General features: G+C 44.1%; 2 protein-coding genes across 2 annotated transcripts; both read right to left on the reverse strand.

Moving 5' to 3' along the window:
* Positions 1–21,545: 21,545 nt before the first annotated feature.
* LOC119262642 lies at positions 21,546–30,944 on the reverse strand. Its single transcript, XM_037535620.1, has 3 exons — positions 29,815–30,944; positions 21,744–21,930; positions 21,546–21,574 (listed from the first exon to the last, which is right to left on the reverse strand). Exons 1-3 carry the CDS (start codon positions 30,634–30,636, stop codon positions 21,546–21,548), a joined length of 1,038 nt encoding a protein of 345 aa, XP_037391517.1. The 5' UTR covers positions 30,637–30,944.
* A 2,316-nt stretch (positions 30,945–33,260) lies between these two features.
* LOC119262643 lies at positions 33,261–46,913 on the reverse strand. The gene is made up of 4 exons (XM_037535622.1): positions 46,827–46,913; positions 36,231–37,725; positions 35,904–36,155; positions 33,261–33,290 (listed from the first exon to the last, which is right to left on the reverse strand). The coding sequence occupies exons 1-4, from the start codon at positions 46,832–46,834 to the stop codon at positions 33,261–33,263; spliced, it is 1,785 nt and encodes a 594-aa protein (XP_037391519.1). The 5' UTR covers positions 46,835–46,913.
* Between the last annotated feature and the right edge of the window lie 25,176 nt (positions 46,914–72,089).

Here is a 72,089-nt window from a genome sequence, read left to right on the forward strand (position 1 = left end):
GCGTCACAATGCCCTAAGCTGGCTGCAAGAAGTAAACACTCCTGGTGAAGTTGACACCATAGATCCAAATGATCCAGCCAAGGAAGCCCCACATAACACGGATGATGACAACCCCACGTCAGCTGAGCTAGAAAACCTACGTGCCTTACGAGAGAAAGAACGAGAGAAATTTGAACTGCTACTTAAGCGCAATGAAGAGGAGTTTGAATTGGAACTCCAGCGTGTGCATCACAAGGCAGAGCTAGATGCACAGATGTTACACAACCAACAAAAGATACAAGCTGCAACAACAAATCTTTATTCTACACCCAAGGCTGGCAAGAGCCCATCAACGACACGACCATCACTGTCACCGATATCAGAAGATTCGATCACACAACTGCTTGAATTGTCAAGGCAGCAGTGTCAAGCCCAAGTAGACTCCCTGAGGCTCCCACCAACTAATCTAATCAAGTTCAATGGTGACCCCCTTCAGTACTGGAAGTTCATGAGACTTTTCACCACAATGGTGCACAAAGAGTCTGTTGCCGCAGAAGAGAAGTTAACTCGTCTACATCAATACACTGAAGGAAAAGCTCAAGATGCTATTAGTCACTGCTTATACAACCCCAATCCCAGTGCAGGGTTCCAGGAAGCAATGGGGCGGCTAAGAACAAGATTCGGAAATCCTCATACCATCTCCCAGGCTTGGGTTGAGAAGGTTTTGAACTTTAAAGAGATAAGAGAGATTTTGCAGACCAACTGAGAGGCTGCAAGGATACACTTTCTGCCATGAAGTGTGAGGAGGAGCTCAGTGGTCGCCGCACATTAGTTGAAATAATCAGCAAACTACCACCAGATCTCAGGTCCAAATGGTTGAATATAAACTACGATATCACAAAGGGGGGACGTCTACCTAAACTCGAGGATGTTGTCAACTTTGTTGAGACAGAGGCTGAGAAGAGATCTGATCCAGTCTTTGGTAGCATAGTGAACTATAAGAAGCAGGAGAAACCAGGCAATATTATGATACCCAACAAGGGCTCAAAGAAACCTTATCCAAACTACTCTGCAAATGTTAAGGCAGCTGCAGTTCAAGAGATCAAGTCTACACCTACCAAACGGACAGCTAATTCAAAATGTCTGAAGTGTTCAGAGCCCCACTTCTTGAACCAGTGCCCAGCTTTTCGATCACTGACTGTGCCAGAACGCCTCATGTTTGTTCAGGAGAAGCACCTGTGTCAAAACTGTTTCATGATGGGGCATAGGGCTGAGGTATGCACACGAAATTGGGTATGCAATGTACCTGGCTGTGGACAGAAACATAACAAGTGGCTACACCCAAACCACACTAACAAGCAAAATGCAACAGCAGGTCAGAATTCCACAGGTGACAACAAAACGACTCAACAAAAACAATCTACCCAGTCACCTAATGTCACTTGTGGATTTGCTGGCGCCGGAAATGGTAAAGTTTGCTTACCTATTGTTCCTGTGGTAGTTAGAGGCAAGGCCAGTAACATTAGTTCTGTCACCTATGCATTACTTGATGCTGGAGCCAACACAAGTTTAGTGTCAGAAGAGCTCACAAAGAAACTCAAGGTCAAAGGTAAACCTGCAAGGCTGGATCTTGATACTGTAGGAGGCAGCCAAGAAGGTATATTCACTCGATGTGTGAACCTTGAGATAGACTCTCTGTATGATGGCAACATGTATACACTCAATGGTGTGAGAACACTAAGTAAGTTAAACATAGGTCTCAGCTGCCTCGCCACACCTGATGAGGTTGCTAAATGGGATCACTTAGCAGACATTCCTATTCCTAGTGTCAACTCGGATGATGTGCACCTCGTCATTGGACAGGATGCTCCACGCCTTCTCAGAGCTGAAGAATATCGTGTAGGTAGAGATAATGATCCATATGCCACAAGAACAGTGCTTGGTTGGGCCATAAATGGACCAATTGATTATGAGGATTTTGACTCGGAAGTACATTGAGGGCAACCCTCATTTTCAATGTAGCCGAGCATTTACAAAGACAGGGATTGACATGACAAAGAAAATAATAACTACATTTAATCATTTTAAATTAAAAGAAAATTTAAAATAACAGTGAATAAAAGATAAAAGTAGATAAAAATAGAACTTGAGATTTTAAATGGTAAGAAATTAAGATCAAAATAGATAAGAAATTAGTGAAGTAATAGTACAATATCACAAATTAAAAAAGTAATCATAACTTAAAATAAAATGAGAGGAAATAAATAAATAAATAAAAAGAGATAAAAAACTAAGGAGAACTAATACAAAAATAAAAGTTACAAATAAATATAATTAAGTAAAACAGGTACAGGCTGTCTGTAGGTGGTTTGATATTAAAAATTTAAAATGACTGAGTGACACCAGTGACCTGAGTTTTAGTGTTTCCTGTAGTGAATTCCAGCTCACTGGTGCACTGTAACTAAAAGCAGATTTTCCCTGTTCGGTAAAAATTCTTGGTACTTGGCAGCTGATCAAATTACTAGAGCGAGTCTGATAATTACTGTTATTTGTAATCATCAATGAAGTGATGTATTCTGGCAAATGACCGGAAAGTGTCTTATAAATAAAAATCAACCAATGTGTTTCCCTTCGTACTGTTAAAGAGGGCCACCCAACTTTTGCATACAGCTCACAGTGGTGAGTTCTGTATGGATCTCCAGTGATGAACCTCAGGGCAGAGTGATACACGGGGTCCAGTAATTTGAGAGAGCTGGAGGGAGCATATTTATAAATAACGTCACCATAGTCCAGCACTGATAGTAAAGTTGCTTCAACTAGTCTTTTTCTGGCGTGCATGGGGAAACAGGACTTATGTCTATAAAAATAACCCAGCTTCTGTCTGCATTTACTGACTAGTTTATTTATGTGTGGTTTAAAACTGAGTTTATCATCCAGCCATATGCCAAGGTATTTATATTCTGTGACTCTCTCAATAGTGGATCCTGCCAGGGTAGTAATATTTACAGTACTAAAATCAGTATTAAAAGATCTGGAAAACAGCATGAACTTAGTTTTCGTGGCATTTAAAACTAGTTTGTGCGTATATAACGCCACCTGCAGAGCATTAAATGAGCTCTGTAATTTTCTTGTTGCAGCATTAATAGAATCAGCTGAGCAATATAAAATTGTATCATCTGCATAAAGTTGAATTTTGCAGTCTGAGGTTGAAGCAGAGGTAGCAATATCATTTATGTAGATATTAAATAAGACTGGACCCAAAATCTAACCTTGTGGTACACCTTTAGATACAGATACCAACTCTGATTTATAATTATTCAATGCCATACATTGATTTCTGTCAGTGAGGTAGTTTTGGGTCCAGTCCAGCGCAGTTGCATCAAAGCCAATCTTTTCTAAGTTCCGTAAAAGAAGAGTGTGATCAACTGTGTCGAATGCTTTTGTTAAGTCAATAAAAATAGCTGCACAATGTTTCCTCTTGTCTATGTCTGAATAAAGATTGTTTAAAACCAGTGTCGTAGCAGAGATAGTGCTGTGACCTTCTCTGAAACCAGACTGATATTTAGATAAAACAGAATTTTCATGAAGAAATGATTTCAATTGCTGGTTTACTAGAGATTCTAACATTTTTGCTAAACACGACAGTTTTGAGATTGGCCTATAATTATTCAGATCTGTTGTCTCACCACCTTTATGCAGAGGAATTACATGAGCTGTTTTCCAGACCCTGGGAATTCTGCAAGATAAAATTGAAAGATTAAAAATGTATAAAATGTATTCTAAAATAATCGGGGCTGCGAGACGCAATAAAAAGGGGTCCAGCCCATCTTCTCCAGTGGCTTTTCGTGGATTAATTTTAGCCAGGGCATTAGCAACTAAATATGGAGAAAATGGCTGGAGTGAGAAAAGACCATGCGTCCTAGAAACAGTAGAGCTGAGATCAGTTTTATTCAATGGGTTTGTGCTATTCTTATCAAAGATGTGGCCAGCTGCAGCAAAATGTGAGTTAAAAGCTTGACATATTTCCTTCTGGGCAGAAATCAGCTGATCGTCAACTAAAACGCTTGTTGGAAAAAGGGGGGAATTATTTTTTAGAGAATTTACTATTTTCCAGAAGTTTTGAGGGTTTCTAGTGCTAGTGATTAAGCTGAGGTAATATTCTGATTTAGCTTTTCTAACAGCAGAGGTACATTTATTTCTCAGCTGTCTAAAGGTAAGCCAATGGTCTCTCTCCCCTGAGCGTCTAGCATTTGACCAAGCTTTATTTCTGGCCTTAAACAATGAGGAAACCTCACCCGTAAACCAGGGACTTGATCTGTCTCTGATTCTTGACTTTTTGAGGCATGGGGCATGTTTGTTTACCACTGTTAGAAAAGTTTTACTGAAGTGGTTTAGTGCCCCATCAACATCTGAGATTTCTAGTGTAAGGTGGATTTCACTCATTGCTAAGTCAGAAAGGAAAGCTTGCTCATTAAAATGATTAAAATTTCTTCTAACCACCAACCGAGAGCCTGTTTTGTTTGTGCAACTGTTTCTAATGCATCCGATGGGACAATGATCACTTATGCCAAGTTCAAAAACTCCTGAGGCAGTAATTTTGTCAGCTTTATTGGAGAGTATTAGATCTATCAGGGTTGACTTGGTGGGTTCTTTCAGATTTGGGCGAGTCGGTTCACTGATTAACTGTGTTAGGTTAAGATTGCCACATATTTCCTTTAAGTGATCGGATGCATTAGAAAGCCAGTTGAGGTTAAAATCACCAAGGACCAGCAATTCAGAAGCACTAAATTTGGATAAAAGATCCGCTAATTCCTCGACTGCAGAGTGTGGGGCAGAGGGAGGCCTGTATATCCCAATTAAAACAAAAGAGTTATTTTTTCCGAGTAAAACCTGGAGGGCTAAAAACTCATAACATTTTTCTTTGGATACTGCACATAAAACATTAGCTTGTAAATTTACTCTGGTATAAATAGCAACTCCCCCTCCCCTTGAAACTCTGTCTTTTCTATGGAGGATAAAATTATTTAAAGCTATATCTTCATCAGTGGTACAGTGTCTAAGCCAGGTCTCTGTTAAAACGATTATATCAGGATCAGACTGTGCAGCCAGGATTTTAAGATGATCCATTCTATCTTTTTGTAGTAGGCTTCTAATATTCAGATGGATTATACCTAAACCTTTTCTTTTCTTAAAACTCTCAAGACTACTCATTGGGTTATCAGTACAATTTTCTTGGGGGTTTATGGAAATTAGGGATGGCTTAATGCTGATAAGATTATCGCGATTAATAAAAACATTAAAATTATGAGGATTCTTGGTATTTCTTGTAAAAATGCTGGTCCTAGGTCTCCTACTATTAGTGACTACTGGTATAATTGAACTTGCATTGTAGGTCTTGAGTTGTCATTTCAAATTAAAAACAGAGTAAAACATATTATGTCCTAAAATCTGAGCACCCAGCCTATTGGGATGAATCCCATCAGATCTATAGAAGAAGGGGCGGTTCCAGAAGAGGTTAAAATTGTCTATAAAAGTCAAACCTTTGGAAAGGCAGGTATTCTGAAGCCAGGTATGAAGGTTTAAAAGTCTACTAAAATGACCTGAGCCTCTTCCTAGTGAAGGAATTGGTCCAGAAGTAAAAACAGATTTACCACAGTCTTGTATGGAGGACAGCAGGCACGTGAAGTCCTTTTTTAACAGTTCTGTGCTCTGGTTTCTGATGTCGTTACATCCCACGTGGATTATTGTCCTCTCCACTGAATGGTGTTTTCTTAAAAGACTGGGAAGCTGCAGCGTAATGTCAGAGACCTTTGCACCAGAGACTGAGTGGACAGCAGCTGAGCGATGCTGAATGTTCCTGACGATCGAGTCGCCAACTATGAGGGTGGTTTGTTGAGGCCTGCGGGCCTGTCGCGGGGGTAAACGATGAGGTCGCGGCTCGGTGATACGTGGTGTTTGATCGGCAGTTTCTTGTGGGGGTTCAGGCTGATCGCTCAGGGTGTGGGTCTGGGAGGGAGCTTGGCCGGATGGTCTTCTGGAGGTGGGGATGTCCCTTGGAGCTAAACCACAGTTCTGAAGGTCAGGTGCGGCCCGCTGCCCGGTGGAGTTTTTGGATGGAGCGGGGGTGAAGTTGATGGCTGGAGAGCTCACTCTGATGGGTGTTGTTGGCGTGGCATCATCCAGCTCTTCCAGTACGGAGAACCTGTTGTTTATACAGATCTTCCTAGTTGTCGGGTGGCGGGCGGAGCGCCTACCATCCCGCGAGCGTCCACCTGCAACGGACCATGGCTCAGCCTGGCTCGGCGTGGAGCAGTACACCTTCGCGGCCTTAGGCTTAGCTCCGAGTCGAGGCCAATGCTCCTCATCCCCCGCAGCCGAAGCAGCCGCTTGAGGTAGACTGCCGTCTGATCCAGCGCTGATTGCCTGGGATGTTGCCATCATGGAGTCAAGGAGATCCTCATCGTCTTTAATCTGGTGGAGCACCGAGATTCTTCCATCGAGTTCCGCGACCTTCTGGCTCAGCCACAGACAGCTACTACAACCAGCTGGAGAGCTGAGTGGGGCCATGTCTTTAGACAGTCCGGTAGGTTAAAAATAAATAAATAACAAATTAAAGATAAATAACTAAAATAACTAAAATTAAAATAAATAAAATGTGTTTAAAAGTTAACAGGCTAGTCAGCCTCGTGCTCTCTCGGTCGCTTGCTCTGACGTGCTCTCTCGGTCGCTCGCTCTGACTCGCGTTGCGATGTGAAACTTAAACCTTAACTTTAACTGAAACCTAATCTATTTAAGCTCCACTTACAGCAGACACGTCAAACCAGCAACCTGCCAAGCCAAAGCACTGTGGAGATCAGTGTTTATGGTCATCTAACGCGCTGAATTTAGTTCATGAAGACCTTGATAATTAGCTGAATCAGATGTGTTTGATGAGGCAACGTGCAGTCCATTTCAGATGAGCTCGAGCCCAGAGAAGTCGGCAGCATGTCTGGACATTGCTAATATGTGACTCCTGCTGTGCATTGTACAGTCTCAACCTACACTATGTTGCCAAAAGTATTCGGTCGTCTGGTTTCACATGCATATGAACTTGAGTGGCATCCCATTCTTGACCCATAGGGTTTAATATGATGTTGGCCCACCCTTTGCAGCTATAACAGCTTCAACTCTTTTGGGAAGGCTTTCCACAAGGGTTCGGAGTGTGTTTATGGGAATTTTTGACCATTGTTCCAGAAGAGCATTTGTGAGGTCAGACACTGATGTTGATCAAAAAGGCCTGGCTCACAGTCTCCACTCTAATTCATTGCAAAGGTGTTCTATCGGGTTGAGGTCAGGACTCTGTGCAGGCCAGTCAAGTTCTTCCACACCAAACTCGCTCATCCATGTCTTTATGGACCTGCTTTGTGCTCTGGTGCGCAGTCATGCTGGAACAGGAAAGGCCCGTCTCCAAACTGTTCCCACAAATTTGGGAGCACAAAATTGTCCATAATCTCTTGGTGCTGAAGTATTAAGAGTTCCTTTCATTGGAACTAAGGGGCCGAGCCCAACTCCTGAAAAACAAACCCCACACCATAATCTCCCCTCAACCAAACTTTACACTTGGCACAGTGCACTCAAACAAGTACCGTTCTCCTGGCAACTGCCAAACCCAGACTCGTCCATCGGATTGGCAGACAAAGAAGTGTGACTGGTCACTCCAGAGAACGTCTCCACTGCTGTAGAGTCCAGTGGCGGCACTTTACACCACTGCTTTCAATGCATTGCATTGGACTTGTTGCACAGGTGGCGTCCGATCACGGTACCATTCACTGAGCTCCTGAGAGCGACCCATTCTTTCACTAATGTCTGTAGAAGCAGTCTGCAGGCCTAGGGGCTTGGCTTTATACACCTGTGGCCATGGAAGTGACTAGAACATCTGAATTCAATGATTTGGATGGGTGACTGAATACTTTTGGAAATATAGTGTACATTTGTAGATGCAGTGATGAATTGTGTTTACTGACAAGGTTCTCTGGAGGGTTCCTGAGCTCATATGATGATTTATTACAGAAGTATTGGCATTTCAAGCATTCAGTGTTGGTTTTTGGTCTTTTCCTTTACACAGTGATTTGTCTGGATTCTCTGAATGCTTGTCATACTGTGGACTGTCGAGGATGAAAAGTTCCTTGCAATCATATGCTGAGAAATGTTGTACTTAAACTGTTGGACTGTTCACTCACACAGTGTTTCACAAAGTGGTGACTGAGCCTTTCATGAATGGTTCTTTAATACTCAACTGTGATAACATCACCTGTTACCTGTTCACCTGTGGAAAGTTACAAAACAGGTATTTTTGATGATTCCACAAATATCCCTGTCTTACATGATTTTGGATTTAAATGCATCAAATTTGGAATAATAATGTGTATAATAATCAATAAAGCTGATAAGATACCATATTAAATGTGTCTTCTTTGTGTTTTTAATTAAATATTTTGTTGTGAAGGCTTTTGGCAGTTTTAGACTGAATAGCTTGTGTTGAAGTATAATTGTATCATCCTTAAGGGTCCTTTACAAAAGAAAATGGTTCTGCCTGAAACCATGAACACTCAAAGAACCATTTGCTGGTTCTTGGCATCATAAAATGGTTCTTTAGATTGATGTAGAACTGCAGTACATGGTTCTATCCTCTATTCTCCATCAATCTGTAGAACTATTTCACCATGCAATGAGCCCTTTAATTATGGTTCTATGAATGTTCATGGTTCCATATAGAACCCTTTTCTTATAAAGGACCTTTGAAGAACCATCTTTTTTAAGAGTGTGTGTTAAAGTTTAATAGTGGACTTTCTTTCATGAAGTGTCATTTCGATGCATGTATTTAATATTATTAGCATGTTGGTTTTTTAATCTCCTAATTCAGTGGATCCAGAGACATTTGATGGAAAATGCCTCAACTTTAGCTCCTTTTACTCACAGAAATAAACAGCTTAGATGCAGATTTCCCTGTATGGGCATAATGGCGACAATAGATTGATGTTTGTGTTTTGGAGCAACACTGCTGGGACAGAAAGGTAATATTAAATTTTTAGCTATGTTTCTGAGGTGTAGTGCTGCTGAATTGTGGATCCTCTGCTGGCGGATGTTAAGGAGGTCCCAGATGAGTCAATTCTGCACCAGCATCATTAGAACTCCTCAAGACAGGCTGTCATTTTTGACAGCGGAACCCAATACACATCCCATAATTGTGGGCTTGTCGTCAGAGCGGCGAGCGGCATGACGTGAGTGTCTTTTCAGAGCAGTAAATTGTGTGGTGTGTGATTTCTGTTTCCATAAGAACCGTCCCGACATGCAGGAGGCCTCACATTCCAGTGGGAGGAAACGTGTCTCGTCCTGCCTGTTTGGACTGCAGCTCTGAGAGTGAGAGCAGATGCGAGAAACACCGGGTTAAAAATAAAAGACGGGACCATCTGCAAATTCACAGCTTTACAAAACGCCGTGCCAGCAGTTTATAGCAACATCGTTTAGAGCGAGAACGTTTAGAGCGAGAACGTTTACAGCGTCATTGTTTACAGCATCGCCGTTTACAGCATCATCGTTTACAATGTCATAGTTTACAGCATGATCATTTACAGCATCATTGTTTACAACGTCATAGTTTACAGTGTGACCATTTACCATTTACATCATCATTGTTCACACTGTCATCGCTTACAGCATTATCGTTACAGTGTCATAGTTTACAGAATTATTGTTACAGTGTCAATGATCACAATGTCATCGCTTACATTGTGATCATTTACAGCGTCATCATTCACAGCGTGATCGTTTACAGCATCATCATTCACAATGTCATCGTTTATAGTGTGATCGTTTACCATGTCATCGTTTACAGCATCATCATTCACAGTTTCATCATTTACAATGTCATTGTTTACAATGTCATCATTTACAGCATCATCAGTTACAGTGTGATCATTTACAACATCATTGTTTACAACATGATAATTTACAGCATGATCATTTACAGCGTGATTGTTTACAGCATAATTGTTTACAATGTGACCATTTTCAGCATGACCACTTACAGCATGATCACTTGCAGTGTCATCATTTACAGCATCATCAGTTACAGCGTGATCGTTTACAGCGTGATCGTTTACAGCATGATCGTTTACAGCGTGACCATTTTCAGCATGACCACTTACAGCGTGATCACTTATAGCATCATTATTTACAACATCATCACTTACAGTGTGATGATTTATAGCGTCATCGTTTACAACATGATCATTTACAGCGTCATCATTTACAGTGTGACCATTTACAATGTCATTATTCACAGCATGATCGTTTACAGCATGATAATTTACAATGTCATTGTTCACAGCATGATCATTTATAGTGTCATCATTTACTGCATCAATGTTCACAGAATCGTCATTCACAGCGTCATCATTTACAATGCATAATTTACAGCATGATCATTTACATGTGATCGTTTACAGTGTCATCTTTCACAGTGTGGCCATTTACATTATCATTGTTTACAGTGTGATCGTTCACAGCTTGATAGTTTACAGCATCATAATTTGCAGTGTGATCTTACAGTGTGATTGTTTACAGCTTGATTGTTTACAGCTTGATCATTCACAGCGTGATCATTCATAGCGTGATCGTTCACAGTGTCGTCGTTTACAGCATTATTGTTTACAATGTTATCATTTACAATGTCATCGTTTACAATGTGATTGTTTACAGTGTGCCATTTTACAGCGTTATCATTTACAGCATTATTGTTTTCAGCATCATCATTTACAATGTCATTGTTTACAGTGTAATAGTTCACAGCATCATCATTTACATCGCCATTGTTTACAGTGTGATTGTTTACAGCATCATCATTTACATTGTCATCGTTTACAGCATCACCGTTTACAGCATTATCATTTACAGCTTTATCATTTACAGCATCATCGTTTACAGCATCTTCGTTTACAGCCTCATCATGTACAGCATCATCATTTACATTGTCATCGTTTACAGCATTATCATTTACAGCATCATCGTTTACAGCATCATCGTTTACAGCGTCATCATTTACAGCATTATCATTTACAGCATCATCGTTTACAGTTTCATCATTTATAGCATCATCATTTATAGTTTGATCGTTTACAGCATTATAATTTACAGCGTCATCATTAACAATGTGATTGTTTATAACCTGATAGTTTAAAACGTCACCGTTTACAGCATTATCATTTATAGCGTCATTGTTTATAGCATCATCATTTACAATGTAATTGTTTACCGTGTGATTGTTTACAGCATGACAGTTTACAGCATGATGGTTTACAGCGTAATTGTTTACGGCATCATTGTTTACAGCATCATCGTTTACAGTGTGATTAATGTGCATTCAATGTGCTTGTCACAGGTTGAATGAGATATTTACCAGTGTTCTGAAAAGCTCCCGCTTAGCAACAGTTGCTATGACACAACACATTTATGCGGGGAGCCTGGACAAATCGGTTACTTTCTCAATCAAGCAACTTTCAAATCCTCGTCGTGATCTGATGATCTACTGAAGTCAGTTTCTCGTGTCCTCTCTCTCACTTCATCTGTCCTTCTCTGCCACATTCTCTCTTCACTTCTCTACCACTCTGTCTGTCATTCCCTCCAACCCCTGCACTCATCACCCACAGACAGATGGCCCCTCCAATGCCCGCAGTCATGCCAGTGGCTCGGTGGGTGTGAGGAACTGAGACAGTACTCGGAGTCGCCAAGCGCCGCTGAGCGTTTATGCAGGATTTTGTTCACAGGTGAGTATAGAGCAAAATCCCAAAGTTGGGACCATCTCATCACACAATGTGCTTCAGATTGTGTACCTCTGTGAGCGGAGTGTCTGAAGGTGAGACTAGGGGGAGCTAGTGCTGTGTTAGTGGCATCAGGCTTGTAAATTGGAACAAAAAACATAGAACTTGCAGTGAATGTGAAAAAATACAGCAAAGAAAAAAGCAGGAAACGTATTCTCCAGAATACAGACACATCCGATGTGTTTAGTCTCCATGACAACTTCAGTAGCTATTTCAGAATAACATTTCCTAACTTCATAATCTCATCATTATGGTCTGAACTCCAGAAATCAGAAAATTAAGAGATCCTTATTAGTCCCACAACAGGGAAATTTCACCTCTGCATTTAATCCATTCATGCAGTGAAACACCACATACATACTAGTGAGCACAGACACTAGGGGGCAGTGAGCACACTTGCCCAGAGCAGTGGGCAGTCCTATTTGCAGCGCCCAGGGAGCAGTTGGCGGTTAGATGTCTTGCTCAAGGACACGTCAGTACTGTCGGACCTGGGGATCAAACCGGCGACCTTCCGGTCACAGGGCCGGTTCCCTAACCTCCAGCTCACGACTGCCCCCATATCACACAAACATCCTAACTAGACTAAACCTCTTAAATCCTGTCCTAACTTTAGGATGAACCCCAACAGGGTCCTAACTTCTGTTTAAGGTCCATTTCTCTGGTTTTTAGGCAGCTGAGTGAGGCAGCGTAGTTCACTACCAGCTTAATGAGCAATTTATTTGTACTGTAAAATGTTGCTTTCACTGGGAGATGTTTTTCTTTTCTAACTCTGCATTGTAAACATCTCAGACGCTGCCAACTAAAACTCCACCACCCCTCTGATTACCTTCCTTGTTAATGTTGATGATGAAATATTACAGTGATGGTGGTGAATAATGAAAAGGCAGAGCTGAACATGTGTCTGTTTATATGAAGGAGTAATGTTAGCATGCTCGGCTAAAGCCTTTGGGAAATGGAGACTGAAACTGGGGAGCAGCAACGCTGTGATAAACAGTAGAGGGTGACTCTGATAAACAACAGGGGGCGCTCTGATAAACAGTAGGGGGCGCTCTGATAAACAGCAGGGGGCGCTCTCACAGTATTCACAATTCGTAGTTCATCACACTTTAGTTCTGTTTCAGCTTTGTTTCAGCAGGAACAGCAGCTTAGCTCACATTTAAACGTTATTCTGATGATATGTTTATGTTTCAGTCGTGAGTTTGGTCGGTTGCTAGGAAACATGACAGACATGACAGCTGATTGTCAACTTTGATTGGGTAGGTTAAGATTTCCTGGAGATAAGATGCTATAAGATCAGATAAAATTCCTAAATTAAGATCTGATTTGATTTTGTAGTACGAATTTGTGAAAAATATTTTCTTGTCAGATCATAAAATTCTCTATCACAGCTCCAGATCTCCACACTTTCTTTTGTCTTATGGTGGGTGTATCTATTAATGAGCACCTGAATGGAGTTAGTCATATTTACTAGTTAACCATCTGGTATATACATCCTTCTGGTGAGCACCTGAACACAGCATCAGTACCTGGAGCTCAGCATTAGTTCCAAATACACTAACCTTCTCCAAACTCTAAACATCTCTAACAGTCTCTTCTCAGCGCTGCTCGGGATAACCAGCCCATCACTTCTCAGTGAATGGCAGAAGACGACACCGCCTCAGCCTCCAGCAGAAATCTGAGTGTGGGTTCGACCTGCTCTCCATTTTCTACTCACTCTCGGGTTAAAAAGCCTGACAGGATGGTTACAGACACATCACTCACGGGTCTTTCTGTTCATTTCTCTGGGAACGAGGGATGGAGGAAAATAAGGCCAGTTTGGAACAGAAAGAGACAGAGAGAGAGAGAGACAGAGACAGAGAAAGAAAGAGGGAACAGAGAGAGAGAGAACAGAGAGAGAGAGATAGAGAGAGAGACAGAGAGAACAGAAAGAGACAGGGAGACAGAGAGAGAGAGCGAGACAGAAAGAGAGAGAGAGAGACAGAGAGAGAGAGACAAAGAGAGAGTACAGAGAGAGAGAGAGAGAGAGAGAAAGAGTGACAGAGAACAGAGAGAGAGAGAGTGACAGAGAACAGAGTGAGAGAGAACAGAAAGAGAGAGAGAGCAAAGAGAGAGAGAACAGAGAGAGACAAAGACAGAGAGAAAGAGACAGAGAGAGAGACAGAGAGAGAGAGAACAGAGAAAGAAAGACAGAGAGAACAGATAGAGAAAGAGAGAACAGAGAGAGAGAGAGAGAGACAGAGAGAGAGAGAGAGAGAGAGAGATTCAACAAAGTCATTCCAAATTTTGAGAAATGTACAGAATTGGAGAAATTACAAATATTCCTCGGAGAGGGGCACTCGGCCCCCTCGCTGCCAGATACGCACGAGAGAGAGTGGGTAAACATAGCCCCACCCTCCTGACCCCACTGTCACGCAGTCAACGAGGAAGTCGGACTCCACTCCCCGGAATGCTAGGGAGGAGACACGGACTGAACCCGGAAGTTCTCAATGAGCTTGCCAGTAAGGATGATGGATTGAGTTTAGATCAACTGATATCACTGGCCATCAAGCTAGATCATTTAATGAACTCCAGAAGGAAGAAGGGAAGCGCACGAGGCCCACGAAACATATCACATCCTGTTAGGGTTCCAAGGGACGTTGAGATTCCGGAACCCATGGTATGTGAATCATCCCGGTTGTCAGAGGAAGAGAGGCAACACCGTTTTTCCCAGCAGTTGTGTTTTTTTTGTGGACAACCTGGTCACCGCATCAGAGACTGTCGCAAGAGAACCTCTCAAAATAAGGCACCAACCCCAGGAAAGCACGTGGAGTTCACTCCGCGTGCTAACGTGGTGAGTATTCCCACGAAGGGGCTGGTTTCTAAATCTGTACTGCTACCTGTTAGGTTGTGCCTTCACCCCAAGGTTGTTGTCGTTTCAGCACTAATCGACTCTGGAGCCGAGGGGAACTTCATACATGCTCAGATAGTGGAGAAGCTACGCATCCCTGTCAAGAACCTCCGGAATTCATTAGAAGTTACTGCATTAGATGGAGATCCTGTGGGATTTCAGCCAATCACCCATGTCACCATCCCTATTGAAACACACGCTAGTGCTTTGCATTCTGAGAAGTTGTCTTTCCTAATCCTAGATCAAACTGACTTTGACGTGATCCTTGGGCTTCCGTGGTTAGAAAGACATAACCCGACCATTTCTTGGACTGATCGTACTGTTACACAATGGTCGGATTACTGTTTCAAAAATTGTCTTAAGAATTCATCTATCGCCATTAGATCAACCACTATTGAAAGCCCAGACACTGAGTCTCCCTTCAAAATCCCACAAGAATATCTAGATTTAAAGGAGGTATTTAGTAAGAAGAATGCCACTAAATTACCAGCCCACAGACCCTATGATTGTGCTATAGACTTGATTTCAGAACCCATACTGCCCAAAGCCAGAGTATATCCCCTAACACAAGAGGAACAGAAGGCCCTGGACAGTTATATTAATGAAGCCTTAGATCAGGGCTTTATTCGCCCTTCCACCTCTCCCATAGCCTCTAGTTTCTTTTTTATAAAGAAGAAGGATGGAGGGCTTAGACTGTGTATTGATTACAGGGCTCTTAATCAAATTTCCAAGGCATATCCATATCCTTTACCCCTGGTCCCGGTAGCACTGGAACAACTGCAAGGGGCCCAATACTTCACCAAATTAGATCTCCGCAGCGCGTATAATTTAATTCGGATTAAGGAAGGAGATGAATGGAAAACCGCATTTTTGACCACCAGGGGCATTATGAATATTTAGTTATGCCTTTCGGGCTCTCTGTCGCCCCCTCTGTGTTCCAGGCGTTCATTAATGATGTACTGCGAGACATGTTGGGAAAATTTGTAATCGCGTATCTTGATGACATCCTGGTGTATTCACCTTCCTTTGACAAACATATCCATCACGTTAGAGAGGTGCTTATGAGACTACTACAGAATAACTTATATCTAAAAGGTGAAAAATGTGAATTTCATTTGCGCTCAGTTGTCTTTTTGGGGTATATCATTAGTCAACAGGGGATAGTTATGGACGATCATAAGGTAGAGGCAGTACTAGATTGGCCACAACCAACATCCGTAAAAGAGTTTTTGGGTTTTGCTAATTTCTATCATCGCTTCGTTAGAAATTTCAGTGGTATTGCGGCTCCATTGACTTCATTACTGAAAGGGAACCCTAAGAGACTCAATTGGAATGCTCAAGCAGAAAGAGCCTTCCAAGACTTGAAGAAAGCTTTCACCCAAGCCCCGATACTGGCTCATCCTGATCCTAAGCTGCCTTTTGTAGTAGAAGTAGATGCGTCTGAAACCGGGGTGGGAGCAGTTCTGTTGCAACGGACCGGGTCTCCCATTAAACTACACCCCATAGCATTTTTTTCGCATAAACTATCACAGACGGAAAGAAATTATGGAATAGGAGATAGAGAATTGTTGGCTATCAAATTAGCTCTTGAGGAATGGCGACATTGGCTGGAGGGCGCCAATCATCCGTTCACTGTACTTACGGATCATAAGAATTTAGAATATCTCCGGACAGCTAAGAGGCTCAATGCCAGACAGGCCAGGTGGTCTTTGTTTTTCTCTCGCTTTCAATTTAGTATCACCTACAGACCCGGAAGTCGCAACACCAAAGCAGATGCATTGTCCCGGAAATTTCACACCCAAATCAACCATGAGCAAGACGAGGATCCTCACCCAATTCTTCCCCCCGAGGTAAAGATATCCTCCATTCGTTGGAGAATAGACGAGGAGATTGAGAAAGCTCTCCCCAGCATTCGCATACCTGAACAGTGTCCACCAGAGAAGTTGTATGTACCCCCTGCCTTCAGAACTGCACTTATCACCTGGGCACATTCGTCATTAACATCAGGGCACCCAGGTGAAACACGCACCCAACAACTCCTTATTAATAGATATTGGTGGGAGGACATGATCAAAGATGTACATAATTTTGTAGCCTCATGTTCCATTTGTGCCCAATGCAAGACACCTAAAGTACTGCCAGCGGGGCGACTTCTACCCCTACCAGTTCCCAACCGGCCATGGTCACACATCGCTGTCGATTTCGTAACAGACTTGCCAGTCTCACAGACATTCACTACCATAATGACGATAATTGACAGATTCTCGAAGGGAGTCAGGTTTGTGACATTCAAAGCCCTTCCCAGTGCCTTTCAGACAGCAGAAGCCCTATTTCAAGTGGTCTTCCGGGTGTATGGAATTCCGGAAGATATCATCTCCGACAGAGGACCCCAATTCACGTCTCAGGTATGGGCAGCGTTTTTTGAACATTTGGGGGTCTCAATCAGTCTGTCTTCAGGTTACCATCCCGAATCGAATGGACAATGTGAAAGAGCTAATCAGGAACTAGGGAAGCTCTTGCGGCTCTTCTGCCATGAAAATCCCAGAGACTGGTCACGCTATTTAATCTGGGCAGAAATAGCACAAAACTCCCTCATTAGCTCTACGACCGGTATAACCCCTTTTCAGTGTATCCTAGGCTACCAGCCACCTGTTGCACCCTGGACAGGGGTCCGAACCGATGTTCCGGCGGTAGATGAATGGATGAAAAGGAGTGAGCAGGTATGGGAACAAACACACTGCAGAATAGAAGAGGCTATTCGTTGGCAAAAGGTACAGTCGGATAAACACAGGGGTCCAACACCCACCTACAATCCAGGAGATAGAGTGTGGTTATCCACCAAGAACTTCAGACGTCCTGAGGGGACTTGTAAAAAATTATCTCCCAAATACACTGGACCTTTCAAAATCTTGAAGAGAATCAATGACGTTACTTATAAGCTAGACTTACCCCCAAGGTTTCGTTCATCTAATTCTTTCCATGTTTCTCTACTCAAACCTGTGGTTACAGGACCATTGGACGAGGCGACACCAGATACTACGCCACCGCCACCAGAGTGGATGGAAGGAACGCCGGTATACGCTGTCCGGAGACTGCTAGATTCCCGCAGGCGTGGTGGACTATTGCAGTACCTCGTGGACTGGGAAGGCTATGGTCCAGAGGAAAGGTCTTGGGTACCGGCTAAAGATGTGCTGGATCTGGGTCTCATCCGGGACTTTCACAGTCGGCACCCGGAGAGACCGGCCCCACGTCCACGAGGCCGCCCACGCAAGGGACTCTCCTGCTCCCAGCCAGCCCGTCTGGGGTCAGGGATGCGAGGATCGCAGTCGTTCCGGCATTCTGGCGACTCCGGCCTGGTTCCTGGTGGTGGTCGGTGTGGTCGTCCTGGTCGTCCCCGTGGTCAGGTCCGTCAGGACTCTTTGGGGGGGGGGTACTGTCACGCAGTCAACGGGGAAGTCGGACTCCACTTCCCAGAATGCTAGGGAGGATCACGTGATCTTCCCCCACACCTGTCAGCGATCACAGTCGCCGGAATTCTAATGTTGTGCACCTGTTTCTCTCTTTATAAGCTGGGACTTTACTTGGACTCTTTGCGAGGTATTGTTCCATGCAATTACTGAGCGGTATAACTATAGTATATTTCCTGTGTATCGACTTCTTGCTACTCCTGACCCGGTTTTGTGTATTGTTTTGCCCTTGTGTACCTCTGCCTGCCTGGACTGAATTGTGTCACGACTTTGGATTGGACTCGGATATATGTTTTCTCCCTCTGGGGATTCTCCTGATTACCTCCGGTAATAAATCTCTTCCCCTTTTACCTGCGAGCGTCTGCGATTCTGTTCATACGTTACACCCACATGCCCCGACTTTACTTACCCTCAACCCCCATACGCTCACTCCACTTTCCCTCACCCTCCATACCCCCACTCCACTTACCCTCACCCTCCATACCCTCACTCCACTTACCCTCACCCCCCCATACCCCCACTCCACTTACCCTCACCCCCATGCCCCCACTTCACTTACCCTCACCCCCATACCCCCACTCCACTTACCCTCACCCTCCATACCCCCACTCCACTTACCCTCACCCTCCATACCCCCACTCCACTTACCCTCACCCTCCATACCCTCACTCCATTTACCCTCACCCTCCATACCCTCACTCCACTTACCCTCACCCTCCATACCCCCACTCCATTGACCCCCAACTGTCATTAGTTTACTAATTTGTATTTGTGTGGTTTGAATTATAAACAGTGATAAAAATAATAATAATAATAATAATAAGAAGAAGAAGAAGAAGAAGAAGAAGAAGAAGAAGAAGAAGAAGAAGAAGAATCTAATATTGTGATTATAATAATGTGATTATTATTGATGTCATTTTCCCCCCATCTTATTCTATTTTCATTACTGTTTTTGTTGTTCACTTCTACAGTTGTGATGCTTTAGCAATACTGTACCTCACAGTCATGCTAATAAAGCTATTGTGAACTTGAACTTGAGAGAGAGAGAGAGAGAGACAGAGAGAGAGAGACAGACGGAGAGAGAGAGAGAGAGAGTGTGAGAGAGAGACAGAGAGATAGAGAGACAGAGAAAGACAGAGGGAGAGAGAGAGACAGAGAAAGAGATAGAGAGAGAGAGAGAGAGAGAGAGAGAGAGAGAGAGAGACAGACACAGAGAGACAGAGAGAGAGAGTGAAAGAGACAGAACCAGTAAAAAGCAGTGTTTGGGTAATAAATTATCCCTTGGGGTGAAACAGTGAGTGTCGTAGAGCTGGTTTGGCTTCTGATGTGAACTCAGTGAGCACTTTATTAGGAACACTACACTAATACAGGGTGGGGCCTCGCTTTGCTCCAAAATAGCTTCAATTCTTCGTGCCATGGATTCCACAAGATGTTGAAAAAACATTACTTCAAGATTCTGGTCCAGGTTCACATGACTGCATCCTGGTATGTGGTCTGAAACAGTCAAACCAAGAAGTTGCAGTTGATGCACATAGATTGAACATTGATATACAACCCCAATTCCAATGAATTTGGGACATTGTGTAAAGCATAAATAAAAACAGAATACAATGATTTGCAAATCCTTTTCAAGCTATATTAAACTGAATACACTAAAAAGACAAGATATTTAATGTTCAAAGGGATAAACTTTATTGTTATTTGCAAATATTCACTCATTTTGAATGTGATGCCTGCAACATGTTCCAAAGAAGTTGGGACAGGGGCAACAAAAGACTGGGAAAGTTGAGGAATGCTCAAAAACACCTGTTTGGAACATTCCACAGGTGAATAGGTTAATTGGAAACAGGTGAGTGTCATGTTTGGGTATAAAGGGAGTCATTCACAAGCAAGGACGGGGCGAGGTTCACCACTTTGTGAACAACTGCGTGAGCAAATAATCCAACAGTTTAAGAATTTTTCTCAACGTGCAATTGCAAGGAATTTAGGGATTTCATCATCTACAGTCCATAATATCATTAAAAGATTCAGAGAATCTGGAGAAATCTCTGCAAGTAAGCGGCAAGGCAGAAAACCAACATTGAATGCCCATGACCGTCGATATCTCTGGCGGCACTGCATTAAAAACCACATCATTCTGTAACGGATATTCCCACATGGGCTCAGGAACACTTCAGAAAAACACGGTCAGTGAACACAGTTCGTCGCTCCATCTACAAGTGCTAGTTAAAACTCTGCCATGCAAAATGAAAGCCGTATATCAACAACACCCAGAAACGCCGCCGGCTTCTCTGGGCCCGATCTCATCTGAGATGGACTGACGCAAAGTGGAAAAGTGTCTTGTGGTCTGATGAGTCCACATTTCAAATTGTTTTTAGAAATCATGGATGTTGTGTCCTCCGGGCCAAAGAGGACTGTCCGGATTGTTATCAGCGCAAAGTTCAAAAGCCAGCATCTCTGATGGTGTGGGGGTGTGTTAGTGCCCATGGCAGGGGTAACTTGCACATCTGTGAAGGCACCATTAATGCTGAAAGGTACATACAGGTTTTGGAGCAATATCTTTTTCAGGGACGTCCCTGCTTATTTCAGCAAGAAGCCACATTCTGCATGTATTACAACAGCGTGGCTTCGTAGTAAAACAGTGCGGGTACTAGACTTGCAAATTATCGTATTCTGTTTTTATTTATGTTTTACACAATGTCCCAACTTCATTGGAATTGGGTTTCTATACTGAATGATGTTCATTCTATACACACACACACACACACACACACACACACACATATATATATATATATATATATATATATATATATATATATATATATCAATGTTCATAAAATATGTCCTTTTTGGCTTGCCTTTACACATGTCTGTTTGTATTATGGCCCAATCCTAGACTTAAACAATATTTTCCATTGGTCAGTTTCACACAGAATGTAGACGGACACACAAATCCACCAGCTCCACATGGTGAGAGGCAGATGATGTGTATCTCAGCCCCTCTTCATAGGCTCATAACTCTGGGTTTTAATGTCATATGATCTCGTGATGAGATGGAATGGAAAGGGCGGCTCTACAGATTCAGGAACTGGATTTCTGAGCTGGATCATCACAAAGACACAGACACAGATAGAGAGACAGGGAGTTTGACATGGTGGTGGGTTTGTAGACCCTGGAGGGATATAGGGTGTAATGACTGAAAAATGGGAAATGCAGTTCTGGGAGAAACTACAGAGCTACATATTAAGGAGGCTATTTATTTATCCAGACGCGACTCAACATGTTAGGAGCATTTTGTAAGCATTTGTTTTCTGAGTCATGGATCATTAACAACCTTCAGATGTTTTTACTTCATTCATAAATAAACTGTACTGAGCTGCCTGAAAGAGACACAGCAGCTGCACACACACTTATACAGAACACCACCGTGTGTGTAAGTGTGTGTGTGTGTGTGTGTGTGTGTGTGTGTACGTGTGTGCATTGTGAGTTGTGGATGGCAGGCGTCCATTTTGTTCATAACCCTGGCAGTCTGCCCACATATCAACTTACCACACAAAATGAACGCTAGTGTTCCCCAAGCTCTCCGCCCCGCAGCCTGGAGAAGATCCGTACATTCGATCTCCATCTTTACACCAAACATCCTCTGCTTCCTGTCGTTTTTACCTTCATTTCTGTAGGTGTTTAGAGGCAGACCACCTGAGCATATCTTCACCACAGACAGCACCTGGAAAAGCACCTACACAGGCATGAAAAACAGAACAGAATAAAACAGAAAAGTATTGAACAGTATAGAACAGTGTGGCACACAAAATGGAATAGAATAGTACTGAGTAGAAAAGAACAGAATGAAATTGAGTTAATACCACTACTACTATATTACTACTACTATACTACTACCACTACTACTACCACCACTATACTACTACTATACTACTACGACTACCATACTACTACCACCACTATACTGCTACTATACTACTACGACTACTCCTACTACTAGTACTACTACTATACTACTACTACTACCACCACCTCCACCACCACTACTACTACCACTACTACTACCACTACTACTACACTAATGCTACTATACTACTTTACTACTGCTACCACCAACACCACTACCACCACTACCACTACTACTACTACTACTATACTAAAACTACTATTTCTACCACCATCACCACCACTACTACTACTATTACTATACTACTACCACTACTATCACTACCAATACCAATACCCCACTACCACCACTACTACTACCACCACCACCCCTACTACTCTACTACAACTATTACTAGTACTAGTACTACTACTATACTACTACTACGGTACTACTACTACCATCACTACTACTACTACCACCACTACCACTACTACTACCTCTACCACTACTACTACTAAAGCATCTTTCTCTGAGTTTTAGTACCAATTATCAGTATTTCAGTTTTTTGTTATTAAGTTGTAACAAATTTTGTGAGAAATATCTGACACAGCTGGTCAGCCAGTCTATAGAGTCCTGATTATTACTATTATTAGTGTGTCGTCAACAAAGCTATGAACATTTATATTATGTTTCCTAATGACTTCACCTAGAGGTAAGATGTACAAAGAGAAGAGCAAAGGCCCTAAGACTGAACCCAGTGGGACTCCACACAAATACTATGTCTCTTTGATGAATGATTTCCCAGTGAAACCAAGAACTATCTATCTCAAGTAGGTAGGGGCTGGTCCATTTTGTAGGCAAGCATTAGGGTTTTAAATCTGATGCATGCAGCTACAGAAAGCCAGTGAAGGGAGTGCAGCAGTGGGGTGACGTGGCTGAACTTGGGCAGATGAGCTGTGCTGCGCATTCTGGATGAGTTGCAGAGGCTTGATGGCCTGCATGGGAAGACCAGCCAAGAGCGAGTTGCAGTAGTCAAGCCTCGAGATGACAAGAGACTGCACTAGCACCTGGGTGGCCTCTCAGGTGAGGAAGGGTCGGATCCTACGGATGTTGTACAGGAGACATCTGCATGACCGAGTCAGATTCGCGATGTGAGTCGAGAACGATAACTGGCCATCCAGAGTCACACCAAGACTTCTTGCCTCTACAGACGGAACAATCAGAGAGCTCTCAAATGAGATGGCAAGATCATGATGAGGACCTGTAGTTGCAGGGATGAATATCAGCTCAGTCTTGCAGGGATTGAGCTTCAGGTGGTGAGCTACCATCCATGAACAGATGTCAGACAGACATGCCGAGATGCGACTGGAAACCTGTGTGTCAGAGGGTGAGAAAGAAAACATTAGTTGAGTGTCATCAGCATAACAGTGATAAGAGAAGCCATGAGAAGATATTACATCAACAAGAGAGCTAGTACAAAGAGAAAAGAGAAGAGGACCCAGGACCGAGCCTTGTGGGACACCAGTGGAGAGCCTGCATGGAGAGGATGTGAACCCTCTCCATGTTACCTGATAAGAGCGATCCTCCAGATAGGACTTGAACTACTTCCAAGCATAGCCAGTGATTCCAAGGTTGGTGAGGATGTCCAGAAGGATCGTATGATTGACTCTGTCAAAAGCTGCTGAGAGATCTAGAAGGATCAGGACAGATGACAGTTTGGGTGATCTTGCAGATTGGAGGTTCTCGGTCACTGCGATGAGGGCAGTTTCTGTAGAGTGCACTGGTTTGAAGCCAGACTGGTTGGGGTTCTGGAGCTGGTTCTGTGTGAGAAAGACAGAAAGTTGATTATAGACTGCATGTTCAAGAATTTTTGAAAGGAAAGAAAGAAGTGATACTGGTCTGTAGTTGTTGACATCAGAGCTGTCAAGCATGGGTGTCTTCTACTACATAATACTATAAAACAGAATAGAAAAATGTAGAATGTAATGCAATATAATAGCATATAATAGAATAGAATAGATAAATATTATATAAATGTTAATTTATATTACAAAGTAGAATAGAATAGCATAGAAAAGTATAGAAAATAAAACAGAATAGAACTGATGAACAGTATAAAATAATACAATAGTATAGAATAGTGTAGCATATAGTATAAAATAACAGAAGGGAATTAGGACAGAAATAATTATCGTGTCATGTTAAACAAATAAAGCTCATTCTGATCTACTGCTTATTAACACTCAGTATTTGTATTATGACTGTTTATACTGCAACGACTCAAATTGCTCTATAGATTATGCTCTGATTAAATCAGCTGTGAAGACAAATGAACTTTGTAAGTCGCTTTGGATAAAAGCGTCTGCTAAATGTAATGTAGTGTAATGTAATGTAATGTAACTCATATTATATATTATTTTCAGTTATATTATATCTTTTTCTGTATTTAATTTAGCTGATTTTGTATCAACCCCTGCTCCAAAAACAAAATCCTTACACACTTGGTACTTGGTTCTGATTCTGACTCAGATTCAGATTCACGTGTAGAAGTCACATTCATTTTTCTGTAGCTGATTGCTTGTATTAATAGAATTATTACAGAGACACACAGATGTGAAGTATGAATATGATTAATAAGCAGTGTTCTTGCGTGTCTGAGTGGAGCTGAGACTGAGAGAGCAGAGCGTCCACTCCAGACTGATCTTACCCGATCTGATCTGATCTGCTACTCTGGGAGCTTGCAGTTATTTACTCTCTCTCTCTGGAGGACGAGTGTCATTTACACACTGAACTCCCTTGGCTGGTGTGTAATTAATTAGCACTACCACCCCCCTGAATAACAGACCCCCAGGGCAAAAACTGGGATAATCAGGCTCAACAGGACTCAGCCTCTCTGTCTCCCTACCGCTCTCTCTGTCTCTGTCTCTCTCTGTCTCTCTCTCTCTGTCTCTCTGTTCTCTGTCTCTCTCTCTGTGTCTCTCTGTTCTCTGTCTCTCTCTCTGTCTATCTCTGTCTCTCTCTCTCTGTCTGATGGCACTGCTCAGAACTTGAACTTCACATACAGCTCAGCTTGATCCACCCATCCTTCAAGAAGCATCAAGACAAGCTTCAAGACTTTTTTCTGTCCTGGAGTCCAGGTGTCTGAACAGCAGGGTCTCTTGTGGTCTTCAAACGCAGACTGAAGACCGTCTCTTTATACAGCACTTAAATGAGTCTTTATTGTAATGTGTGGTACAGCACTGTGTGGGATGGGGCCCTGGAGGTGAGTTTGAGACTTGCTTCCTGTTGTTGTGCCTCTCATGGCCGTCATCGCTCTCTCTCTCTCACCCGTCTCTGGTGGCTGACGTCCTCCTCCCACCATCACTCACGTCCCTCATGTCCCTTGGCGGTGTTCGTAATTCATGCACCGTCTCTCACTCTTTCGTGGTTCTCCTCTTCCCATTGTCCTCGCCGGGCTTCGTCCCCGTGAGGGACAGACGCATGCCACAGTCTAATTCTGTCTCTTTTCTCTCTGTATCAACATGGGCTATTGCTTCTAGCAGTATCTGTGCTCAGGACTGTCGTTCTCTCTAACCTCTTTAACTAGCAAAGATACTTTCTCTAGATAGACAAAGCACTTCTTGGAAGTCGCTCTGGATAAGAGCGTCTGCTAAATGTTGTAAATGCAGACTCTGTTGCTCGTTGTCAATAATTCATATGGTTATTCTAAAAACGTTAGTGTTGCTTTTTAAATGTGACCAAGATCATGACAGTACCCAAAGTACGTGGGAACAGACATACACACAGACATACACACAGACATACACACACATATCAAATCAAATCAAATCAAATTTATTTATATAGCGCTTTTTACAACTGATGTTGTCACAAAGCAGCTTTACAAAAATGGGAATCACAGCACAGAGAATCAGACAAAACACTGAACATAATATACAGAATATACAGAATATACAGAACCCCCGTGAGCGCTGAGGCAAGGAAAAACTCCCTCAGAGCTGGAGGAGGAAGAAACCTCGGGAGGACCAAGACTCACATCTAAAGGGGGGACCATCCTACCACTGGTCAGACAACTTATAAGTTAAACATTGAAAAGTCAATTTTACATCCACGCAGTTCTAATATATTCAGGTGTGTATAATCAACAGTGGAAACAATTAGAGTTCATATAGATTTGGATGTGATCTGTAGTGGAGAAGCTGCGTTCCAGAAACTTCCATCAGTCTGGTCAATCAGGGGGACAGGGGGACTTGAGGGTGGGACATCCATCAGTATTGGGCCGGACCGGTGGACAGTCAGTAACTCGGAGGAAGGAAAGATTTAGGAATTAGTTTAGACTGGATTTATGAAGAACAGAAAATGTAAAAAATTATCAGAGTGTGACTAATGACTCCGGCAGGTCTGAATATAACAGCCTAACTAAAGGGAGAGAGCCAGAAGGTAACATAGACACGGAGGCTCCCTGAGACACTGGCATTCACCCACTCCACCGTCCACAAACCTGAGTGACTGCATGTAGTGAGTGACAGCAGCACCAGCATCTCAGTTTACCCACAATTCACTATGTCCATGAACCCCTGGATCTGCAGCCTTATCTAAAGGGAATTAACATTAACTACCAAAAGCTAAACTAAACAAGTAAGTTTTTAGTCTAGACTTAAAGATTGAGACTGTGTCTGAGTCCCGAACATTATCGGGGAGATTATTCCAGAGTTGGGGCGCTTTATAAGAGAAAGCTCTTCCTCCTGCAGAGCTTCTCTGAATTTTGGGAACTACTAGGAAGCCAGCACCCTGTGATCTAAGTAATCGTGGTGGTTCATAATAGGAGATAAGGTCTCTCAGATACTCAGGAGCGAGCCCATGTAGGGCTTTATACGTTAACAGGAGAATTTTATAGTCTATGCGGAATTTGACTGGAAGCCAGTGAAGAGCTGATAGGACTGGACTAATATGGTCAAATTTTCTAGTTTTAGTAAGGACCCTGGCTGCAGCATTTTGAACTAGCTGAAGTTTATTTAAGTTACTGCTAGAACATCCTGACAGTAGCGCATTACAGTAGTCTAGCCTTGACGTAATGAAGGCATGTACTAATTCTTCTGCGTCATGTAAGGATAAAGCATTTCTTAGCTTGGCGATGTTACGGAGATGTAGAAAAGCTGTTTTAGTAACATTAGATATGTGTTTATCAAATGCTAGATCTGAATCTATGATAACGCCAAGATTTTTAGCTGTTGAACCAGGTGTCACTGAGAAGTCGGCCAGATTCAACATTAGGTGTGATAATTTATTTCTAGCAGCTTTAGGGCCTAATAGAAGAACTTCTGTTTTATCACTATTTAATAGAAGAAAGTTGTGTGACATCCATTATTTCACATCTTTTACGCAATCCTCCATTTTCTTTATTCTCTGTTTGTCATCAGGTTTGGCTGATATGAAGAGCTGCGTGTCGTCTGCATAACAATGAAAATTAACATTATGTTTTCTAATAACTTTGCCCAGGGGGAGCATGTATAACGTAAATAATCACGGTCCTAAGATAGAGCCTTGTGGAACTCCATATCTAACCTTTGTATAATTGGAGGGTATATTATTTACCCTCACAAACTGAAAACGATCGGTCAAGTATGATTTGAACCACGATAAGGCAGTTCCAGTTATACCGACCATTTTCTCTAATCTTTCTAGGAGGATATTATGATCTACTGTATCAAAAGCTGCGCTCAGATCAAGAAGTACCAGTAAAGAAACGCAGCCTTAGTCAGCGGCAAGAAGCAGATCATTTGTTATCTTAACTAGAGCTGTCTCAGTGCTATGATGAGGCCTAAATCCAGATTGGAATTTTTCATAGATCTGGTTTCTTTGCAGATAAGAGCCAAGTTGTTGGGCCACGGCCTTTTCTAAAATCTTAGAAATAAATGGTAAATTTGAAATAGGTCTATAGTTAGATAGTACACTAGGATCAAGATTTGGTTTCTTGATCAAAGGTTTAATTACTGCTAGTTTAAAGGCTTTGGGAACATGCCCCAGGTTTAATGATGAGTTTACTATTGTTAATAGTGGTTTAATTATGTCTGGTAATACCTGTTTTAATAGTTTTGTGGGAACTGCATCAAGTGTACAGGTTGTGCAGTTTGATGAGGAGATAATTTTCTCCAGTTCTAACTGATGTAGTGGGTTAAAAACTTCCAACCTGACTTCGGTAGCTGGATTTTGTTCTATATCAGCCACACCAGATGACAGACAAGATGTGCTATTTATCTGTTGAATTTTGTCCCGAATATTTTCGATTTTATTATCAAAATAGTCCATAAAAGCATTGCTAGTGTGGATTGCTGGAATCTGAGGATCAGTACCTGCCTGATTTTTAGTCAGTTTAGAAATAACACTAAAGAGAACTCTAGGGTTGTTTTTATTAATCTCGATCTGAGAGGCCAGATACTCTGAGCGGGCTTTATTAATTTCTCTACTATATTCAACAATACTGTCTTTCCAAGCAGAGTGGAATACTTCCAGTTTGGTTGATCGCCATTTTCGCTCAAAATTTCGTACTAATTGCTTTAAAGTACGAGTTTGGTCGTTATACCACGGCGCAAGTTTTTTCTGTCTCTCTTTTTTGTGTTTAAGTGGTGCTACACCATCTAAAGTAGACCGGAAGGTATTTTCTAAACAATCAGTTAGTTTGTCTAGTTCTGCTGGGTTACCTGGAGAGTACACTATGGTTGATAAATCAGGAAGGTTATCAGTAAATTGTTGAGCGGTAAAGGGCGTTATTGAACGTTTCATAGAGTAGCTGGGGGATGTACGTATATTATGACTAAGATGAAGTTTAAAAGAAATAAGATAATGATCTGAGATTACTGAGGTTTGAGAAAGAATATCTAGGTTATCTATGCTAACACCCAGGGTCAAAACCAGATCCAGAGTATGATTACAGTAATGCGTAGGTCCTGTTACATTTTGAGCAATACCAACTGAGTCTAGAATTGATGCAAAAGCCTTTTTTAATGAGTCATCAACTTTTTCAAAATGAATGTTGAAGTCTCCTACTATAATTACTTTATCACTACAAACTGCTAAATCTGCAGCGAAATCACTAAATTCTTTTAAAAATTCTACATAGGGTCCTGGTGGTCTGTAAATATTAATTAAAGAAAATGCATTCTGTTTTGTAATTGGATTAATTATATTGATGTAAAGAAGCTCAAAAGAAGTGAAATTATCATAGTGTTTCTGATTGACAGCTAGGGAATTTCTAAAAATTATGCAGACCCCGCCTCCTCTACCGGACGATCTGGGGTTGTGTATATAATTATAGCCTGCAGGGGTGGCTTCGTTTAATGCTAAATATTCATCGGGTCTAATCCAGGTTTCAGTGAGGCACAACACATCAAATTTCTGATCAGTTATGATTTCATTCATTATTACTGCTTTTGAATTTAGAGATCTTATGTTAAGTAAACCAATCTTTAGTTTTGAAGTGCTAGTGCTACAGTCTGGATATGATTGTTTAATATACGTTAGGTTATTTAGATTTACTGTTTGAGTTTTTTGACATTTATGTTTGACTCGGGGGACAGACACAGTCTGAATACATTGGTATCTAGGTAACGTCTCTTTGCAGCTCACAGACGGTCGGTTAAGCCTCTCTGTCTGCGGCCTGGTCCCGGCTCCGGTTTGTCAGCAGCTTCTAAGGCTACTGCTACTCTGCCGACTAACTAAGAGACTATGTGCTATGCTGCACGAAAGTAAGGCAGCACCATCCCGCGTGGGGTGGACACCATCCCTACCTAAAAGACCAGGCTTGCCCTCAAACATTAGCCAGTTGTCTATAAAGCCCACATGATTGTCCGTACACCACTTGGACATCCAGCGGTTCAGCGAAGAAAGCCTGCTGTAAGCTTCATCGCCACGCCTCATTGGGATGGGGCCAGAACAGATTACCTCCTCGGACAGCGTCTGGGCCTGTTTAACCACCTCTTTAATATTAGCCTTAGTTACTTCAGACTGCCGCAGACGAATATCATTGGCCCCTACATGAATAACTACCCTCGAATATCTCCTATTTGCTAACAGCCTAAGGTTGCCACTAATGTCCGGTGCTCTGGCTCCCGGTAAGCAGATAACTCTAGCCGCTGGTGCCCCTAAAGGAGTGGCTAATTTCACGTGCCGGACGATAGAATCTCCTATCACCAGAGTACCTTTAACAGGCTCCTCAGCGGGTGGGCTGGCTGTGGCCTTTGCAGTAGCATTAGCCTTAGCCTTTCGACTATGCCGCCGAGACGTTACCCATTCGCCCTGCTGTGGGGGCTCTAAGGCCGGAGTCGAGGGGGTACTAGCTCTCCCTGGTGTACCCGGGGCTGCTAACAGTGACCCTTGCTGTCTATCCCTTATTAAACCCCGGATACGCAGCTCTAACTTGTCCACCTTCTCTACCAGGCAGTTAACTAGCTTGCACTTTGAACAAACACCACTATCATTATGACTATCGGTGGAGAAGGGGTCTAAACTAAACATGCCACACTCTGAACAAGAGAAAAACCCAGCAGTAGCCATGACAAAAAAGCACTCACCTTGTTTCAGTTGAAATTAGAAACTAACACAAACCAAACAGCAGCAGCAAACAGCTAATCCAGCAAACCTGTGGAAGAAGTCTGTAAAAGTGAGCTAAGAGTGGATTAATAGGTGGGTAGAGCAAAGTGGAAGCAGGCTAAAGGTGGATTAGTAAGTATGAAGGGTGAAAGAGGAAGAAAACAGGGGTAAATGTAGAAATTGAAGTAAATTAAAGAGAGCTAGCAATCAGCACACCACCAGCAACAGCAGCAAGACAGTAGCAGAGAGCAGACCAGAGTAGCAGACCAGAGTAGCAGACCCCCCCATATACACAGACACCCACACACACACACACACACACACCTTCTAAGCCACTCATCCTTCTGGGACGAGGGTAATCTGGAACCCATCCCAGCACTCGTTGGGTGGAAGGCAGGATACACCTTGGACAGGTTGCCAGTCGAGCACAGGGACTGAAAAACACTACCATTTATCTCCTCCACATCTCTGTTTCTTCATTGACAGAATTTGGTCATCATGCTTAGTGGAGCAAGTCATTATAGGAACTGCCTGTGTAATTTTTCAGGCCCTCCATATAAATGACAATGTTTTAATCTAAAAAAGGTAAAAGGAACTCTAAACATGTACAGACCAATATTTAACGTTTATCCTTTTCATTTGTGCGAAATGTGAGAAATCTGAAATCCCAGTGATTTCCCAAACTGCTTGTGTCTTTGAAGATCACCTCCAGATGTTCTAGACAGAACTTAATCTTTACTGTCTTCAGCTGGTTAACACACACTCTCATACTCTGTGTGGCTCTGTGTTTTAGCGCCTCCATAACTCAACCTGGCTTGGTGTGACATCATTTCAACGCCAGGCCTTAGTAGATCAGGTAGTAGATCAAGATCCATCCACTGTTGTTTGTCATTTTAGCGAGTATTTTCAGACATTTCTAAGCAATTTTATAACCAATTTTTAATAGAATTACAGCTTTTAAACAAGTTAAATAATTTAATAATCTTCCTACTTTTGAATAAATCTGGCTCTTTGTGTTGGTTTTTCCTACATAATATCAACCTGTCATCAATCTGTATCTTTAATCTATCTAAAAAGATTCTTCTTTAGGAAAGACAATCATTCAATATAGAACCATGAACACTCGAAGAACCATTTGCATACTTAAATGGTATTTTGCATTGTAATTGATGGAGAATGTGTTGTATATGGTTCTCTATAGCACCAAAAGAGGTTCCGCTATTGTTACAATGTCAAGTTATGTGGCTGTATAGAACCATAAACAACACATTCTCCATCAATCACAGCAACCATACAAAGAACCGTTTAACCATGCAGATGGTTCTTTGAGTGCTCATGGATCTATATAGCCATTATCTTTACTAAAAAAACATGTTTATATGAGTGTAGGTGAGTGCTTGTGGCTCTAAGCTCAGAACCCACTGCGGGCAGAACCGTAGCTGTTTACAGTTTTCCGTCAGATAGAGATCTCAGACAGAGATGTCTCACACAGACGAAGGAAAAAACGTGCTGATGCTCGATGTGAAGAGGTTTTATAAGATGCTGCTCTTTATCATGGCTCTTTTTCATGAATGAGAAGCGTTTTGGAGTCTTGGTCTCCATGACAACAGCAGGCTGAATTTAGAAATCTAATTCCTCTCTGGAGTGTGACAGCTGTCGTCTTCAGACGCAAATGCTACTGAACAGAGTCAGCAGACATAAGAACAGACAGAGTTGTGTTCCTCCAGCTCTGTCAAGGTGGTCACACAGATCAGGAGGGTCTGTAATATCACAGGTTCCTCACAATCCGCCTTTAAAGTGTGCTGAGGTGGTGTCAGGGCTGCTAACTCTGACACCACACTGCAAGTTTCATCACCTCTTTTCTTTAACAACACTCTGTAAGTGTTTGGGAACTAAGACATGCTGCTGTAGTTTTGAAAGAGAAATGTTTTGGGTTCTTGTTTCATACAGGATTTCAGCTGCTCATCAGTTTTTAGGGGCTCCTTGTCATATTTTTCATTTCATTATGTGCCAAATGTTTTCAGTCTGGACTGCAGGCTGATTTCTCCAGATTGTCTGAATCTTGTAATGATATTATGTACTGTAGACGATGAAAAGCAAAAGTAAAAGCAAATCATGTTTCTGACCTGCTGTAAATCAAACACCAGGTGTTTTTTTTTTTAGCATTGCCAGAGTCTTTTTTTGCCCCTTTCCCACATTTTTTGGAATGTTTTGTTGGCATCAAATTTCTTATTCACAGTTACGAGGCTGTCTGGACCGGCTACTTCAGTGGCGCTGTATCACAGCTGTAAAGCTGTCTTGACCGGTCATGCTCAGTGCCACCCTTTAGCGACTGAGGACATTTATGACCTTCAAGACTTCCTGAGTCGTCGTCTTTGTGACTCACTGTAGCTGCAGAGTGAGACTTTCCCCCATGGCTAAGGCCTCTTCCTGGGTCAGCTATGTGACTCCATACCGTGGCCTGGACAGCCCGCTCCACTAGCTGTTTGAACTGTGGAGGTGTGTGTGGGTGGTGTATTACTTTTGTAAAATTTCCTTAAGCATGAGAAAGTCACTATAACAGTGATAATGATGGTGATGATGATGCACTAACTGGGGGACCAGCCTGGGTTGTGCTTCTACAGAACACCACCCAAGAAAGACAACCCAGAGAGTAGGAGATAAAACATGCCATAAAATATTGTGCTACCCTGATCAAAACATACTGCCCTGAAACGCCAACTACTGTGACGCTGAAACTAATGACCCATAGATAAGCTTTAGCTAATTAGCACTCACCTTTGCTTTGACGGTAAAGAATTTCTTGTCCTTCACGTTCCAAATGCCGGCTTTATTGACCCACTCGCATCAAAAATACATAATTATCTCTCTGCACTTTTAAAAGCATTCATCCTGGTATCAGATATCATCCTGGTATCATCCTGGGTAAAAAAGGACAAAACATTAGGCTTTAAATGATCTTACAACAAATCAGTAAACGGACAGCTGCAGTGAGTCAGTGTGGACAGAATTTCCCTTTGATTTCTTTAAAGTTTAGTGTGAATGTGCAGACAGTTTGTTACAGAAAGAAGAGTCAGTGTTGAGCTACTCAGCAGAGGTGTCAAATCCAGGTTCAGAAAGTAAAAATCCTTCCCAGGTTTTTGTTCCAACAGGCTGGACAGCTCTGCTGGTGGTGTGATCTAACTAGAGAAGCCAGCCTGTTGGAACAAAATCCTGGGAAGGACTTTTACTTTCTGGACCTGAATTTGATACCTCTGCTCAGCACAGACGGCTTCACACAGCTGGAAACCACTGCTGAGCAGGTTTAAGTTTAATGCGAGACCAGATATTCACTACAGGCCTTAAATCTGGACTTTTGGTCCATTCTGTTTTTGAGAGAGTGAGTGTGGATGTGTGTTCATTGGCTAAAACAGATTTCTCTATTTTAATACATTTTTCATGAGTCTTGTTTCTTTTTATTTTAATGTTGCTTTTTGTCATTTCATGTTTCAGAGTTTAATGGAAGTTTCTTCAATATTTAACATCTTTACCATAAAACAAGCAGGTAAAGACCTGAAAACTATATAATATAATAATCAATATTGATCATCTATAAGATCAGATCTCGGAATGCTGCGCTCTGATTGGCTGAACAGATTTATTGGATTCTGCTGGAAAACAGTGCTAGCATTTGAACTTGTGATGCTTTGATGATGAAAAACAACTAAACATGTTCAGGGTTCAGAATGAGCTCAGTGTTAGAATCACTCACCACAGTCAGCTTCATTATTATGGACATCACTTGAACTCCTTGTAAATGAGTTGGAATAATAAAGCTCTACTGAACTACTTTGGGATAAATTGGAATAATTATGCTCTACTGAACTACAACCCCAATTCCAATGAAGTTGGGATGTTGTGTAAAACATAAATAAAAACAGAATACGATGATTTGCAAATCATTTTCAGCCTATATTCAATTGAATACATTTACATTTACATTTACAGCATTTAGCAGACGCTCTTATCCAGAGCGACTTACAAGAAGTGCTTTGTCAATCTAGAGAAAGTATCTTTGCTAGTTATCAATAGCTTAGAGAAAAAGACGGTCCTGAGATCAGATACTGCTAGAGACAAATATGTCACTGCAGACATCAAGAGAAAAAGAAACAGAGTTGAACGCAGAACTCTGTGCCATTCAATGCAATACAATAACAATAACAATAAGATACAATACAATAAATAAAATAAGTGCAGCTTATAGTTCAATGCTCATTTAAGTGCTGTGTAAAAAGATGAGTCTTCAGTCTGCGTTTGAAGACAGCAAGAGACTCTGCTGTTCGGACAGCCAGTGGGAGTTCATTCCACCACCTGGGTGCCAGTACAGAGAACATTCTCGACGCTCATCTTCCATGCACCTTGAAGGGTGGTGGGTCAAGCCGAGCTGTACTCGAAGCTCGAAGGGCTCGTGGTACAGTTCGAGATTTTACCATTGCCATCAAGTAGGTAGGGGCTGGTCCATTTTTGGCTTTGTAGGCCAGCGTTAGGGTTTTAAATCTGATGCACACAGCTACAGGAAGCCAGTGAAGGGAGCGCAGCAATGGGGTGACGTGGCTGAACTTGGGCAGATTGAAGACAAGTCGTGCTGCCGCATTCTGGATGAGTTGCAGAGGCTTGATGGTCTGCATCGGAAGACCAGCCAAGAGCGAGTTGCAGTAGTCAAGCCTTGAGATGACCAGAGACTGCACTAGCACCTGGGTGGCCTCTCGGGTGAGGAAGGGTCGGATCCTCCGGATGTTGTACAGTAGATACCTGCATGACCGAGTCAGATTCGCGATGTGAGTCGAGAACGATAACTGGCCATCCAAGGTCACACCAAGACTTCTTGCCTCTGCAGATGGAACAATCCGGGAGTTCTCGAATGAGATAGCAAGATCATGAGGACCTGTAGTCGCAGGGATGAATATCAGCTCAGTCTTGCTGGGATTGAGCTTCAGGTGGTGGGCTGCCATCCATGTAGAAATGTCAGACAGGCATGCCGAGATGCGACTGGAAACCTGTGTGTCAGAGGGAGAGAAAGAAAACATTAGTAGAGTGTCATCAGCATAACAGTGATAAGAGAAGCCATGAGAAGATATTACATCACCAAGAGAGCTAGTGTAAAGAGAAAAGAGAAGAGGACCCAGGACCGAGCCTTGGGGGATGCCAGTGGAGAGCCTGCATGGAGAGGATGTGAACCCTCTCCATGTTACCTGATAAGAGCAATCCTCCAGGTAGGACTTGAACCATTTCCATGCATAACCAGTGATTCCGAGGTTGGTGAGGGTGTCCAGAAGGATCGTATGGTTGACTGTGTCAAAAGCTGCTGAGAGATCAAGAAGGATCAGGACAGAAGACAATTTGGCCGATCTTGCAGATTGGAGGTTCTCAGTCACTGCGATGAGGGCAGTTTCTGTAGAGTGTGCTGGTTTGAAGCCAGACTGGTTGGGGTCTTGGAGCTGGTTCTGTGTGAGAAAGAGAGAAAGTTGATTATAGACTGCACGTTCAAGAACTTTTGAAAGGAAAGAAAGAAGTGATACCGGTCTGTAGTTGTTGACATCAGAGCTGTCAAGCGTGGGTTTCTTCAAGATGGGGAGCACTCTTGCCATCTTGAAAGTTGCTGGAACTTCACCCGACGTCAAAGACTCGTTGATGAGAAATGTGATGAAGGGCAATAGGTCCTCAGAGATTGACTGAAACAAAGCAGATGGGATTGGATCCAGTGGGCATGTGGTTGGGTTACTGGACTTGATCAGTTGAAGGACAGCATCTGTGGAAAGAGAAGAGAAACAGCCTAAGGGATCGAGAATGAGATGATGCGGTCTAGTGGAAGGTATGGGGACAGAGGGAAAAGAGTGGTGGATTCTATCAACCTTCTCCTCAAAGAAGGTGACAAAATCCTCAGGGGTGAGAGAACAGGGTGCAGGGGGAGGAGGAGGGGTGAGAAGGGAGGAGAAAATGTTGAAGAGCTTGCGTGGATCCCTTGCTGATGCTTCCAGTTTCCCTTTGTAAAATGATGATTTTGCAGCAGTAACTTCAAGAGAGAACTTGGAAAGGAGAGACTGATAGGAGTGAAGATCTGAGTCAATCTGGGATTTCCTCCACCTTCTCTCAGCCTTCCTTAGATCTTGTCGGTTGCTGCGCAGGACACCTGTCAGCCAGGGGGCAGGTGGGGAAGATCTTGCTGGCCTGGAGGAGAGAGGATACAGGAGGTTAATTGCGGATGAGAGTGAAGAAAGGAAAGCATCCGTGGCCTTGTTCAGTGAGAGAGAGGAAAATGAGTCAGGATGGGGAAGGGTGTTCAGGATAGTTGAGGTGAAAGATGAGGAAGGAGTGGAGTGCAAGTTGGGCCGAGAAGAGGAGTACAAAGGGGTGTAATGGACAGGATTAACAGGGAGGGCAAGTGAGAAAGATAGGAAATGGTGATCAGAGCGATGCATGGGAGTTACTGTCACATCCAGCGCAGAGATGGGTCTGGTGATGATCAGGTCCAAAGCGTTGCCTGCTCTGTGCGTCGGAGGAGTCTCGTTGAGAATGAGGTTGAAGGACGATAGCAGTGGTAACAGGCAGGATGACTGCAGCTTGTCTGGTGGCAGGTTGAAGTCTCCCAAGAGTATGAGTGGGGTTTCGTCGATGGAGAAAAGACTCAGTAGAGTGTCTAACTCATCAATGAAGTAGCCTAGAGGAGAGGGAGGACGATAAAGAACAATGATGTGAAGTTTAGTGGGGAAAGATACAGTGACAGCATGGTACTCAAATGAGGAAATTGAAAGATGAGAAAAAGCAAGTGGAGTGAAACGCCATTTTCGAGACAAGAGCAGACCTGTGCCACCACCCCTGCCAGACTGCCGTGGGGAATGAGAGAAGTGAAAGGCAGTGGACAGTGCTGCTGGAGTTGCTGAGTTCATGGGGGTGATCCAGGTCTCTGTCAATGCCAGGAAGTGCAGCGAATGGAAGGATGCAAGGGCTGAAATGAAGTCTGACTTCTGCACAGCTGATTGGCAATTCCAGAGCGCAGAACCCTGGTTAGAGAGTCTGAGGAACGTGGGGGATAGATGAGGTGAATACACGACAAAGACAAGATATTTAATGTTCAAATGGATAAACTTTGTTTTTTGCAAATATTCACTCATTTTTAATTTGATGCCTGCAACATGTTCCAAAGAAGTCGGGACAGGGGCATGTTTACCACTGTGTTACATCACCTTTCCTTTTAACAACACTCAATAAGCATTTGAGAACTAAGAAAACTATTTGTTGAAGCTTTGTAGGTGGAATTCTTTCCCATTCTTGTTTGATGTACAACTTCAGTGGCTCAACAGTTCAGGGTCTGTTGAGCCTGGTTCCTCCCAAGGTTTCTTCCTCAGTTCTGAGGGAGTTTTTCCTTGCCACTGTTGCCCCCGGCTTGCCCACTGGGGGGTTTCTGTACATTCTTACAGTTCTCTTGAAACTTTTTCTTTTCAGAAATTCTGTAAAGCTGCTTTGTGACAACATCCTTTGTAAAAAGCGCTATACAAATAAATTTGATTTGATTTGATTTGGTGTCATGTGACTCGTTAGAGTTACAAGGTTCCAGGTGTGAATGGTGAGCAGGGCTGTCAAATTTGGTGTTTTAGGTACAATTTACTCATACTGGCCACTGGATGTTCAACATGGCACTTCATGGCACAACCTCTCTGAGAATGTGAGAAATAGAATTGATGCTCTCCACAAAGATGGCCTAGGCTATGAGAAGATTACTAACACACTGAAACTGAGCTATAGCGTGGTGGCCAAGGTCATAGAGTGGTTTTCCAGGACAGGTTCCACTGAGAACAGACTTCACCAAGGTTGCCCAAAGAAGTTGTGTCTACGTGTTCAGCGTCATATCCAGAGGTTGGCTTAAAAAAATAGATGCATGAGTGCTGCCAGAATTGCTGCAGAGGTTGAAGAAGTGGGAGGTCAGCATGTCAGTGCTCAGACCATATGCCACACAATGCATCAACTTGGTCTGCATGGCTGTCGTCCCAGAAGGAAGCCTCTTCTGAAGCTGACAAACAAGAAAGCCCAGAAACAGTTTGCTGAAGACAAGCAGTCCAAGAACATGAATCATGTTCAGGATCCATGTCTTGTGGTCTGATGAGACCAAGATAAACTTTTTTGTCTCAGATGGTGTCCAGCATGTGTGATGGCGCCCTGGTGAGGTGCACCAAGACAACTGTCTCTTGCCTACAGTCAAGCATGGTGGTGGTAGCATCATGGTCTGGAGCTGCATGAGTGCAGCCAGCACTGGGGAGCTGCAGTTCATTGAGGGAAACATGAATTCCACCATGTACTGTGACATTCTGAAGCACAGCATGACCTTCGGACACTGCGCCACATGGCAATTTTCCAATACGATAACGATCCCAAACACACCTCCAAGATGACAACTGCCTTGCTGAAGGTAAAGGTGATGGACTGGCTAAGTATGTCTCCAGACCTAAACAGTACTGCTATACAAGCTCTACACTGACTACTTTAAGTTATATCCAAGTTTCATTTCTATAGTGTCGTCCCATGAAAAGATATAATAAAATATTTACATAAATTTGAGGGGTGTACTCACTTTAGTGAGTTACTGTGTACTACATTTGCAGGTAATGTGTGACCTGTAGAGGATCCGTTTATTTTCATTTGTGTTTGTGTGTATGTGTGTGTGTGTGTGTGTGTGTGTGTGTGTGTGTGGTTTATACATGCAGTCCTGTTTAAAATCTGTATGCATTCATAACATTTACAGCAGTGCGCTTTAACAGTCAGTGCTGATGTTCATGTCATTACATAAGAGACAGACGCTCTGCCGAACCATGTAATTTCACTGTATATAAGGCTGTGAATAGAATGACAGACCGGCAATTACATTCAGTCGTGTTCCTGTTTTTCCCTCTTCAGCACTTATAAGTATAACCTTGAGTTTATTTTTCAAAAAACCAACGGAGAAAAAATACTCAAGGTCAAAGAAAACATTGGACAGAAATATATGAACTCTTCTTTTCCCTATATGTTTTACAATACTCTCTCTGTCTCTATCTCTGTCTGTCTCTCTCTCTCTCTCTCTCTCTCTCTCTCTCTCTCTCTCTCTCTCTCTGTCTCTCTCTGTCTCTCTCCACCTCTCTCTCTCTCTCTTTCTCTGTGTCTCTCTCTCTGTGTCTCTCTCTGTAAGTTTCTTTTGCCCGAGGCTCAGATCTGCTTCTATAAGTCTCTTGTTTCTGCCCTCCTGCCTCTCCTCCATATTTATATCTTATTTATTTTTTTTCTTTATTTATCTGTGCTCTGTATGTCAAAAAGTATGCCTTGTTCAATATTCTTTACAAAAATGAAGGGTGTTATCGGTGCAACAACAGCCTCTACTCTTTTGGAAGGCTTTACTCCAGATGTTGAACGTTGCTGTGAGGATTTGATTGAGCATTGGTGAGGTCAGGTACTGATGTTGTTCAGGAGTTCTGGATCACTGTAACAATCTGGATCAGTTTTACATCCCATAGAAATTTGTTGGAGCTTCATTATTCCATCTCACTCCCAAGAATTTCAACTGAGATCCAACAGTCCAGCTCATCTCAAATGTGTTTTATGGAGTTTCATTATTCCAACTCATCACAAAGGAGTTCAGTAGAGCTTGATTATTCCAATTCATCGCAAAGTAGTTCAGTGAAGCTCCATCACTCCACCTCATCCCTAACATGTTTTATGGAGTTTCATTATTTTAACTCATCCTAAATGAGTTCATTGAAGCTTCATTATTCCAACCCATCCCAAAGTAGTTCAGTAGAGCTTCATTATTCCAACTCATCTCAAAGTACAACCCTAATTCCAGTGAAGTTGGGACATTGTGTAAAACATAAATAAAAACAGAATACAATGATTTGCAAATCTTTTTCAACCTATATTCAATTGAATACACCACAAAGACAAGATATTTAATGTTCAAATGGATAAACTTTATTGTTTTTTGCAAATATTCACTCATTTTGAATTTGGTGCCTGCAACATGTTTCAAATAAGTTGTGACAGGGGCAACAAAAGACTGGGAAAGTTGAGGAATGCTCAAAAAACACCTGTTTGGAACATTCCACAGGTGATCGATTTGGATGAGTGACTGAATACTGCACGGAGAGCGCGTCACGGAGAGCGCGTCACTGCGAGCGACTGTGAGCGCATCACTGTGGTAAAGTTTTTTGTGCTATCAGCTTCTAAATCAACAAAAAGCGGTAAGTGGCTGAAATATCATGGCTTCTGCTGGTTGTTTCGTCTGTGCAGGGTGTGGCATGTTTAGCCTAACGCCCTTTTTCCACCTCTAGCGATAGTGATAGTGTTTGTACTAAGTGCCAGCTAGTTAGCTGTTTGGTGGAGAAGGTCGACCAGTTAGAAGTGTGTATCCGGGGATTATTAAGGGATAGGCAGCCAGAGGCAGCGTTAGCAGCTCCGGGTACCCTAGGGAGAGTTAGCACCCCCTCGACACCGGCGTCAGAGCCCTCACAGCGGGGCGAAAGGGTGGCCGGAAAGCTAAGGCTAATGCTAACGCTGACTCTGGCTGCCTATCCCTTAATAATCCCCGGATACACACTTCTAACTGGTCGACCTTCTCCACCAAACAGCTAACTAGCTGTCATCTGTCATCTGACTTGGCTGATATAGAACAAAACACAGCTGTAGAAAAGAGCCTGGAAACCTTTTACCCCCTCCCACAGCTGGAGCTAGAGAAGATTATCTCTTCTGCAAATTGCACAACCTGCACACTCGATGCAATTCCATCAAAATTACTCAAAGAAGTACTGCCAGTTATTATAAACCCTATCTCAACTATTGTAAACGCGTCCCTTAGTCTGGGCCATGTTCCCAAAGCTTTTAAACTAGCAGTTATCAAACCTCTGATCAAGAAACCAAATCTTGATGTCACCGTTTTGTCTAATTACAGGCCTATTTCTAACTTACCGTTTATATCAAAGGTCTTAGAAAAAGCTGTGGCCCAACAACTTAGTTCATATCTACACAAGAACCATATATATGAAAAATTTAATCTGGATTCAGGCCACACCACAGCACTGAGACAGCTCTAGTTAAGATAACTAATGATCTTCTTCTTGCCTCTGATCAAGGCTACATATCTCTCTTAGTGCTTGACCTTAGTGCGGCTTTTGATACAATAGACCACAATATTCTCTTAGAAAAGTTAGAAAACATGGTTGGAGTCACAGGGACAGCCCTATCATGGTTCAGATCTTACCTATCAGAACGTTATCAGTTTGTTAGGGTAAACAATTTATCTTCCACTTATTCAAAAGTGAGATTTGGAATTCCGCAGGGGTCTATATTAGGACCATTACTATTTACACTATACATGTTACCGTTAGGCACAGTTATAAGTAAACATGGCGTAAACTTTCATTGTTATGCAGACGATACTCAACTGTACATATCAGCCAAGCCTGATGACACATACAGGTTAAAGAAAATGGAGGACTGTGTAAAACAGTAACAAAACAGAGGTTCTCCTTCTGGGTCCAAAATTAGCAAGAAGTAAATTACCAGATTTAATCTTAAATCTCGCCGACTTTCCAGCCACACCTGGCTCAGCAGCAAAAAATCTTGGCGTTATAATTGATTCAAATTTATCATTCGATCAACACATAGGCAGCATCACTAGGACAGCATTTCTACATCTTCGCAACATTGCCAAGATCAGAAATGCCCTACCCCTGCGTGATGCGGAAACACTAGTACATGCCTTTATTACTTCCAGGCTAGACTACTGTAACGCGCTATTGTCAGGATGCATGAGCAGGAATTTAAACAAACTCCAACTAGTCCAAAACGCCGCAGCCAGAGTCCTCACTAAAACTAGAAAATTTGAGCATATTAGTCCAGTGCTATCATCACTTCATTGGCTATTGATTATAAAATCCTTTTATTGACGTATAAAGCCCTACATGGTCTAGCTCCCGAGTACTTACAAGACCTTGTTTCTCAATATGAGCCATCACGACCACTCAGATCACAGAGTGCTGGCTTATTAATAGTCCCCAGAATTCAGAAGGTTTCAGCTGGGGGAAGAGCTTTTTCTTATAAAGCCCCCAAACTCTGGAATGACCTTCCAGAAACTGTTCGGGACTCAGACACAGTCTCAATCTTTAAGACTAGGCTGAAAACTCACTTGTTTAGGTTTTGGTAGGTAATGTTCCCCCTTAGATAAAGGCAGCAGATCCAGGGGTCCATGGACACAGGGAATTATAGTAAACTGAGACGCTGGTGCTATCGTCCCGCTGCACGCGGTCACTCAGGTTTGTGGACGGTGGAGCGGAGGGATGCCAAACTGTTTCAGAGTGCTGCCGTGTCTGTGTGTCCTTCTGGTTCTCTCCTTTTAGTTAAGCTGTCATAGTCAGATCTGCCGGAGTCATTAGCCACACTCTGTAAATGTTTACATTCCCTGTTTATGTACAAACGGATAAAATAAAACTAATTCCATCTCCCTGCTTTCTTTCCGAGTATACAATCACCCATATGTCCGGCTGGACACTGAAGGACGACGACCGCTGAGCCCTCCTGCTACCCACTTCAGACCAGCTGCCCATGCCCCAGCTGCCACCAACTGCCTTGGACGAGCTGCCCACCCTACGCTGATGTTCTCATAGACTCCTAGTTATTCCTAATACCAATATTACTGCTATTAATATTAGTAATATAATCACTTGTAGGTAGTTTGACCAGAGGAGGATGGGTCCCCCCTGGTGAGCCTGGATCCTCCCAAGGTTTCTTCCTCAGTTCTGAGGGAGATTTTCCTTGCCATTGTTGCCCCTGGCTTGCCCACCGGGGGGTTTCTGTACATTCTTACAGTCCTGTTGAAACTTTGTCTTTTTTTACGAAATTCTGTAAAGCTGCTTTGTGACAACATCCGTTGTAAAAAGCGCTACACAAATAAATTTGATTTGATTTGATTTGAACAGGTTAATTGCAAACAGGTGAGTGTCATGATTGGGTATAACGGGAGCTCAGTTATTCACAAGCATGGATGGGGCGAGGTTCATCACTTTGTGAACAATTGCGTGAGCAAATAGTCCAACAGCTTAAGAACAATGTTTCTCAACATGCATTTACAAGGAATTTAGAGATTTCATCATCTACAGTCCATAATATCATCAAAAGATTCAGAGAATCTGGAGAAATCTCTTCAAGTAAGCGGCAAGGCAGAAAACCAACATTGAATGCCCATGACCTTCGATCCCTCAGGCGGCACTGCATTAAAAACCCACATCATTCTGTAACGGATATTCCCACATGGGCTCAGGAACACTTCAGAAAACCACAGTCAGTGAACACAGTTCGTCGCTCCACCTACAAGTTCAAGTTAAAACTTTGCCATGCAAAGCGAAAGCCGTATATCAACAACACCCAGAAACGCCTCCGGCTCCATCCATTGTAAAAAGCGCTATACAAATAAATTTGATTTGATTTGATTTGAAAAAGGTGACAGCTGCAACAGTAGCAGAAGCAAAATCCAGGGCATGGGAGGAGTTTGGCGACGCCATGGAAAAAGACTTTCAGTCGGCTTCAAGGAGGTTGTGGACAACTGTCCAGTGACTCAGGAGTGGTCGGGGTGGCTGCACCCAAGCTGTATTCGTCAAGGGTGGAGAAACTCTGACTTCATATTGTTGGATATTGTTGGTCGGTGGAAGGAGCACTTTGAAGAACTTCTTAATCTGGGAGACATGCCTCCCTCACAGGAGTCAGAGCTGGAAGCCTCTGGTGTGTCAAGCTCCATTTTCCTGGTGGAGGTCACTGAGTAGTTGGCAAGCTCTTCAGTGGCAAGGCACCGGGGGTGGATGAGATTTGTCTGGAGATGCTTAAAGCTCTGGATATTGTGGGGCTGTCATGGCTGACGTGCCTCTGCAATATTGCATGGACCTCAGGAACAATACCCTTGGACTGGCATACCAGGGTGGTGATCCCCATTTTTAAAAAAGGGGACCAGAGGGTGTGTGCCAACTATTGGGGTATCACACTGCTCAGCTTTCCTGGGAACGTCTATGCCAAGGTGCTGAAAAGGAGACTCTGACCAATAGTTGAACCTCAGATTGAGGAGGAACAATGCAGATTCCATCCTGGCTGTGGAACAATGGACCAGGTTTTCACCCTCTCGTGGATTGTTGAGGGGGCATGGGAGTTTGCCAACCCAGTCTACATGTATTTTGTGGATTTGGAGAAGGCTTACAAGCAGGTTCCCCAAGATATTTTGTGAGAGGTCCTCTGGGAGTATGGGGTACTGGGGTCACTACTCTGGGCCATTTGATCTCTGTACTCCCAGAGTGAGAGCTGTGTTTGTATACTCAGCATTAAGTCAGACCCTTTCAATATTAGCGTTGGGCTCCGGCAGGGTTGTGCCACTCCTGTTCACGATATTCATGGACAGGGTGTCAAGGCATAGCCAAGGTCAGGAGGGCATTATGTGTGGAGGCCAGAGTGTGGCATCTCTGCTATTTGCAGATGATGTTGTTCTTTTGGCTGAATCACATGGTTGCCGACAGCGCTCACTGGAGCAGTTTGCTGGAAAAGGATGCCATGCCCACTCCAGGTAAGGGGAAAGGGCTTGCCCCAGGTGGAAGAGTTTAAGTATCTCAGGGAGATTGGCTGCGGGCTGGGACAGGCGGCAGCAGTAATGCGGTCACCGTACAAGACTGTAGTGGTGAAGAGGGAGCTGAGCCATAAGGCAAAGCTCTCTGTTTACCGGTCGGTCTACATCCCGACCCTCACCTATGGTCATGAGCTGTGGGTAATGACCGAAAGAATGAGATCACGAATACAAGTGGCGGAAATGAGCTTTCTTCACTGGGTGGTGGGCTACACTCTATTTGATAGGGTGAGGAGCTCGGCCATCCGGGAGGAGCTTGGAGTAGAGCTGCTACTCCTCTGCATTGAGAGGAGCCAGCTGAGGTAGTTCCTGGCTCCACAGAACCCTAAATCAAATTAATCTTGGTACTAAGGAACCCCTTAATCAAAATCTGTCTTGACCTAAAGGAACTCTAATTTAAATGAACTGTGGCTCCATGGAAACTTAATCCAAATGAATCAAGGCTTCAATTAACCCTAATCCAAATGAATCCTGACCTCCAAAAACCCTAATCCAAATGAATCCTGACCTCCAAAAACCCTAATCCAAATGAATCATGGCTCCATGGAACCCTAATCCAAATGAATCCTTGATCAAAGGAATCCTATTCCAAATGAACCCTGGCTCAGATTACAAAATACTCCAGGTCAAACAAAAGATTGTGACCTTGTTTCCTTTCACTTCTGTCTAAAGTGAAAGTAAAGAGAGAGAGAGAGAGAGAGAGAGAGAGAGAGAGAGAGAGAGAGAGACAGACAGACAAGAGAGTGACAGAGAAAGACAAAGAGAGAGAGAGAGAGAGAGACAGAGAGAGAGAGAGAGACAGACAGACACAGCAGAACTTCCTGTTTCAGAGACAGGAATGCAAACATTTCCATCCAGCCAGAGAGTGTTATGTCTAATTCTGTGCTTCCAGGCCTGATTTCAGAGAGATAGAGAGAGAGACAGAAAGAGAGACATAGAGACACAGAGAGAGAGACTGACTGAGAGAGAGACTGAGAGAGACAGACAGAGAGACAGACAGAGAGAGAAAGAGACAGACAGAGAGAAAGAGACAGACAGAGACAGACAGAGATAGAGAGAGAGAAAGAGACAGAGAGAGAGAGACAGAGACTGAGAGAGACAGAGAGAGAGAGAGACAGACAGAGAGAGAGAGAGAGAGAGAGAGAGAGACAGAGCGACAGAGAAAGAGACAGAGAGAGAGACTGAGAGAGAGAGACAGAGAGAGACCGACAGAGAGAGGGAGAGACAGACAGAAAGAGAGAGAGTCACAGAGAGAGAGAGAGACAGACAGAGAGAGAGACAGAGAAAGAGACAGAGAGAGAGACTGAGAGAGACAGACAGAGAGAGAGACAGAGAGAGAGACAGAGACAGAGAGACAGACAGAGAGAGACAGAGAGACAGACAGAGAGAGAGAGATACAGAGAGAGAGACAGAGACAGAAAGAGAGAGAGAGACAGAGTGTGCTGCCAGGCCTGATTTCCTTAACTTACTGAAACGCTAAAGTCACACTTACTACCTCATCATCTCCACATGCTGCCTTGCTGAGCCGCCGCAACACACACCTTGTGCTTCCACTACCTGGCCACTTGTTTGGAAACACTTGGTTGGGTCTTCAGCTGATTAAAACGATATGAACACTCTACAGGTGCTCAGTGACTCTTAGCTACACTCATCCTTTCTGTTCCCTCCATCCTACACATTGAACTGAAATGAGTCACTGTGACGATATCAAACATTTTCCAACACAACCTGCTCCCTGACGGACAGATGGTCTCACTATCGGGGTCCTGCATGCCTACATGCATCTGAATCACAGCTGGGACTGGCTCTCCCTCGTAACACCAAGGCTGTTCAGCCGTTAGAGCGAGTATGAGTGGTGTGGGGGGAGGCGGATGGAGATGTAACAGCCGGTTTGAGTGAGAGTCACGCAAAACTTCTAACAGATGTGATTCTGGTGTCGAAATCCAACATAAACATCACAGTGACTTACACAGCACAACATGCCATCAATGACAAGGACCAACATTAGTGATTATTCGTTAATGAGTGGGAATTAACTTTACTGATACAACCGCAGGCCAAACTTCTGTTCACTCTCAAGACCTTTACACGCTGAAAACTTTGCAGCATTGATGCAGCAGACCAGGAACACAGCCTCGGATTGGACAATGAGTCAGGAGCACAGCGTCAGATGGACAGTGAGTCAGGAACACAGCGTCAGATTGGTTGACGAGTCAGGAACACAGTGTCGGATTGGTCGACGAGTCAGGAACACAGCCTTGGATTGATAGAGTCAGGAACACTGCCTCGGATTGGTCGAAGAGTCAGGAACACAGACTCTGATTGGTCAACGAGTCAGAAACACAGCCTCCAATTGGACAATGAGTCAGGAGTATAGCCTCTGATTTGACAGTGATTCAGGAATACAGCCTCTGATTAGACAATAAGTCAGGAACACAGCCTCTGATTGGTCAACGAGTCAGGAACACAGCCTCTGATTGGTCAACAGACTCGACCCAAGATGTCAGTGGACGACTAACAGCCAGGCAAACAACAATAACTCTTTTTAACGTGGACAAACAGATTAACAATATCTGAGCACATTCGGTGCTGGATTTGTGCTCATGGATTTATTTGAAGTTCTCCTGAAAGGGATACGATCACGTTGGAACAGCACAATGCTACCCTTCCATGAAAACATGACCGTAAGTCTGTGGCCTGCAGCAATCCCGAGATTTATGCTGTTATGTACAACATCTTTGGATTGTTGACCTGTGAGGGTTGTTGTGATATTCTGGTGAATGATTCCAAACGTTTTAACAGTCGTGTAAACAAATTCACATTATGAATTCTAAACGTATATTTTTTTGTGCGTCTAAACGGTCATAATAACTCACTTCTGTGTTTATTAATATGCTCACAGCTGATTCTCTGTAAAGAGCAGATGGAATATTTCCTGCAGTAAAATCCTCCACATGAATTCTTTTGATTTATATCTTCAGTCTGATTTTTGGAGGATGTATCTGCAGGTTTTCAGGCTCAGAGATAAATTCTGTGCATTAATACGGGTGAAAACATGCTGAGCTTTTCTACATTTATTTTTAACCCTGTGGCATTTATGAATATTAAAAATTTATTATGTGGATCCACTCCTCTGACTGAATTATATATAATTTTAATTTTTTTTCTGAACAGCACCGTGATTTGAGTGTCCTGTAAAAGCACTAAATTACATCTTTTTATAAATGGCTCATCTATAAAGGAAAGTACTGTGTAGAATAGACCTATGCATTCAACTAAGTAAATAGTAAAATAAAATGTAATTATTATTATTATTATTATTATTATTATCCCTACAACCCTGAGGGAGAAGCAGCTTAGAAAATGTGTGTGTATTTTTATTATTATTAGTAGTAGTAGTAATAGTATTGAGTAGTTGTGGTTGAATGGCTCTCATAGCTAATTATTTCTCAAAGATAACAATATGGAAAATGTTTACTCAAACTACAGTAACAGAAAACTAGAAGTAAGAAATACAAATAACACACACACACACACTTACAAACAGACAGACACACACACACACAAACAAACACACACTAACACACACAGACACACCCTAACACACACACTCACACACACAGATGTGATGATTCAACCCCCATCAGTGTGTGTGTGTGTGTGTGTGTGTGGGCCTCTTTGAGTCAGACACCAGCAGCCCGGCAACCATAGCAACCGCCTCCCTCCAAAACCCCCTCACCAGCTGCACCACAGAGAGAGAGAGAGAGAGAGAGAGAGAGAGAGAGAGAGAGAGAGAGAGAGAGAGACAGAGACAGAGAGTCTGTGTTTTTACTGCAGACTCTGTTGTCAGTCGGTTTTGGGAAAAATGAGGAAAACCTGCTGAGGATCCGTGAACTCTGTCAGCTTCCAGGACACAAATGTTTAATATCTGCAGGTGCTGCCAAGAGACTAAACCTGAGCTGCTGCTGAGCTCCACAGAGAAAGAAGAGTCAGAGAACCTCCTCTATATTCTCTCAGATTGCCCAGTGACCTTGGAACCGAATGTCTGTGAACATCAGATTCTGAACCAAACCCTTAGAATCACCTCCATCACCACAGATGACAGAATCAGCCTGTAGTTTAAAGGGGTCATTTCTAATGAGTGGAGAGCTCAGTGAATTCCAGTGTGGTACCATGATCAGACACCACCTGTGCAGTCGTGAAATTTCCTCACTACTAAATATTCCACAGTCAACTGTCAGTAGTGTTATAACAAAGTGGAAGTGATTGGGAACAACAGCAACTCGGCCACGAAGTGGGCGGCCACATAAAATGACAGAGAGGGGTCAGCGGATGCTGAGGCGCATAGTGCTCAGAGGTCGCCAACTTTCTGCAGAGTCAATCACTACAGACCTCCAAACTTCATGTGGCCATGATCAGCTCAAGAACAGCAAAGAGAGCTTCATGGAATGGGTTTCCATGGTCGAGCAGCTGCATCCAAGCCTTATATCACCAAGCGCAATGCAAAGCGTGGAATGCAGTGGTGTAAAGCGCCGCCACTGGACTCTAGAGCAGTGGAGACATGTTCTCTGGAGTGACCAATCACGCTGCTCCATCTGGCAATCCGACGGACAAGTCTGGATTTGGCGGTTGCCAGGACAACAGTACTTGTCTGACTGCATTGTGCCAAGTGTAAAGTTTGGTGGAGGGGGGGTTATGGTGTGGGGTTGTTTTTCAGGAGTTGGGCTCGGCCCCTTAGTTCCAGTGAAAGGAACTCTTAAAGCTTCAGCACCAAGAGATTTTGGACAATTTCATGCTCCCAACTTTGTGGGAACAGTTTGGGGACGGCCCCTTCCTGTTCCAATATGAATGCACACCATTGCACAAAGCAAGGTCCATAAAGACATGGATGAGTGAGTTTGGTGTGGAAGAACTTGACTGGCCTGCACAGAGTACTGACCTCAACCTGAAAGAGCACCTTTGGGATGAATTAGAGTGGACACTGTGAGCCAGGCCTTCTCGTCCAATATCAGTGTCTGACCCTTACAAATGTGCTTCTGGAAGAACGGTCATAAATTCCCATAAACACACTCCTAAACCTTGTAGAAAGCCTTCCCAGAAGAGTTGAAACTGTTATAGCTGCAAAGGGTGGGCCGACATCATATTAAACCCTATGGATTAAGAATGGCATGCCACTCAAGTTTATATGTGTGTGAATCAAGACGACTGAATTCTTTTGGCTATATAGTGTATCTCAGTGTTACACAGTGTTAAGAGAATAAACATTCCACACCAAATAAAAATGAAATGCATTTTTCATCACCAACCAAACAATATAAGAGCCCAGAGCGAATTTCTGAATGAAATATACTGTCGTTTGTATGCGGTTGTGTTAAGTTTATGGACAAACAGACACTCTACAACCGAGTAAATACAACTGAATATAAATACAGTAAAACACAAGAAGAGTTTTTGCCAAGTTGCTTGTCAGGCAGTGAAACTGCTCCTCGACTAGATTACAGCTCAACTTGGTTGACTGTTCACGCAATGCATTGTAGGAATGCATGCCCAGCAGATGCGTTTAGCATCACAGCACAGGCCAGCATGGATTCTATGCTGGTCTAAGTTGGCCTGTGCCAGCATCCAAAACACAACATATGCTGGTAACACCTCCTGTCACCTCCCGTCACCGCCTGGGCAAACACCCCACACCAATAAGGCCCAGTCCCACTTCTCCTTTTTACCCCTACCCCTTGTTTTGAAGTATTGCCCCTTGTTACTGTGTTACAGGGTAGTGGTTGAGATCTTCCATCTGAAATGGGAGCATCAAATAAAAAGAGCATCACTTCATTAACAGCCACTAGTGCTGCTCTGTAGGTGACCCTGTCCGTCTGCAGTGAGTTCAGCTCCTCACTGCTGGGATTTAGTTACATTTAGGGCATCATATGCCTTGAAAGAGGGGGGCAATTATTTATTATCACCCACCCCTAATTCTTCAGTGATATGAAGCTGAAGTCAGAGATTCTCCAGATTCTTCTTTAAATTTTCCCATTCCACCTTAAATGGATCAGCAGTTACATTCTGGCACTTCAGGTGTCAGAACTGCTGATGGGAAAGTTAGCTAGCTACCGAGACATTAGCACGCTATTAGCAATTTTTTATGCTTGTTATGAAGAAAAATGACCAAAATAAACTGAAACAATATTAAACTAAGATAATACAGTGTTTATTGTCATTTTTAACAGAGAAAATTCTCACATTTGTGGGTTCCTGTGGTCTCTTGTTCTCCGTCTCACTGGTTTAGCTGGTTTTTCTAGCAAGGTAATGCTAACTGAGCAAAGATTCTAGATTTCAATATTTTCATAAACAAAAAGCATTTTATAGTAAGGTAGTGGATGTTTCAGGAACATAATAACGCTGCAAGGTTGTAATAATAACAACAAAATGTTGTGTTTTGTTTTCTTACAGCAAAATCTATCCCAGAAATGTGGTGAACAACACTGTGTAGGATTTTTAGAATTCAGAACCATCAGCCAATTGTGTTTTTCACACTGTGAAATTAGACCTCCGCATACACACTAGCGAGCACACACACACTAGGAGGCAGTGAACACACTTGCCTGGAGCGGTGGGCAGCCCTGTCCGCAGCGCCTGGGGAGCAGTTGGGTGTTAGGTGTCTTGCCTAAAGACACCTCAGTCATGGACCGTCAGCCAAGGGGATCAAACTGGTGGCCTTCCGGTCACAGGGCTGGTTCCCTGACCTCCAGCCCATGACTGCCCCTAGAGCGTAAGAGCACAATTCAACCACATGATGCTAATTGGGCTAAACTTTCACTGATTTAATGAACAATGTGAGGGCTTTGTTAGCCTGGTGCTAATGCTAACCTCCAGCCCGGAATAAATGTGCAGGTGGTGATCAATGTTTCTGGGCAGATATTTGTCCAAACTGGCTACACTGTCTTCAAAAACTACAGCAGGACTGCACCCTTCATCCCACAAATGTGGCTGACAGCTCCCAGTGAGTAAGAGTGAGCAGCAGACAGCGTGATTCATCTGCCTGACTGCTAACTGGACAGAGCTGCCGTTCAGTCTTTCCATGATCAGTGATTGCAGTCTTTGAGTGAAGCAGGCAGCGATGAGGGCTTTTCCCAAAGAAAAGGATAATGTAACAGTGCGCTATTGCTAACCTTGTTCTAAAGCCAAGCTCTCTGAGCTCTAGTATCATTAAAAAACACCAAAAAAGCTGCAAACATTCTTTGGCGAATGTGGCTATCAGTGCTACCAGTGAGTAAGAGCTAGCATGATTCATCCTCATGATAACCAGACAAAGCTGCTGCTTTCGCTCATTATATAAGCAGAGTTAGAGGTTTCTCAGCGAGGCATGCGGCAGGGAGGGCTTTTTTTAGCAGGAGTAATGCAGGTAACCTGGTTTACGCTAACACTGAGTGCAGAATAGCAGGCTGTGACATGCAGTGAGGGGCTTTGGCAGCGTTTCCAGCAGAAACGCACTGTTAGCGGGTCTAGCACTCGCTGCGTCGCCTGTTGGCAGAAAATAAAAGGGAGAAACTTGGGCAATGGGTGCAGTGAGTGGGTGAGGTTTGTGGGATGGGATTTGGCAACCCTGTACCCTGATTAATTTCAGGAGAAATTCGCAATGTTAGCGTGACTCACTGACACACAATGACTTCAGTTCAGCAACACTGAGCGCAGTATTGAAGAACGTCAGAGTAAATTGGAATTCTTATAGCAGCGCTGACTTCAGAAAGATGATAAATGCTACCATACAGTGCCCTCTGGATCTACTGGCAGCCTCAGCAAAGAGCGGCTCAGGGGCCGTGAAAACATGCCACAGTTTCTGTTCACTTGATCTCCTTTTCAGAATATTAGGAGAAACACAACCTTTCCTGTTAACATGCACAAAGAAAAGTAACAATCAGAAACTCTACAGACTGCGAGGACCAAATAACAAACACTGAGATTTTGACCAAGCAAATAAAGAGAACTGTGTATTCATATTAATTGAGGGTACCAATAATTCTGCATGGCCCTCTGTTAGCCTAAAGCAGGGATCAGCAACAGCGGCTCTGTTACTGTCCTGTTGTGACTCCACAGCAGAATTAGATTTGTAGGTAAAAATAAAATAATCCTCCTTTACAGTATCATCAATAATCTGGAGACGAATGGACTTGTTTGTGTTTATAATCAGTCCGGCTGGTTTCCTGATGTTTAATCTGCAGTGAGAAACTGAAACACTAAAAAGTCGCAAAGCTGAAGTTGCTTCTCCTTCCCCAGATTCTTGTTCAAATTCTCCCATTCCACCCTAAATAGTACAGCAGATACATTGCCAGAGAAGCAGCTGTAGCTGAGGTGAAGATTAAATCAGAGCAAAGTGAGTCTGGGTTTTTGTTTATTTTATGTGTTTTATTCTCTACTAGGACATTAACATATATTGATACATAGTTACAGCCAAGACGGTAAAATGGACATTAATGTGGCTCCTCAGGTGAGGCGATTTTTTTTGTTGAAAGGACAAAACGGCTCTTCTTAACTTCTGGGTTGTGACTCCTTGGTCTAAGGAACGGCGTCGTCTAATGGGTTTTGCTAAAGCAAAAAATATTAAATGTATTGACTACATTTAAGATTGGTTTACTTGAGAAGACACCATTTTTTACAGTGAAGGTAAGAACAGAATCCACACACTCAAGAGCCCAAAGGTGAGAACAGTTCTGCACTTTAAGATTAAGTTTTTATTAGGACCTTTTCCAAGAACAATCTTAAGAACAGACTGAGGAAAATATTAGAGAATGAGGGTCAGTGTTATTCAGCTGAGCTCAGAGAAAAGTCCTCACAGTTTGTAGAGTTTCTGATTGTTACTTTTCTTTGTACACATTTACCGTGAAGGCTGTGTTTCTCCTATTGTTCTGAAAAGGAGATCAAGCAAACAGAAACCATGGCATTTTTTCACGGCCTCTGAGCCACTCTTTGCTGAGGCTGCTGGACACTATATTTATCATCTTTTATAAAATGAAACATGCAGAAACTTGAGAAACTCAGGTGCTCTCTGCAGGTTAGAGCTGCCGCTCTCTGGTCTTAAGAAGGCACGAAAACAAGCCACACTCACACTACATGAGAGGGCCTGCTTTGAAGACGGAGCTCTCGGTGGGGCGAGACAAGGCAGACCGCCGAGCAGGTGCTGTGTCTGTGAGTCACGGTCTATGACCCTGAGTGGCAGAGAGAAGCCAACGCTGGTTGGGTTTAATCTTATCTGAGGTGACTGGGCCGGTGAAACACAGCTGAGTCATCAACAGAGGCCGAAACTGCGGCTAGAACAGATAAGCTCAGAACAGAGTCACAGCCCTGTAAAGTTCACTCAGCACCGCATTGGGAAACTTGTCTGAGAGGCACATACTGCAGGTGTGGCACAGCTTTGGTGGAACTGCTATTGTAACACTGAGGTTAAAGCGAACTACCCAGCTTCCCCTCCTTAAACGAGAAGTAGTCAGTCAGGTTTGGTGCGCTGGAGCTACGAAATCAAATAAATAAAATGCCTCTAATTTTTGCACTGCACTGTATAACATATTATGGGCCATATTACTACCACACATATCGCTGATGTCAGAAGAAAACCTGATATCTCCAGTAACTTTAGATGAGAAGTAAATGTAAGTCAGTGTAACCAGTTTCTCCAAGTCCATTTGATCTGTTCATCATGAAATTTACATACAGCGTAAAAGGAAACAATGGATTTTAGACAAATGATGCCAAAAACTGAAAAATGACAAAAATAGAGTTACAAGGTTTTGTTCTGACAGCAGCGACATATGTAAAACATACACTATATTTCCGAAAGCATTTGGTCATCTGGCTTCACACTATGAACTTGAGTGGTATCCCACTCTTAATCCATAGGGTTTAATATGATGTCGGCCCACGCTTTGCAGCTATAACAGCTTTAACTCTTCTGGGAAGGCTTTCCACAAGGGTTAGGAGAGTGCTTATGGGAATTTTTGACCATTCTTCCAGAAGCACATTTGTGAGGTCAGATACTGATGTTGGACGAGAAGGCCTGGCTCACAGTCTCCACTCTAATTCATCCCAAAGGTGTTCTTTCAGGTTGAGGTCAGGACTCTGTGCAGGCCAGTCAAGTTCTTCCACACCAAACTCACTCATCCATGTCTTTATGGACCTGCTTTGTGCACTGGTGCGCAGTCATATTGGAACAGGAAGGGGCCGTCTCCAAACTGTTCCCACAAAGTTGGGAGCATGAAATTGTCCATAATCTCTTGGTGCTGAAGCATTAAGAGTTCCTTTCACTGGAACTAAGGGGCCGAGCCCAACTCCTGAAAAACAACCCCACACCATGATCCCCCCTCCACCAAACTTTACACTTGGCACAATGCAGTCAGACAAGTACTGTTGTCCTGGCAACCGCCAAACCCAGACTTGTCCATAGGATTGCCAGACGGAGAAGCATGATTGGTCACTCCAGAGAACATGTCTCCACTGCTCTAGAGTCCAGTGGCAGCGCTTTACACCACTGCATTCGACACAGGCTAGGATGCAGCTGCTTGGCCATGGAAACCCATTCCATCAAGCCGACCACTTCGTGGCTGAGTTGCTGGCATTCCCAATCGCTTCCACTTTATTATAATGCCACTGACAGTTGACTGTGGAATATTTAGTACTGAGGAAATTTCACGACTGGACTGCACAGGTGGCATCCGATCACGGTACCACACTGGAATTCACTGAGCTCCTGAGAGCAACCCATTCTTTCACTAATGTCTGTAGAAGCAGTCTGCAGGCCTAGGGGCTTGGATTTATACACCTGTAGTCATGGAAGGGATTGAAACACCTGAATTCAATGTTTTGGATGGGGGACTGAATACTTTTGGAAATATAGTGTACATCATTATAGTCAAAATAAAGATGTCATAGTACATCTTTAAAATGTTATACTTAAAATATTAAGTATACAAAATAAATACTTAACAGAACAAGGAAGATATTCTGAAGATAATCTATTTTGGCAGTTTCTTTTGGTCCATTCCTCTAGAACTTATGATACACGGTAGGTGGCAGCTGATATTTTCAGGTTATGTAAAATAAAAAATAAACAAACAAGAGAGATGACCAAAATGTTCTGTTGGAAGGATTGGATATATGTATGTCTATGATACTGTACATAAACAAGTGTGTGTGTGAGTGAGTGTGTGCGAGTGTGAGTGAGTGTGAAAGTGTTGGCTGTTTCAACGAACAATGTGATGACATCACCATCATGGCATCCTGCCAGCGCTAATGCTCCAGTGGAGGAAGCGGTGAGGAGATCAGCATCATATTTCACATTTTATTTATTGGGTTTAATATGATAAATGGCTCTCTGTAGCATGCTGGACCCACATAAATCTGGACCCTGTCCTGCCAGAAACACATCTAACCAAACCCTGCAGGACGCCAAGATAACAGCTCCGAGTGTTTACAGCCTGAGATTCTTGCAGCTCCTTCTCTCAACGCTAATGAAGATGCTGAAAGGGTCGACGTCAAACTCACAACGACTCTGTTTGATTACAATTCATTAAGAAACGACTCCCGAATCTCAACTTCACCACAAAATGTTTTGATTATTCTGCTACAAATAAAAAAGTAACACCATATACACAATTCTAACATGAGGAGCTATTTACACCAGAGTAAAACAACAAGCCTACATTTCTCAATGTTTTTAGAAAGAATTTCTAAATCTATGCATTTTTACGAATCCCCAACGTAAAAAATCTAATTTACATTTTTCTTCATGTTTAGTTGATTAGTGATTAGCTGCCTAGTGCTGCATAATTTTGATATTATGTATAATTATTAGATTTCCATTGCATTTTTTTCCGGGTCTTGTTGACAAGTGATGGGAAGAGGGATGGTGAGATCGGCCACAGGCTGGGACAGGCGGCAGCAGTAATGCCGTCTCTGTAACGGACTGCAGTTCTAAAGAGGGAGCTGAGCCATAACCTGACCCTCACCTGTGGTCATGAGCTGTGGGTAATGAGCAAAAGAACGAGATCGAGGATACAAGCAGTGGAAATTAGCCTCTCCGCAGGGTGGCGGGCTACACTCTACTTGATAGGGTGAGGAGCTCGGTCATCCAGGAGGAGCTCAGAGTAGAGCCGCTACTCCGCTGCATTGTGAGGAGCCAGTTGAGGTGGTTCTGGCATCTAATCTGGATGCCCTCTGGACGCCTCCTGGTGGGGGTGTACCAGGCACAGCCTACCGGGACAAGACACTGGAGTCGTCCTAGGACCTCTCTACGATGTTCTTGAGCTGATCTAAAGGCCACATGAAGTTTGGAGGTCTGTAGTGATTGACTCTGCAGAAAGTCAGTGACCTCTGCGCACTATGCGCCTCAGCATCCGCTGACCGCTCTGTCATTTTATGTGGCCGACCACTTCGTGGCTGAGTTGCCGTCGTTCCCAATCGCTTCCACTTTGTTATAATATCACTGACAGTTGTTGCCTCCCAGTGGGGGTGTACCAGGCACAGCCTACTGGGACAAGACCCCGAGGTCGTCCTAGGACCCACTGGACGGATTAGATCTCAAAGTTGGCCTGGGGGTGACTTGAGATCCCCTTGAATGAGCTAAAGGAAGTTGCGGGGGACAGGGTCATCCAGGATACTATGCTCTCTCAACTGCTACCATGACCCCATCTGGACTAAGTGGTTAATGATGATGATGATTATGGTTGTGCTGCAGGCCCTCTCCCCAAGAGCAATCAGATAATATTAGTGTATTAGCCAGCTAACTTTAGCTATACAGCTAAAACAATGTCACATGACAAGTGTACATTGCATCATGTTACGAGGGTAACACCCCGGCAGTGATAATGTGCCTGGCTGTTTTCTGTAGCTACCCGGTAAACAACCAACACAACTGACCTGTCCAGCAATATAAAAAAAATTAACAAATCCGCATCATTGCCAAGTTCCTTCAGATCATGGAGCTGCCACCACCCCCGACAGCCACTGCTCGCTCTTTTAGCTCACTGGCTTTCTTCAGTTCTGTCCTTCTGTGCTTTGACTGCAGCTGAGTTTACTGTTCCATATTCTGCAACATCTCTCTGCTCCTGTCACTGACTTTCAGCACTGAGAGCAACGCCCCACCAACTCTGCTCAGGTAACCAGCCCATAACAAACTACACCTTGCTCCTGAGTCTGTGTGTGTGTAATGTTTATTTTTACAGCGCTTTTCACAACAGGTGTTGTCACAAAGCAACTTTACAGAAAAATCAGTATTACAGAAAGAAAAGAAAAGAAAAATCCAGGTCCAAGCCCCCATGAGCAAGCCAGTGAGTCCTGCAAAATCTGACCTGACAGCCCCGACTTTTAAATGAATATTTTTGGTTTTACAGGGAGACTCACAGCAGTGCAAGAGAACTGGATTTCAGCAGATAGACTCAGTAATTCTTTCAGTTTAACATACAAATCTTATGTAGTGCAGCTTAAAAACATTATAAAAAGACTTGAATGCTTTTCTCTCACAGCATAGATAGATAGAGAGAGACAGACAGACAGACAGACAGACAGACAGATAGATAGATAGATAGATAGATAGATAGATAGATAGATAGATAGATAGATAGATCTTAAATAAAGTATGCTAATGAGCCATTGGTGCGGTGTGGGTGCAGTGTGTGTGCAGTGTGGGTGGAGGGCACCATCAGGGTGAGTGTAAGCATTTCTCTGTGTGGAGGCGCTGGGCAGCCAGGGTGATGTAAAGTCTGGCCTTATGCAGTTAATTAGCTCCAGTCCAGCTATTGTTCCTGCCTGGCTCATGTTTCAGCTGTTGTGAAACACAGCAGAATGTGTGTGTGTGTGTATGTACACCACAGAGAATAGCTGGAGATATGTGTATTGCTGCTGAGAGGTGAGGAGCTCTTTGACCTATGGCTTACAAACACACACACACACACACACGCACACACGCACACACATTACATTATACACAATATTTCCAAAAGTATTCACTCCCTCATCCAAATCATTGGATTCAGGTGTTCCAATCACTTCCATGGCCACAGGTGTTTAAACCCAAGCCCCTAGGCCTGCAGACTGCTTCTACAGCCATTAGTGAAAGAATGGGTCGCTCTCAGGAGCTCAGTGAATTCCAGCGTGGTACCGTGAACGGACGCCACCTGTCCAGTCCAGTCATGAAATTTCCTCACTACTAAATATTCCACAGTCAACCGTCAGTGGTATGATAAAGTGGAAGCAAATGGGAACGACAGCAACTCAGCCACAAAGTGGTCGGCCACGTAAAATCACAGAGCGGGGTCAGCGGATGCTGAGGAGCATAGTGCGCAGAGGTCACCAACTTTGTGCAGAGTCAATTGCTACAGACCTCCAAACTTCATGTGGCCTTCAGATCAGCTCAAGAACAGCGTAGAGAGCTTCATGGAATGGGTTTCCATGGCTGAGCAGCTGCATCCAAGCCTTTTATCACCAAGCGCAGTGCAAGGCGTGGAATGCAGTGGTGTAAAGCGCCGCCACTGGACTACAACAGTAGAGACATGTTCTCTGGAGTGACCAGTCACACTTCTCCGTCTGGCAATCTGATGGACAAGTCTGGGTTTGGTGGTTGCCAGGACAACGGTACTTGTCTGACTGCATTGTGCCAAATGTAAAGTTTGGGGGGGGGGGGGTTATGGTGTGGGTTTGTTTTTCAGGAGTTGGGCTCGCCCCCTTAGTTCCAGTGAAAGGAACTCTTAATGCTTCAGCACCAAGAGGTTTTGGACAATTTCATGCTCCCAACTTTGTGGGAACAGTTTGGGGACGGCCCCTTCTTGTTCCAACATGACTGTGCACCAGTGCACAAAGCAGGTCCATAAAGACATGGATGAGTGAGTTTGGTGTGGAAGAACTTGACTGACCTGCACAGAGTCCTGACCTCAACCCAATAGGACACCTTTGGGATGAATTAGAGCGGAGACTGTGAGTCAGGCCTTCTCGTCCAACATCAGTGTCTGACCTCACAAATGTGCTTCTGGAAGAACGGTCAGAAATTCCCATAAACACACTCCTAAACCTTGTGGAAAGCCTTCCCAGAGGAGTTGAAGCTGTTATAGCTGCAAAGGGTGGGCCGACATCATATTAAACCCTATGGATTAATGGGATGTCACTCGAGTTCATATGCATGTGAATTATTATTTACACCATACATGTTACCGTTAGGCACAGTTATAAGTAACCATGGCGTAAACTTTCATTGTTATGCAGACGATACTCAATTGTACATATCAGCCAAGCCTGATGACAAATACAGGTTAAAGAAAATGGATGACTGTGTAAAAGACGTGAAATGCTGTTCCTCCTATTAAATCCTCCTATTAAACAGTAACAAAACAGAGGTTCTCCTTCTCGGTCGAAAATTAGCAAGAAGTAAATTACCAGATTTAATCTTAAATCTCGCCGACTTTCCAGCCACACCTGGATCAGCAGCAAAAAATCTTGGCGTTATAATTGATTCAGATTTATCATTCAATCAACACATAGGCAGCATCACTAGGACAGCTTTTCTACATTTTCGCAACATTGCCAAGATAATCAAATCAAATCAAATTTATTTGTATAGCGCTTTTTACAACGGATGTTGTCACAAAGCAGCTTTACAGAATTTCGAAAAAGACAAAGTTTCAACAGGACTGTAAGAATGTACAGATAAGAAATGCCCTGTCCCTGCGTGATGCAGAAACACTAGTACATGCCTTTATTACTTCTAGGCTAGACTACTGTAACGCGCTACTGTCAGGATGCATGAGCAGGAATTTAAACAAACTCCAACTAGTCCAAAACGCCGCAGCCAGGGTCCTCAGTAAAACTAGAAAATTTGAGCATATTAGTCCAGTGCTATCATCACTTCATTGGCTACCTATTAAATTCCGTATTGATTATAAAATCCTTTTATTGACGTATAAAGCCCTACATGGTCTTGCTCCTGAATACCTGCAAGACCTTATTTCTCATTATGAGCCATCACGACCACTCAGATCACAGAGTGCTGGCTTATTAATAGTCCTCAGAATTCAGAAGGTTTCAGCTGGGGGAAGAGCTTTTTCTTATAAAGCCCCCAAACTCTGGAATGATCTTCCAGAAACTGTTTGGGACTCAGACACAGTCTCAATCTTTAAGACTAGGCTGAAAACTCACTTGTTCAGTTTAGCTTTTGGTAGGTAATGTTCCCCCTTATATAAAGGCAGCAGATCCAGGGGTCCATGGACACAGGGAATTATAGTAAACTGAGACGCTGGTGCTGTCGTCCCGCTGCTCGCACACGGTCACTCAGGTTTGTGGATGGTGGAGCGGAGGGATGCCAAACTGTTTCAATTGCTGTCTGTGTGTCCTTCTGGTTCTCTCCTTTTAGCTAAGCTGTCATAGTCAGATTTGCCGGAGTCGTTAGCCACACTCTGTAAATGTTTACATCCCCTGTTTATGTACAAATGGATAGAATAAAACTAATTCCATCTACCTGATTTCTTTCCGAGTATACAAGCACCCATATGTCCGGCCGGACACTGAAGGACGACCGACTGCCGAGCCCTCCTGCTACCCACTTCAGACCACGCTGCCAGACTGATAGATTTACTACTTGGTACACTGTGCACTGTATAATTTATTTAATGTATAGTAAAAGAAAACATACAAGCATCAAAAGCACACAGCGAATCAGCTGTTTACTTCCACTAACTGGCCACTTTATTAGAAACACCCAATTAGTGCATGCACTAACTGGCCACTTTATTAGAAACATCCACCTAGTCCTTCCTCTAACTGGTCACTTTATTAGAAACATCCATCTAGTATGTATTTATTTCTAACTCTACATTCACATAAATGGGCAGGGCTAAGCTGCTTCAGGATGAAAGGGAAGTTGTAGGTAGGTGTGTTCAAGGTTGTGACAACAGAAACATGAATTCAGAGTGTGGCTAAGTTTGTATATGTGCATTGTATGGAAAGGGGAGCTTTGAACCTTTAATAGTGTTTGAATGTCTCATTAAACACTTTGATGTCATAAAACCACAGAAAGGTCATTTTTACATGATATGGGCCCTTTAAATAAAACACAGCAACTTAAATTCCCTCTTCATTCAAGGAGGAAGGAGGAGAGGGAGAGAGAGAGAGAGAGAGTAGGAGAAAGAAGGGGAGAGAGAGAGAGAGTAGGAGAAAGAAGGGGAGATAGAGAGAGAGAGAGAGAGAGAGAGAGAGAGAGAGAGAAAGAGAGAGAGAGGTGTGGGCTCTGGGGGATCAGACTCAGCTCACACACAAACTTCAAACGCTCTGTACTGCAGGAAAACACTTGGATCTCTCCAAACTCCTACTGCACGGCTAGCCTTTACTGTTTGGAAAAACACTGCACAGTTCTCTCTGTCTTTAACCCTGCTCTCTCTTTCTACTTTTCTTCTCCCCCTGCTTTCTTTCTCTGTCTCTCTCTCTCTCTCCTTCTCTCTAACCCTGCTGTCTCTCTTCCTTCCTGCTTTCTCTCTGTCTTTAACCCTGCTCTCTCTTTCTCAATCTCTTCTCCCCCCGCTTTCTCTCTCTCGGGAATGCACACCCTCGCTTGCTCTATTCTATCTCTCTCTCTCTCTCTCTCTCTCTCTCTCTCTCTCTCTCTCTCTGTCTCTCTCTCTGTTTCCCTTCCAAACTCTCTGTTTCCCTTCGTCCTCGCGCTCTTCCCCTCACTCTCTCTCTCTCTCTCTCTCTCTCTCTCTCTCACTCTTTTCCCCCATTGCACTTCCTTGATCTCTAACTCTTCTCTCTCTCTCTCTCTCTCTCTCTCTCTCTCTCTCTCTCTCTCTGTTTCCCTTCCAAACTCTCTGTTTCCCTTCGTCCTCGCGCTCTTCCCCTGTCTCTCTCTCTCTCTCTCTCTCTCTCTCTCTCTCTCTCACTCCTGCAGCTGTGTTCTGTATGTTTAACCCCCCCCCCCGTCTCTCTCGCTCTCTCTCTCTCTCAAAGCTGAACTCAATCCAGCTCCTCTGAAACAATTGAACATCTGTTTGGATTTGAGCCCAAGAACAGTTTTTCTGTAGAGCTGAGTTTAACCCTTTCACTGGATCCCTCCATCTCTCCACCCTCTCTTCCATCCCTCCATCCTCTACATCCCTCCATCCACTCTGTCCCTGCATCCTCCCTCCATCCCTCCATCTACTACATCCACTATATCTCTCCATCCACTACATCCCTCGGACACTCTATCCTCTATATCCCTACATTCACTACACCTCTGCATCTCTCCATCCACTACATCCCTCCATCCTCTGTATCCCTACATTCACTACATCTCTATCCATTTCATCCCTCCATCCACTACATCCCCTCATCCTCCATATTCCACTATTGTCCATGTTCCCTCATCCGTCCTTTCCATCCATTTCTCCATTCCTCTGTCTATTACATCTCTCTATCCACTATATTCCTTTATTCTCTACATCCATCCATCCACTATATCCTTCTATCCCTCTATCCACTACATTCCTCCATTCATTCATCCACGATGTGCCTGCATCATCTCCATCCATCTAACACTTCATCCATTCGCTTCATTTTTCCTTTCCCTCATTTATATACACATACATGTAGATAGATAGATAGATAGATAGATAGATAGATAGATAGATAGATCATCAAGCGCAATGCAAAGTGTCGAATGCAGTGGTGTAAAGCACTGCCACTGGACTCTAGAGCAGTGGAGACATGTTCTCTGGAGAGACCAATCACGCTTCTCCATCCTGCAATGCGATGGACAAGTCTGGGTTTGGCGGTTGCCAGGACAAGGGTACTTGTCTGACTGCATTGTGCCAAGTGTAAAGTTTGGTGGAGGGGGGTTTGTTTTTCAGGAGTTGGGCTCGGCCCCTTAGTTCCAGTGAAAGGAACTCTTAATGCTTCAGCACCAAGAGGTTTTGGACAATTTCATGCTCCCAACTTTGTGGGAACAGTTTGGGGACGGCCCCTTCCTGTTCCAATATGACTGCGCACCAGTGCACAAAGCAAGGTCCATAAAGACATGGATGAGTGAGTTTGGTGTGGAACATCTTGACTGGCCTGCACAGAGTCCTGACCTCAACCTGAAAGATCACCTTTGGGATGAATTAGAGTGGAGCCAGGCCTTCTCGTCCAACATCGACCTCACAAATGCGCTTCTGGAAGAACGGTCAGAAATTCCCATAAACACACTCCTAACCCTTGTGGAAAGCCTTCCCAGAAGAGTTGAAGCTGTTATAGCTGCATCATATTAAACCCTATGGATTAAGAATGGGATGTCACCAAGTTCATATGTGTGTGAAGCCAGACGACTGAATATATATATCTCTCTCTATATATATGAATATATATATATCCATCCATCCATTATCTTCCGCTTCTCCGGGGTTCGGGTCGTGGGGGCAGCATCCTAAGCAATGAGGCCCAGACCTCCCTTTCCCCAGCCACTTCCACTAGCTCTCCAAGGGGGATTCTGAGGCGCTCCCAGGCCAGCTGGGTGATATAGTCACGCCAGCGTGTCCTGGGTCTTCCCCAGGGTCTCCTCCTAGGTGGACTTGCCTGTGACACCTCCCAAGGGAGGCGTCCAGGAGGCATCCTAACCAGATGCTCGAACCACCTCACCTGGATCCTCTCGACGTGAAGAAGCAGCGGCTCTATTCCGAGACCCTCCCTTGACCTCCTCCACTTGAGGCAAGAGCCTATCCCCGACCCAGAGAGGGCACTCCACCCTTTTCCGCTTGAGAACCATGGTCTCGGTACTGATTCTCATCCCGGCCGCTTCACACTTGGCTGCAAACCGATCCAGCGAAAGCTGATGTTCGTGGCCTGATGTCCCCAATAGGACCACATCGTCTGCAAAAAGCAGCGATGTGACCCTGAGGTCACCAAACCGGACACCCTCCATCCCCTTACTGCACCTAGAAATTCTATCCATAAAAATTATGAATCGAATCTGTGACAAAGGGGAGCCCTGACGGAGTCCAACTCTCACTGGGAACGAGTCTGACTTACTGCCGGCTACGCGAAGGAAAACTCCAGCTTTGTTTGTACAGGGCCTGAATGGCTCATGGCAAAGAGCCGTGTACCCCATACTCCCAAAGAATACCCCAGGGAACACAGTCGAATGCCTTCTCCAGATCCACAAAGGACATGTGGACTGGTTGGGCAAACTCCCATGAATCCTCCAGAATCCTGGAGAGGGTGAAGAGTTGGTCCAGTGTTGGTCCACGACCAGGGCGGAACCCGCACTGCTCCTCCTGGATCCGAGGTTCGACCATAAGGCGGACTCTCTTCTCCAGTACCCCTGCATAGACCTTACCAGGGAGGCTGAGGAGTGTGATTCCCCTGTAGTTGGAACACACCCTCCAGTCCCCTTTTTTAAAAAGAGGCACCACCACCCCAGTCTGCCAATCCAGTGGCACCGCCACCGATGTCCACGCAATATTGAAAAGGCGTGTCAGCCAAGACAGCCCCACAACATCCAGAGCCTTGAGGAACTCAGGGCGGATCTCATCCACCCCTGGAGCCTTGCCACCAAGGAGCTTCTTAACTACCTTAGTGACTTCAACCTCAGTAAGGGACAAGGCTATTCCCATCTCCCCGGACTCTGCCTCCTCACTGGAGAACATGTCGGTGGGATTGAGAAGGTCCTCAAAGTATTCCTTCCACCACCCAATGACGTCTTCAGTCGAAGTCAGCAGCACACCATCTCCACTATATACAGTGCTAGTGGCTCACTGCTTTCCCCTTCTGAGTCGCCTGACAGTTTGCCAGAATCTTTTCGGAGCCGACTTAAAGTCACTTTCCAAGGCCTCACCAAACTCCTCCCACACACAGGTTTTTGCCTTGGCGACGACTGAAGCCGCAGATAGCTTGGCCTGTCGATACCTGCCAGCTGCCTCTGGTGTCACACAGGCCAACCATGCCTGATAGGACTCCTTCTTCAGCTTGATGGCATCTCTCACCTGCGGTGTCCACCACCGGGTTCGAGGATTACCACCCCGACAGGCACCAACTACCTTACGGCCACAGCTACAGTCAGCCGCTTCAACAATGGAGGAGCGGAACATGGCCCATTCTGAGTCAATGTCCCCCACCTCCCCCGATATCTGGTCAAATTTCTGACGGACGTGTGAGTTGAAGATCAATCTGACAGGTTCTTCTGCCAGACATTCCCAGCAAACCCTTACTATACATTTAGGCTTGCCTGGTCTGACCGGCATCTTCCCCCACCACCTGATCCAACTCACCACCAGGTGGTGATCAGTTGACAGCTCAGCTCCTCTCTTTACCCGAGTGTCCAAAACACATGGCCGCAAGTCTGATGACACGACTACAAAGTCAATCATTGAACTATGGCCTAGGGTGTCCTGGTGCCATGTGCACTTATGGACATTCTTGTGTTCAAACATGGTGTTCGTGATGGACAAACTATGGTTTGCACAGAAGTCCAAAAACTGAACACTCGGGTTCAGATCAGAGACGCCATTCCTCCCAATCACACCCCTCCAGGTCTCACTGTCATTGCCCACGTGAGCGTTAAAGTCCCCCAGTAGGACAATAGAGTCTCCCGGAGGAGCACTTTCACGCACCCTTCCCAAGGACTCTAAGAAGGCTGGGTACTCAGTCAGGACCCGTTCCCCAACCCCAAGGCATAGGGAAGCTATCCTCTCGTCTACCGGAGAGAACCCCAACATACAGGCACCGATTCGAGGGGCTATGAGAAAGCCCAAACCTGCCTGGCACCTCTCACCATGGGCAACTCCAGAAAAGAATAAAGTCCAGCCCCTCTCAAGGAGATTGGACCCAGAGCCCAAGCTGTGTGTTGAGGTGAGCCCGACTATATCTAGCCAGTATCTCTCAACCTCACTCACCAATTCCGGCTCCTTCCCCGCCAGTGAGGTAACATTCCAAGTTCCAAAAGCCAGTTTCAGCAACTGAGGATCAGAACGCCAAGGCCCACGCCCTCGGACACTGCCCGATCCACAAAGCACCGAATCCCTACTACTGCCCCTCCCATTGGTGGTGGGTCAATGGGAGGGGGGACTCATGTAACTCCTTCGGGCTGGGCCCAGCCGGGCACCATGAGTAAATGCCCGGCCACCAGACGCTCGCTGGCGAGCTCCTCCCCCAGGCCTTGCTCCAGGGTGGGACCCCGGTAACCCTGTTCTGGTCAGGGTACACAAGTCCTGTTTTTGTCTTTTCATAGGGGTTATTATGGATCACACTTTGTCTGACCTGTCACCTAGGACCAGTTTGTCATGGGAGACCCTACCAGGAGCTTTTGCTCCAGACAACATAGCTCCTAGGATCATTCAAGCACGCAAACCCCTCCACCACGATAAGGTGGTGATCCATGGAGAGGAGATATATATAACTCATATATATATAACAGTATAACTCAGCCTCAGCAGAATCTGACAGGATTTACAAGCACATTCAATTTGAAACTAGATTTCAAACCGGATTTGAAACTAGAGGACTGGGAATGGTCTGAACATTGGATTACTGGAATAACCAACGATACAGACTGTAAGAAAAAACATGATTAGATCTTTTTAAAAAACTCCAGAGAACCTCCTGCCAGCCAGACAGCAGGAGGATGAGAGGAGGTAAAGAACAGCTAGCTAAGCTGTTAACTTGCTAAGCTCACCTGTCAGGTTGCTGTCCTCCTCCTCCTTAAGGGTTCTGTCCTCCTCCACCTGATGGGTTTTGTACTCCTCCCCCTGATGGGTTCTGTCCTCCTCCTCCTCCTCCTGATGGGTTCTGTCCTCCTCCTTCTCCTCCTGATGGGTTCTGTCCTTCTCCTCCTCCACGTGATGGGTTCTGTCCTCCACCTCCTGATGGGTTCTGCTGCTGGAGTCACCAATGTTCTCCACCAAAACGATGATGTAGAGAACACAGTTACACGACTGCAGTGAGCAACTTTCCTGCCTGTAATGTTTACAGCAGCACTAACAGTAGCAAAAACACATTTCAGAACACCAAATTATCCACACCACTGTGCTCACTCATCACCTTCACACACCATCCCTCCTTCACAAACTCCACCTCACCTTCAAACACCACCCCACCGTCACACACCACCCCACCTTCATAAACACCACCCCACCTTCACAAATTCCACCCCACCTTTGAACACCACCCCACCTTCAAAAGCTCCACCCCAAACGCACACACCACCCTACCTTCATGTCACCCCACCTTCACAAACTCCACCCCACCTTCACACACACCACCCCACCTTCACAAACACTGCCCCAACTTCACAAACCACCCCACCGTCATGAACACCACTTCATATTCATACACCACCCCACCTTTACACACCACCCCACCTTCACAAACACCACCCAACCATACATCATAGTAGGACGCACTACTGTCTTGTAAACCTTCCCTTTCACTCTTGCTGCTATCCTTCTGTCACACATCAGCCCTGACACCCGTCTCCACCCATTCCATCCTGCCTGCACCCTCTTCTTCACCTCTTTTCTACACTGTCCATTGCTCTGGATGTTTGACCCAAGATATTTGAATTCATCCACCTTTACGACCTACTTCACAAACCTTCACAAACCACCCCACCGTCACGAACACCACTTCATATTCATACACCACCACACCTTCACAAACACCACCCAACCTTCACACAGCACCCCTCCTTCAAACACCAACCCACCTTCACAAACACCACCCCACAATCACACACCACCCCAGATTCACAAACCACTCCACCTTCACACAACACCCATCTTCACAAACACCACCCCACCTTCAAACACCACCCAACCTTCACAAACACCACCCCACCTTCACAAACACCACCCCACTATCACAAAACCAATCCCACCTTCAAACACCACCCCATCTTCACAAAGACCACCCACATACACAAACACAAGCCCATCATCAAACACCACTCCACCTTCACAAACACCAACCAGCCTTCAAAAACACCACCTCACCTTCACACACCACCTCACCTTCACAAACACCACCCCACCATCACAAAACCAATCCCACCTTCACAAAGACCACCCACATACACAAACACATGCCCATCATCAAACACCACCCCACCTTCACAAACACCAACCAACCTTCAAAAACACCACCCCACCTTCACACATCACCTTCACACACATCACCCCACATTCTCACACACCACCCCACCTTCACAAACACCAGCCTACCTTCAAACACAACCCCATCTTCACACACCACCCCACCTTCATAAATACTACCCCTCCTTCACAAACACCACCCTACTTTCACACATCATCCCACCTTAACAAGGACCAACACACCTTCAAACACCACTCCACCTTCACAAACACCAACCAACCTTCACAAACACCACCCCAACTTTACACAGCACCCCACCTTCAAACAGCACCCCACCCCACCTTCACAAACACTAGCCCACCTTCACACACACCATCCCACATTCAGACATGCCACCCCACATTCTTAAACAATAACTTCTTCTTCGTCTTCTTCTTCTTTCGGCTGCTCCCTTTAGGGGTCGCCACAATGGATCATCTGCCTCCATCTTGCCCTACCCACTGCCTCCTCTACTTTTACACCAACCATCTCCATGTCCACCTTCACTACATCCATAAACCTTCTCTGAGGTCTACCTCTTCTCCTTCTACCCGGCAGCTCCATCTCCAACATTCTTTGACCAATATATCCACTATTCCTCCTCAACACATTTCCAAACCATCTCAACCTGGCCTCTCTGGCTTTATCTCCAAACTGCTCCACCTTCACTGTCCCTCTGATTTGCTCATTTCTAATCTTGTCCATCCTTGTCACTCCCAACGAAAATCTCAGCATCTTCATCTCCGCCTCCGCCACCTCCAGCTCAGCCTCCTGTCTTTTAGACAGAGCCACAGTCTCCAAACCATACATCATAGCACTACTGTCTTGTAAACCTTCCCTTTCACTGTTGCTGCTATCCTTCTGTCACACATCAGCCCTGACACCCGTCTCCACCCATTCCATCCTGCCTGCACCCTCTTCTTCACCTCTTTTCTACACTGTCCATTGCTCTGGATGGTTGACCCAAGATATTTGAATTCAACCACCTTTACCACCTTTACTCCTTGCATCTTCACCTTTCCACCTACCTCCCTCTCATTCACACACATGTATTCCGTCTTGTCTCTACTGACCTTCATTCCTCTCCTCTCCAGTGCAAACCTCCACCTCTCCAGATTCTCTTCCACCTGCTCTCTACTCTCACCACAGATTACAATGTCATCTGCAAACATCATGCTTCATGGAGCCTCCTGCATGACCTCATCTGTCAACCTTTCCATCACCATTGCAAACAAGAAGGGGCTCAAAGCTGATCCCTGATGTAACCCTACCTTCACCTTGAAACCATTTGTCACTCCAAATGCACACCTCACCACTGTCTCACTATCCTCATACATGTCCTGCACCACCCTAACATACTTTTCAGCTACACCTGACTTCCTCATACAGTACCACAGTTCCTCTCTTGGCACCCTATCATATGCCTTCTCTAGAAGCACAAAGACACAATGCAGCTCCTTCTGACCTTCTCTGTACTTCTCTACCAACACTCTCAACGCAAAAATTGCATCTGTGGTAGTGTTTCTGGGCATGAAACCAAACTGCTGCTCACTGATCTGAACCTCTCGCCTTAGCCTTGCTTCAACAACTCTTTCCCATACCTTCATGGTGTGGCTCATCATCTTTATATCTCTGTAGTTACTGCAGCTCTACACATCACCCTTGTTCTTAGAAATGGGGACCAATACACTACTTCTCCACTCATCAGGCATCCTCTCACTCTCCAGGATTTTGTTAAACAACCTGGTTAAAAAGTCCACTGCCTTCTCTCCTAAACATCTCCATACCTCCACAGGTATGTCCTCTGGACCAACTGCCTTTCCATTCTTCATCCTTTTTAAAGCTGCCCTCACTTCCACCTTACCAATTCTCTGCACTTCCTGATCCACTATCTCTCCCCCATTGTCCTCCTCTCTCTCTCGTTTTCCTCATTCATTAGTTCTTCAAAGTATTCCTTCCATCTACTTAACACTCTCTGTTCACTCACTAGTACAGTTTCCTCTCTATCCTTTATCAGCCTAACCTGCTGTACATCCTTTCCAGCTCTATCTCTCTGTTTAGCCAAACGATACAAGTCCTTTACTCCTTCTTTACTGTCCAGCCTCTCATACAGCTCATCATAGGCCTGAGCCTTTGCCTTTGCCACCATTCTTTTCGCTATGCGACTAGCCTCACAGTACTACTGCCTACTTCCTTCTTCTCTCTGGTTATCCCACTTTTTCTTAGCTGCCTTCTTCTTCTGAATACTCTCCTGGACTTCTTCATTCCACCACCAACTTTCCTTGTCTTCTTTCCTCTGACCAGACGAAACACCAAACACATTTTTGCCAGTTTCTCTCACCACCTTAGCTGTAGTTTCCCAGTCCTCAGGTAGCTCCTCACTGCCCCAAGGGCCTGTTGCAATTTTTCCCTGAACTGCCTGCAACCATCCTCCTCCTTCAGCTTCCACCATCTAATCTTTGGCTCTGTCATCACTCTCTGTTTGAATCCACCTCCAATGTTCCTGACCTTGCTTCCTTTCCATCTGGTCTCCTGGACACACAGAATATCTACCTTCCTTCTCTCCATCATGTCTGCAAGCTCTCTGCCTTTACCAGTCATTGTCCCTATGTTCAGAGTCCCTACTCTAACCTCCACACTCCTGCCTTTCCTT

The sequence above is a fragment of the Pygocentrus nattereri genome, chromosome 28 (genome assembly GCF_015220715.1).
Source record: "Pygocentrus nattereri isolate fPygNat1 chromosome 28, fPygNat1.pri, whole genome shotgun sequence".
Classification (NCBI taxonomy): Eukaryota; Metazoa; Chordata; class Actinopteri; order Characiformes; family Serrasalmidae; genus Pygocentrus; species Pygocentrus nattereri.

Coding starts and splice junctions, on each gene's coding strand:
- LOC119262642 (XM_037535620.1), bottom strand. CDS start 30,636: ATGGCTACTGCTGGGTTTTTCTCTTGTTCAGAGTGTGGCATGTTTAGT. Junction 21,931..29,814: donor CCTTACTTTCGTGCAGCATA/GCACATAGTCTC, acceptor ATGCCTGTGTAG/GTGCTTTTCCAGGTGCTGTC. Junction 21,575..21,743: donor ACTAGCGTTCATTTTGTGTG/GTAAGTTGATAT, acceptor TGTCTCTTTCAG/GCAGCTCAGTACAGTTTATT.
- LOC119262643 (XM_037535622.1), bottom strand. Junction 36,156..36,230: donor ATGTCAACAACTACAGACCG/GTATCACTTCTT, acceptor TTTCTCACACAG/AACCAGCTCCAAGACCCCAA. Junction 33,291..35,903: donor TGGAGGATTGCTCTTATCAG/GTAACATGGAGA, acceptor GGTGTTCTGTAG/AAGCACAACCCAGGCTGGTC.